Source organism: Gopherus evgoodei, chromosome 4 (assembly GCF_007399415.2).
Source record: "Gopherus evgoodei ecotype Sinaloan lineage chromosome 4, rGopEvg1_v1.p, whole genome shotgun sequence".
Classification (NCBI taxonomy): domain Eukaryota; kingdom Metazoa; phylum Chordata; order Testudines; family Testudinidae; genus Gopherus; species Gopherus evgoodei.
The window spans coordinates 153,643,211-153,714,296 of NC_044325.1; the positions used below are offsets into that span (position 1 = coordinate 153,643,211).

The 71,086-nt window shown below is 48.6% G+C and overlaps 3 protein-coding genes across 3 annotated transcripts in view; 1 reads left to right on the plus strand and 2 right to left on the minus strand.

Annotated features, from left to right (window-relative positions):
• TRIM72 (tripartite motif containing 72) overlaps nucleotides 1-4,843 on the minus strand; it is a 7,677-nt gene extending 2,834 nt beyond the window's left edge. Inside the window, exons 1-5 of the mRNA XM_030562449.1 lie at nucleotides 4,728-4,843; nucleotides 2,557-2,950; nucleotides 2,309-2,404; nucleotides 1,471-1,701; nucleotides 997-1,019 (exon numbers count right to left, since the gene is read on the minus strand). Coding sequence (XP_030418309.1) covers nucleotides 997-1,019; nucleotides 1,471-1,701; nucleotides 2,309-2,404; nucleotides 2,557-2,931 — 725 coding nt within the window. The 5' untranslated portion in view covers nucleotides 2,932-2,950; nucleotides 4,728-4,843. The remainder of the gene's footprint in view (nucleotides 1-996; nucleotides 1,020-1,470; nucleotides 1,702-2,308; nucleotides 2,405-2,556; nucleotides 2,951-4,727) is intronic.
• A 21,785-nt stretch (nucleotides 4,844-26,628) lies between these two features.
• On the minus strand, nucleotides 26,629-48,447 carry LOC115651307 (zinc finger protein 3-like; the record flags this gene model as incomplete). Its single annotated transcript, XM_030562241.1, has 11 exons — nucleotides 48,421-48,447; nucleotides 48,063-48,192; nucleotides 44,465-45,409; nucleotides 41,446-41,522; nucleotides 40,170-40,231; nucleotides 38,959-39,182; nucleotides 36,584-36,843; nucleotides 33,006-33,131; nucleotides 32,471-32,612; nucleotides 27,393-27,434; nucleotides 26,629-26,660 (listed from the first exon to the last, which is right to left on the minus strand). Coding segments are annotated over exons 1-11 (2,067 nt in total), but the record flags the coding sequence as incomplete, so codon positions are not given.
• Nucleotides 48,448-51,387: 2,940 nt separating this feature from the next.
• On the plus strand, nucleotides 51,388-61,586 carry LOC115651451. The gene is made up of 5 exons (XM_030562524.1): nucleotides 51,388-51,868; nucleotides 54,329-54,570; nucleotides 56,903-57,010; nucleotides 57,964-58,111; nucleotides 60,587-61,586. Exons 1-5 carry the CDS (start codon nucleotides 51,817-51,819, stop codon nucleotides 61,009-61,011), a joined length of 975 nt encoding a protein of 324 aa, XP_030418384.1. The 5' UTR covers nucleotides 51,388-51,816; the 3' UTR covers nucleotides 61,012-61,586.
• The last annotated feature ends 9,500 nt before the right edge of the window (nucleotides 61,587-71,086 follow it).

A 71,086-nucleotide genomic window follows, 5' to 3' on the forward strand; every position in this document is an offset into this window, starting at 1 on the left:
CACCTGCCATAAGCAGGGCCCCCGATCTTGGTTGGCAGGGGTGGGGGAAGTCTGTGCAGCACCTGACACAAAGGGGGCCTTGATCTCGGTCGGGGGGCTTGTGCAGCACCTGGCACAGTTGGACCTCCATCTGAAATAAGGTCTGCACAGTGCCTGGTATAATGGGGCCTCAGTGTTGGCAGGAACATGGAGGGGTTATCCTAATGTGAGGCACTGTAAGGCAGAGGAACGTGTGGCAGGAAGGAGTGTGCCAGGAATACTGACATTGCAGATGGCAAGGGATGAGCTAGTGTGCAAAGGGAAGATGGTGAAAAGGGTGAGTGTGCGAGAAGGCCTTAGTATGGCCAGGAGTGTGTGTGCAAGGGGAGAGGGGTGTGTGAGAAGAGTCAGCCAGAGCACAAGCGTGTGAGAGGAAGCCAGTGAGCGAGCAAGGCCTGGGGCAGAGGCTCCTAAGGAGATGGCTGTAGGCAAGTGTGTCTAGAATGCAGTTTCCAGTTCCAGGCACCCATGTTCAAGCAAGATGAAGCCAGAGTGGACCAGGTGCAGCGAGGGGCAGTCAGGGGCCTGTGCTAGGCTGGGTTAGCCTGGTGAAATGCTGGCTGAGAGGGTCTGATCGCTCCCTACTGACACACCGGGGTAGGGAGCAGAGCTGTAAGCAATGCTGGCACCAGGGGAGGTGGAGACAAACTGGGCAGGAAGCAAGGGAGGCTGGACAGGAGAAGAAGGTTTCTGGCCATCAGAGGAGGGAGGGTCTGGATTGGCCTCCCAGCAGCAGTCCTGCGGGCCAGGAACTGAGCAGATTTAGGGTGGAGCTTGATCTGTTTCAGACTGGGCTGAGCTGACAAGGGGGGAGGGAGGGGCTGCAAGGTTAGCGACTGGGCTAGGTGACCCAAAAGGGCCCTTCCGGTCCAATGTCCCCAGCCCTGAGGGGCGGACTGGGGGGGGCGGGGTCGTGGGGGAGCTGAAGGAGAGCGGCAGAGGAATGAGAGCACTCACCTGCTGGCCACCAGGCAATATTTCTGTGAAGAGGAAGATGAAGGTAAAAATTAGCACCTAGCCCACAACATCTCCCCATTCCCAGCCCACCCGTCCACCCCACCTCTAACCACAGAGGCAAGAGCATCACGTTAAAAAGACAGACAAGTTTGGCTGACAGACATGGAGAGCCGGGGGAGGGGGAAGTGCATGTGTGGGTGGGAGGGGGGTCACACCCAGACCCAGAGGCATGTGTTGGAGAGGGGAACAGACACAGGGACCTGGTGCGTAGGTAAGGGGGACAGAGACACAGAGATATTTGGGGTCACCTTAGGTGGTCGCAGACAGACAGAAACAGGGGGCGGGGTCACAGACAAATAGAGGGTGGGGTGGGATCCCAGAGAGACAGACACTGGGGGTGGGGTCCCAGAGAGAAAGACGGACGATGGGACAGAGTCCCTGACAGATGGGGGGGGCAGGGGCGTCTCTCCTCACCCTCAGGAACTCAGTCTGACTCTCCTCCTGCACCTCGCCCAGCACGGCCTCCATCTGCTTGAGCTGATCTAGGTAGTGGCCCATGGTCTTGTGCTCATCCCGCAGCACGGCCGTGGCCTGCTGCTGCACCCGCTCTGCCTCCTGGCCAAGCGTGGCCTCCAGCGTCGCCAGGTAGGCGCGCATCACCCCCAGCTGCTCCGACACCTGCTGCTTGAATCGCACCACTGTGTCCTGCCGCCAGGGAGGGAGGGATGGTCACTGCCTTGCTACTCCCCCCCATTTCCCCGATCCCCCCTGGGGTCAGAGCTCCCCCAATAGCACTTCCCCTCCCTGATCTGCTCCAATCCCTGGGGTGGGAGCCCCCCAGCAACCTCCTCCCCACATTTGTCTTCATGAATGTGGAGGATGCACACACTGCTTTGTTACTGTAGGATCTCCTGACACTGCTAGGGCAACACGTGGCTTGTTATTGTAGGGTCTCTCATCAGTGCTGGGGGTCGTGCACACACTACTTTGTTATTGTAGGGTCTCCTGACGTTGCTAGATCTACACATGGTTTGTTGCTGTGAATTTCTCATGGACACTGGGGTGGCACACACTGCTTTGTTATTGTAGGGTCTCTAGTGAGGACTTAACTATTGGGAGTAGCTTGTTTGACATTCACTGAAAGGAGAAAAGTGTGTAACTTCTTGGTGCTGGCAGGTAGGCCAGTGGGATCCCTTTGAACTAACAGTGCCTTCACCCAATGTTTCAAATGTATCACAGATCCCCTTCCACAGCACACATCCGAATCTCCTCGACAGGTGTACGTACACACACACACCCCCTGCTATCTCACCTCCACCTCTGCTATCTGTCTGTTCAGCAGAGTGATCGTTTTCTCCTTACGCACTTGTGCCTCCTGCAGTTGTATTTGCTGCTGGGGAAGTTGTTTCTGAGGGAGCAAGAGAAAAAGAGGAATCGAGTGGTCTGATCCAGGGTGGCAGGGAGAGGGCGGGATACCGGGCTAGATGGGCCCATGGGTCTGATCCATGGGGGGACTGAGAGGGCAGGACACCAGGTTAGATGGGCCCATGGGTCTGTTACCTTCATCTTCTGGTGGGCCTCGGCGGCTGTGATGATGTTGTGACCCTTGTGCTTGCCCAGCGAGGCGCACACCCCACAGATGACCTGCTGGTCCTGCTCGCAGTAGACACTCAGGGGGTCCATGTGCTCCTCGCAGTGGTCGTGGGGCACCTGCCGGAAGCACTGCACCAGGTGCTCCATCTGCTGGTTGATGCGCAGCTGCTCCACCTTGGTGGGGGCCTGGCAGGTGGGGCAGGCCGCGGCCTGGGACAGGCACTCCAGGCAGAAGGTGTGGCCGCACTCAGCCGTCACCGGGGCCTTGAACAGCTTCAGACAGCTGGGGCAGCTCAGGTCCTGGTGCATGCCCTGCATAAGGCGCTGCTTGGATTTTGACATGGCTGGGTGGTGGGGCGGGCTGGCAGAGAGGGGACAGAAGGTGACTCATGTACCCCCATTCCCACCCCCTGAGCCAGCCAGTCCCGGAGCCAAAGCCCCATGGGAGGGAACGGCACCAAGTCCCATTTCCTGCCCTCCCCACCCCCCCTTGGGATAAATTAGTCATTTCCCTTCCCCCGTGCTGCCTCCTTATGTGTCTGGCCTATGCAGCCTGACCTACTGAAGGAATGTTAAACCTGCATGGTATCTGCCAGGCCCATGGCTGGAAGGTGACAAATACCTATAAATAGCTGGCTTGGAACGGACATGGCAATGGGAGCTGAGCTCTGCGGCCGGCGGATTCTCCATCTGTGGATCACGGCCTCTCCCTGGGAGTTGTGTCTGTGTTGCAAATGCACAGCCCTGCTTTTTTGTCTGGACACTATTTCGCTACAGTGTATTCCACGGCACCCAAGCATTGCAGTGAATTGCACGGGATTTATGGCTTTGCAGTTGCATGCTGTTTGGCAGCGAATATGTATTGCTTTCTGTTCCCTCTGCTGCAGTGTGCTGTGTGTGGCGGGGCGCTGCCCTGTAGTCTCGTTAAACACAAAGTATTTATCGCAGTGAATTCCACATGCATCGATTGGCATTGCGTTGCATGGTGTTTTGGTGCATTGTGTTGCAGTCGTACTGTTGTGATGGAGTGCAGGTAGGACAAGAAGTAGTTGGCTTAATCTGTAGTAGGTGTGTATGTGGGGGTTACAGATGGGCAGTTCTCTGGCCCGTGTAATCCAGGCTTCAGACTCGATGATCATAATGGCCCCATCTGGAATCTATGAATCTCATGCTGTGCTATTGCTGTGATGGGGAGCTGTCTACAGGGCTGAACCCTCCCCAGACCATGCTGCATGCCAATGTCAGGACCACGTCTGAGGACCAATAAAGGCCATTTCCCGAGTGGGATGAGGTTAGGCCAGCCTGGCTTTCCCCATGTCCTGCCCCACTTGCCCACATTGCAGCTGGGAAAAAGGGGCTAGAGGGGCGCTGGGAAGGGGTGAAAGCAGAAGGGAGGGAATAGACTGATCCCCACTAGGTAGAGATGAGTGAGACCCATTCCAGAGGGGCCTGACATGCAGCAAAGGGGGCTGGATGGCTTCTCCATGCGTCAGACACAGAGTTGGGCGGGGGGGGGGAGGGAGAGGGATGGAGGGAGTGAGACAGACGCACAAACAGAAGAGAAGAGGTACGAACAGAGAGACAGACACCGAGGAACATTTTTAGCCTCTGCCCAGAGAGACTACCTAACCCAAACCAGCCCCTCCCCAACCAGCTCCCTTCTCTGCCCCCACATGCTATTCCCGCATACAAGCTTGCTACCATCCTGGCTCAATGTCAGCATTAGGGGGTTAAAATGACACGCAGGAGAGAGGAGAAAAAAAGACATGAGACATGGAGACAGATTCACAACAGACGGACACAGACAGACTGACACAGAGGCCTCACTCTGAATATTTCTGACCCCTGCCCAGAGCTAAGTAACTGCAGCTTGTGCCAGCTAACCCCTGGTGCCATCCTAGAGGGCAGTGGCTGAGCCCACATCCCCGTCAGATCCTTTGACCTTGCCCGTGCAGCCTGCCCCCTTCTTCGCCGTTCAGAAAGACGATGCCTCCCTTCAAGTTTTCCCAACCACCCTCTAAGCCTGGACCCTGGCATCCCAGCACCCCAGTCACGATAGGCTGCATACAGGCCAAGGGGCAATAAAATATACCCACAGCCACCGCTCCAGGTGGGAGAGAAAGAAAGCAGCGTCTTACTGAGATCGGAGGAGACGGCTTGGGGAGCAGGGTCCGGCTGGAGGGCGATGCGGTGCAAAGATCGGATGGGCACCGAGGAGCAGCTGACTGCTGGGATGGGCTCAGACGCAGCGCGACTGACCCACAGCCCCTCCCCGCCTCTATATATAGATCAATAATGCGCTGCTGTTCTGGGAAGCACAGGACACCAGCCAGTTTTTTGTCTGCAGAGCAGCATGTGGGAGGGAAGGGTGATAGGCGACTGGCTCAGGCAGCTGTTGGCATGGGAAGACATGGCTCTCATTCCCCAGCACAGTTTGTCTGCTAAGGGAGAGCGCCCTGCACTGCCCGCCCGGATGCCTGGGTCCCATTCTGCATCCCGGACCTCCCCTGGACCCCAGGGTCTGGGTGTGCTAAACTGTCATCCAGGATGCATAGGTCCCATTCTCCATTTCATTCCCTTCCTCCGGGGAACAGGGACTATGGGACCCCCTATGGGGGAGCACCCAGCACTGATGTTCCAGACACCTGGGGACCCTCATGCCTTCTCGTTCTGGGGGCATGGATCAACTTTGATTTGGGGAGGGAGGATCTAGCAGCCCAGCTCGGCCCAGCCAGCTGCCACGATCAGATTCCCCAGCCAAGATATTGCAGAGAGTCATGGCAGCTGCTGACCGTGCCAGGTGTGTGAGCTTTGGTGGACACACTGAGATCAATGCGGGAGCGGTGCAGGTGAATGGAGCTGTCTGTACTTGGGTGTAGGGTTGTCTACTTTCAAATTTCTGAAAACCAGGCACTATAGCAGGAGTGCTAGAACCGCCCCTGCCCCACCTGTTCCCCTGAGTCACTGCCCCCTGCCTTGCCTCTCCCCCAGGCCCAGCCCCCTGTTCTGCCTCTTCCCTCAAAGGCCAGTGCATTTGAGGCCATCGGGGAAGCAGGAGCTCCATGGCTAGGTGAGGTGTTGGGGCAGAGCCTTGGTGAGGAATTGGTGGGGTTGTCTGAGCCCTACTGCAGCCTAGTGAGGAGGGAAGGATCAGAACTGGAGTCCTGAGCTCCCTGTAATGAGCCTGGATGCAGCTCCTCTGAGAGCCTGTATCTATCTCCCCCAAAACCCTTTCACATGGTGTTTGTAGCTGTCCTCCAGAGCCTGGCAGAGCCACCCTGCAGTCCCTGTTCCAGCTCAGGACGAGTTCACACAGCTTCCGCATCTTCTCTGGATTTGTACTTCCAGATTTAACATTTGAATATTGCTAGTCACCTAGAGTGGTGCCCTACAATTTATTCAGAATGCTGCCCACTGCAGTCACCCACTGGCTCAGCTGTTCTCCATGCCTGTGAACAAAATGCATGTCTGAGGAGAAGAGAGAGAATGAACTGGGGTTTGTGAACCTGTTTGCTAATTAAAAATCTTCCCTAATGAGTTTCACCACAGCACTTTGCAGTCTGGACATTGAGAGATTTCTCATCCAGTGTCAAAATGCAGCTACCTCTGGGGTGAGGTATGGCAGCAGTGCTGTACAATATGTGGACCAGATAAGACATTAATAGGGATTTCTCCATCTGATTTCTTTGCTTTTGAGAGGAGAAACTGGCCTGGGTGACAGAAGAATTGGATTTAAAAACTGGCGTGTCAGACAGAGCCCCCAGTTTTAAGAGAAAAGGAAGTGTCAAAGCTGCTGAATTGGAAGAATTCACCCCACACTGAGGTGGTCTTTGGTTATTAATGGTGCCTGTTCTTATCATTAGACTTGGAAGGAATAGATTTTCATTCAGTATAAGTAGATTTCATCGCACACACACAAACCGACAAAACCATGTTTCCTTTGATGATCATAGAAATCTACAGAGAGGGAAAGTAAGCAAACTGCTGCTTGGAGCTTATTAAAGTCCAAATCCAATGATTCAGACTTTTGAATGGGCCTTGTCGCAAATGGACTAGCGAATGAACAGTAAAGGCAGGGATGTCAGGATATTTACTTTGTATCTTTTGACATGTGACATTGACAATTTGTGTTTTAACCATTTAAAAAGTTTTCACTTTTTGAATCTCAATGTCTTTCATCACTAAATAACTGTCTGAGCCTTCCCCCATAATTTAATGCAACTGAAAATTTAAGTCAATAAAAATCTTTAAAAAGTTTAAAAGAAACCCAACATCTGTCGAAATTATAAAAAATAAAAATACAAATTGAATTCTGCCGAGCCTATTTATAACACACTGGGTAATGTGTGTCTGTGCTCTCATGCTCACTGCTGCTAGGAATCAGAGCTGCTCAAATGTGTATCATAGGCAGCTATACACTTTACAGCTACTGAGGGAGGGCTTTACTCCAGGGGTTCAGGGCCTGGGTTTTTGTAGCAGGAGGACGTGAGCGCTATCTCTGTGGGCATTGTGCATTTCCAGGCAGAAGGCCAGCAGAGATGTTGTGGCTGGCCACAGCTTTAGGGCAATAAACTTGAGTTCCATGGTCTTGGAGGATATTTCCAATCTTGCTCCTCTCCTCTCCCAGCTAATTGGCAGCCCCCTCACATGGTTCCCGCTTCATGACAGGTGCTGGCTCGGGGCTGCCTGCACAAACATCTCCCTTCACCAGGCTAAGTCAGCTCTGACATCATCATCATCATCATCATCATCATCATCATCACGACAACTCCCAAAGGGATGCAGCCTCCCTATGGGTTGAGCACCATCTGGATCAATCATGCAGGATACCAGAACCACCCTTTTGCAAGGTTTAATGGATCGTTTTCACCTCAGCGGCACAGAAACTCTTACCTGGTCTGACGACAGCCTCCCAGATCGGCTTCCTGTCATTTTGCTCCACCAGACTGAGCTCCAGCTCCTCCTCGACATCCTTGGTGTGGGTTTCTGTGACTGGCCAAGGAGCTTCTTCTGCATGTCTATTCAGACATGGCAGTTCCACAGGGAAAACAAAGGCCGTATGAGGAATGATACATCCTGAGCAAGCAGGGCTGGGTAAAGGGGTGAGGCATGTTTGAGCTAATAGAGGATGTTTGAATCCACAAAAGATTCTCCATCGCTTCCTCCTCTTCCACTACCGGTAGTATTATTTATTGTTTATATTACCGACCACCTCCTGGTTCTCCTCCTCCACCAGGTGACATACAGCTCTCTGGAACTGTGGCAGGGCCCAGAGAAAGTATCAAATTGTGGGCCCAACCAGACCAATGGACCAGTCTATCCCAGTATCCTGCTCCCTCCCTGCCCAGCCTTGAGAAGGTCCCACTGTGGGAACCATATGGCTCAAGATGCCCAACTGCTTCTTTCCAGATGCACTGTGCTACCCCAATACCATCGCCAGCTTGGTGTGAGGCCACCACAGACTGACTATGGAGCCTTGGACTATGGGACAGTGTAGACTGAGAAAATCAGCATCAACCAGTGGGCTCATCTAGCCCACTATCCTTCCCCATCCTTCTTCTCCCACAGATCAGCCCATTAGGCCCATCTGTGCTGGTATTAACCTCCCACTTCCTCCTGCCCTAGATTGGTGGGGCAAAGCAGCCACACAGCACTGAAATGCAGCTACCTCTGAGGTGAGGCAGCTGGTGAAGAGCCATACAGTAACACTGTACAAAAGAGAATCCTGAACCAACTGGATGCTGGGCAGTGCACAAGCCTAGGTTTCCTGTATAGCATTGGCTAGCAAACGGAGGGTTTGCAAAGTTTTCCAGGTGGAGGAGCCGATAAATGGAAATGAGTTTGTTCTGTGCTTGATGCTTGACTGAAATTTATAGCAGAGGTGGCTAAACTGCTCCCCCCACCAAAGTCTTTGAGCTAAAGACTGCTTGTTGCTTTGCCCCACCCAGAGGGTCAGAGTCCAGACTGTTGATTGCTGTCCGCCCAAGCCAGGAGGCTGTCTGGACGAGTGGCTGCTTGCTGTTCTTTCTGCCCGGAGAGTGGATGATTGCTATCAGCTGTGAAAAAACAGCAAGGCCTCTCTCTGAGTCTGAGACCATTACAAGCACTCATTAACCCTTAACCAGGGGACAGGGCTACTCAGAGAGGACAGGGGTTTAAAAAAACAGCTCTTAAGCAACCCAAGGAGCTAGGTAATACAGAGCTTTGCAAGGGAGTTTAGAGAGCCAAAGGCATCTGATTAAAATTCTCTAAACTTAGGCCCATAAACTCTGCCACCCCCCAAAAAAACCCACAAAACAAACACAAAAAAAATGCAGGAGTGAAAAGAATGCAGGCAGAAGTCCAGCAGCAGAGGGGGGCTATCCAGTTTATTGCACTGAATGCAGCACATCTCAATACCTGCCTTGTGGGTATTCCCTTAAAGGAATAATGGACTTAAAATATTTGTACTGTCCAGGAGAGGGCCGGGCCATACAAGGATGTACATTTCTGGGGGGAAATCTGGGACTGGGGTGTGTTGGGGGGTTACCCTGCTGTACAACTCAGGCTGGTGAGAATCTGAATGTAGCTGGCAGGCTGCAGTTACACACAGACACTCGGGGCGTGGCTTGCATGCTGGAAGACTGTGAGTGGCCTAGGTGGGAGCTACTTTAGTGAGGCATTGTAAGGCACCCAAGGTTGTTGGGCAGGGTGACACTGCCCCCTCGCCCCACTGGTCTGGATTGTACCTCATTGTATCACACCCATCACCTCACTATTCACTGAAATCACTCAGCCTAGCCAGGCTCTTGTGCATTCAGGGAGCACCAGCCACCGATATTTCTCTCTGGCCTCTGGGACTCACCAAAAGTCTGTGCGCCCATCTGACCAGACACAAGCCTGGCCAAAATGATTGGATAGTTGAGCCACACAGCATGAAAAGAGACTCAATCTTGCCCATGAAGCCAGGCATGAAAAAGACAGAGATTCCTTGAAAAAGACAGAGGTTCCTTGCAGAAGGATCTGACTCATATCAAACTTGCCCAGGGGCACTAAACATGAAAGAGAAAGCCAAGAATTACCAGCACAAAGAAGGTGAGTGAAATACAGATTAAAGAGACAAAGAATCCCGTGGCACCTTATAGACTAACAGACGTTTTGGAGCATGAGCTTTCGTGGGTGAATACTCACTTCGTCAGATGCATGTTATTATTCCTTTGTTGATTGTTGGGTGCTGGTTGAGCAGCTACATTTCCCGTGTGAGACCCATTTACCTTTTATCCTGATTTGATAACCAGGTTCCTTGAACCCAGCAATTTAGCTATTTCAGTGAAACTTCCTCTGATTAGCCCAATGGGGTCAGGCATAAAGACCTCCTTTGGCACTAAGAATCTGGCATGGAGAACTCATCTAATCAAAGGCTAGGTACAGATCCATCTCCTGGGCCCCCTAACACTCTGTGGGACTCCAGACCACCCTGGAGACGTGGGAGAAGTTGCCCATCACAGCTCTCGCTCTCCCCTCATCTAAGCTAGAGAAATCTGCCAGGCTAAACTGCTATGTTGTCCCCCTACAACACGTATAACACACTGTGTGTCCATGTACAAAAGTGCCCCAATGGTTCACAGGCATTAAACCCACGAAAGCTCATGCTCCAATAAGTCTGTTAGTCTATAAGGTGCCACAGGACTCTTTGCTGCTTTTACAGATCCGGACTAACATGGCTACCCCTCTAATATTTGGCCCTAACCTTGTATCAGTAACTCTATCCTGCCCCTATTATGGCATAGCAATGTTCAAGATCATCTCTTTATGCACATAGATTTTATGGGACTTTGAAAATTATGATCAGCACAGTGGCGACTGGGTGGGGGAGTCTGGAAGTTTGAAAGCCCTTAAACGCCTCCAAATTTGCTCCACAATGTCTATCTGACATGCATCTGAGGAAGTGGGTATTCACCCACGAAAGCTCATGCTCCAAAACGTCTGTTAGTCTATAAGGTGCCACAGGATTCTTTGCTGCTTTTACAGATCCAGACTAACACGGCTACCCCTCTGATAATGTCTATCTTAGCTCTCATTGCAGAATACCGATTTTCAAGACAATCTCCCCACACATGTGGATTTTAGAGCATCATCTCCTCACTGGGGGAGCTGCATATGAGGTGACCATTGAGCCAATGAGGCCAGACATGCGCCACCTACTCCACTAGCCTGAGAAGCATATCAGTTTTCAAGACAGTCTGAGTATGTGTGCTTAGAGCACTTTGAAATATCAGCTCTTAAACAAACACCAAAGAGCTCTGCTCTCAGGAAAACCTTCCCCAAGGAGCTGTGTTTTAGCCAAATGTTGCCAGGCCTCACCTTGTCTGGTTTCCCCTTCTCCCTTTGTTTCCTTCCCTCTCCCATGGGCTTTGTTGAGTTTTTGTTTGTACAACAGCTCATTTTATGAAGATAGCGTGTCATTTTCTCACACTTGCACGCTCTATATAGTTCCCCATGAAAGCTTATCTATGCCGATAAGAGATGAACAAACACATTCTGTCTGGGTTGTTCCTGGCCCCAAGTGCCTCTGCTCAGCTTTCCCTCTCGTTTCATGTGTTCTTTGGCTGAAGAACGGCGAGGTTATGATGAATGCTCCACTGTAATGCTCATGCAATGGATATTGTGCAGACCCATAAAGCGCCTCTACCTCTTTCCTCTTCCATCCACCCAAGAGCATCTCTCAGCAAGTAGCTCCCAACATTGGAACATTCAAGTCTGTTGAAAACCTCTTAATCTGCAAAGAGCTCTGGTTATACAAATATTCATTGATCAATACCTTACCGTGGACTAACGAGTAATCAGCAGAGGTTTTCGCTAACCAATTGTTACAGATTATTAAAGAGTCCAATAGCTCAATAAGGAGCTTATAACCATCTACAATACAGTCCATTGATGGCCTTATTGTCATCTATAACACACAGTGCTCATGTCTAACACGCTTAGAACATCTGTTAATAACCGTGTCATAACTATAAAGGGAAGGGAACAACCCTCCTGTGTGCAATACTATAAAATGCCTCCTATTCAGAGACACCAAAATCCTGTTACCTGTAAAGGGTTAAGAAACTCCGGTAACCTGGCTGACACCTGACCCAAAGGACCAATAAGGGGACAAGATACTTTCAAATCTTGGTGGCGGGAAGGCTTTTGTTTGTGCTCTTTGTTTTGGGGGTTGTTCGCTCTTGGGACTAAGAGGGATCAGACATCAATCCATGCTCTCTAAATCTTTCTGAACCAGTCTCTCATATTTCAAACTTGTAAGTAACAGCCAGGCAAGGCCTATTAGTTTTATCTTTGTTTTCTCAACTTGTAAATGTTCCTTTTTGCTAAGAGGATTTTACCTCTGTTTGCTGTAACTTTGAACCTAAGGCTAGAGGTGGTTCCTCTGAGCTCTATGAATCTGAATACCCTGTAAAGTTATTTTCCATCCTGATTTTACAGAGATGATTTTTACCTTTCTTTCTTTAATTAAAAGCTTTCTTTTTAAGAACCTGATTGATTTTTCCTTGTTTTAAGATCCAAGGGGGTTGGATCTGCACTCACCAGGAATTGGTGGGGGGAAAGGAGGGGGAATGGTTAATTTCTCCTTGTTTTAATATCCAGGGGTTTGGATCTGTGTCTACGAGGAACCTGGTGGACAAGTCTCTCAAGGCTACTGGGAGGGAGATAGTCTGGCGGGGAGGTAGACAGAGTTTCCCAAATAACTCTTAAAGGGTTTGGGTGGTGGCAGTAAAACCAGATCTAAGATGGTAATTAAGCTTAGAGGTTCTCATCCAGGTCCCTACGTCTGTCCTCTAAAGTTCAGAGTGGGGAAGGAACCTTGACAAACTGATTAAGCTATTTCTACATGGCACCTTCATATGACTGAGTTTTTAAATCTACCCTGATGTGCCTGTATGTACACATAAGGGTATATAGTCACTGCCCCAAAACTTTGTTACTGCAGAGTTAAGGTTGGCCTGTCCTGACTTGTGTCCTTCCAGATCATCAAGCACACCTATGCTTGAGCCTCTGAAAACCAGGAAATACAGGGTTACAGTAAGACAAACAAAACTTTGGAAACCAGTAAATAAAAAGGTAGAGTACACTGCAGCGTCCTTACTAACAAACTGTGGTCCATTGTCAGTCCTGGCTGTTTTAGGAATCCCAAACCTGGCAATAATAACTCCCAGTCATAGAGGAGGACCCAGTTGTGCCAGGTGCTGTACATTATTTATTAGGTTCATTACATAGCACCTAGGAGATCCAGTCATGAGCCAGGACCCCCAGTGTAAATGCAAGAGAAGAGACACCAGTTGGAGACAGACAGACAGAGGTGGGAGCTCAAGGAAACAATGAGGCCATCCGGTCAGTATGATGGGCAGTGGTGTCAGCACACCAGCAGCCTCATGGATTTCTAGGTTTTATGGAGAGTTTTAAGGCAGGATTTGAAGAAGAAACTGAAGTGGCTTTGCAGATGGTTACAGGAAGCATCTCAGGAGTGAGAGGCAGCAGGGGAGAAAGCATGAAGGGGGCTTGTTTGAGGATTCAAGAAATGGGAGATGGAGGCTGGCATCATTGGCAGAAGAACTCAACATTGGGAGAGTGAATGAGAAATGATAGGTCAGGTGGGGACAGGCCGGGAAGGGCCTTGAAAGTAAAGACAAGCAGTTTGTTTGATACAGAATGGGGAGTGCATGGAGAGATGCAAAGTGAGGGGTGACATGGTCAAAGACAGGCTTGGAGAATGACCTCTGCAGCACCATTCTGAATGGAGATGGGCAGGGCAAGACTACCTCAGCAGGGCCCATATCACCTGTTCCCACCCGGGGCAGGATTATCCCCAACACTCTGCTCCCCAGCAGAGGTGGAGCCACCCCATTAGGGCCCATTGAGGATAAAGGTCAGGAAAACATGACAAAACCAGAGACTAAGTGGTGGACTTGGCTCTTTTTTCAGCAAGCTACCGAGGTGAAACATCAAGGAGCCCATGGGACCCGCTGCAGTGGGCGTGGGAGCTTTTCCCTGCCTCACAGGGCTGAGATTAGAGCAGCAGGAGTCACTGAGGAAGCAAAAATTGTCTATTCCCAGCACGGCCCTGCTCCCTGCCACAGTAGCACTAAACCCAGAGCAGGAACCTGCCACATGCGTAGTAATTACTTTGGGGGCTTATCCCCATGTTTTCCGATCATCTCGCACACAATGACATGAGCCCCCCAGTGATATAGGAAAGATTTTTTCCCTATTCGAAGATGGCAAACGGAGGTACAGAAATGTACCCAGGGCCTGAGGGCAGAGCTGGGTATAGAACCCAGGAGTCCTGACTCCCAATCTGTGGTTTTCTCTGTTTTTAGTTGGTTCACTGTATGCAAACAGTATGTGAAAAAGTGTGACAGTCCCACCCTACATTGTCTGGTGGGGTCCCTGCTATGTCTTTCCTCCACCCACGCACTGGAGACACTGGGTGAAATGTTCAGAAGCACCTAAGTGACTAGGAGCCTAAATCCTGTCCTTGTCCCTCCTTCCTTCAGTGCTGGGCACTGCCAGAGACCAGATGTGGCCTCTGGGCCTAGTCCATCCAGTCACACAGATGAAATTTAATGATACGTACAAAGTAATGCATAATAGAAAAAATAATCCCAACTACACATATACAAGGGTGGGTTCTAAATTCGCTGTTATCATCCAAGAGCGAGATCTTGGGGTCACTGTGGATAGTTCTCTGAAACCTTCTACTCAATATGCAGGAGTGGTCAAAAAGGCTAACAGTATGTTAGGAATTATTAGGAAAGGGACAGAAAATAAGACAAAATATATCACAATGCCACTATATAAATCCGTGGGTGTGCCCACACCATGAATACTGTGTGCAGTTCTGGTTCCCTATCTCAAAAAGGATATAATGGAACTAGAAAAGGTTCAGAGAAGGGCAACAATGATGATCAAAGGTATGGAAAAGCTTCCAGACAAGGAGAGACTGAAAAGATTAGGATTGTTCTGCTTAGAAAAGAGACAACGGGGGCGTGGGGGCGGATGATAGAGGTCAATAAAAGCATGAATGGTGTGGAAAAAGTAAATAGATAAGTGCTATTTACCCTTTCACTCAATACAAAAAACAGGGGTCACTCAATGAAATTAATATGCAGCAGGTTTAGTAGAACAAGAGGAAATAACGCACTACTAACCCGTGGAATGCATTTCCAGGGGACATTGTGATGGCAAAAAGAGGTTCACAAAAGAACAGGATAAGTTCATGGAGGATAGGTCCATTCACTTGCCATCTAATATGTTAATTGCCCCTTCTGACCTGCCTTAACCCCTTCTGGGCAAATGTGGGAAGGACATCCCATCATATTGGTCCATCAATGTCTATTAGCCAAGATGGTCAGGGATGCAACCCTGACCTCCAGAATCCAGGAGCAGAAGACGGGGTGGCTCACGCTATAATTGTCTGTTCAGTACACTCCCCTGAAGCTTTTTATGGGCCACTGTCAGAGGACAGGATACTGGGCAAGATGAACATGGTCTGACTCAGGATGGGCCCTTTCATGTTCTTAGCTGTGGTCCATTCAAATCACCATTGCTACTGTTAAGTATTACCCATTGTCCCTGATCTGGGGAAGATATGACACAACCTTGCCAGCTCTTGGTGGATGCACATACAGAGGTTGTCCGTGATACAGCAGTTTCATGATCCAACTTCCTAATGTCAATCAGAATTAATCCAATATAGACCCAGCACTAAAATCGCCACACTGTCTGATTCAGAAAGTTCCTCTCGGACATGCTGCCAATACAATAAGATGAAGACCATCACCCCAGTGCGAGAAGGTCATTTGCTGTGAAACTAGCAACAGATGAGCTCAGTGGCATATGCAGTGGAGTGAAGAGAATAAGCCAGACAGGCTACCTAAGCAATGCCCAGGGTACGCTGCGATGGTCGTGGGGGGTGCTGTTTGCAATATTAGGGTTATTACACTAGACCCTCTCTCCGCACTGGCACTGCACCACATTGCAGGACTGCACAGTGACTGGCTTGTCAAAACAAGTCTAAACTAAGGAATGGGTTTAATGCCTGTGAACCATTGGGGGAACTTCTGTACATGGACACGCAGTGTGTTACACATGCTGTAAGCGGGTTTCATAGTGTGTTAGCCTGGCAGATTTCTCTAGCTCAGATGAGGAGAGAGAGCGAGAGCTGTGATGGGCAACTTCTCCCACATCTCCAGGGTGGTCTGGACTCCCACAGGGTGTTAGGGGGCCCTTGGGATGGATCTGTAGCTAGTCTTTGATTAGATGAGTTCTCTGTGGCAGATTCTTAGAGCCAAGGAAGGCCTTTATGCCTGACCCCATTGAGCTAATCAGAGATAGTTTCACTGAAATAGCTAAATTTCTGAGTTCAAGGAACCTAGTTATCAGATCAGGATAAAAGCTAAACGAGTCTCACACGGGAAATGTCATTGCTGAACCAGCACACAGCGACTGCCAAAGCAATAACACAGCAATAAACAAGCAGAAAATAAAACAATCACTAGTGTGACCGCTCTTTAATGTTAGATGGCTCAGCTGTCCAGCCTGGAGACTACAAATGCCTGAATCATTGGGACTAGTTCTTTGCCTGATCAGACAGGTTCACAGACTTCCGGCGAGTCCCAGAGACTAGAGAGAGATTTCTGTAGCTGTTGTTCATTGAATGTGCAAGAGCCTGGCCAGAATGTTGTGTGATTTCAGTGGTCAGGGAGGTGATGGGTGTGACATGGCAAGATACAATCCAGACTAGTGGGAGCGGGCGGGGAGGGGGGGGTTGGGCTATGTCATCTTGCCCAGCAACCTTGGGTGCCTTCCAGTATCTTGCTGAAGTAGCTGCCACCTGGGCCACTCACAAACAGCCTTCCAGCATTCAAAAAGTAATAGCAATTTTTTTTAAAGTACATCAGAAGCAGGAAGCCAGCTAAACAACCACTGAGGCCAATGGACGATTGAAATGTTAAATGAACACTCAAGGACATTACGACCATTTCAAGCTAAATGAATTCTTTGCATCAGTCGTCACGGCTGAGGTTGTGAGGGAGATTCCCAAATCTAAGCCATTCCTTTTAGGTGACAAATCTGAGCAACTGTCCCGGATTGAAATGTCATTGGAGGAGGTTTTCCAACAAACTGTTAAACTAAACAGTAAAAAGTCACCAGGACCAGATGGCATTTACCCAAGAGTTCTGAAGGATCTCAAATGTGAAATTGCGGAACTACTGACTGTAGTCTGTAACCTACCATTTAAGTTAACTTCTATACCAAATGACTGGAGGATAGCTAATGTGACACCAATTTTTAAAAGGGGCTCCAGAGGTGATCCCAGAAATTACAGGTCGATAAACCTGACATCAGTATTGGGCAAACTGGTTGCAAGTATAGTAAAGAACAAAATTGTCAGACACATAGATGAACATAATTTGTTGGTGAAGAGTCAACATGGATTTGTAAAGGGAAATCATGCCTCATCAATCTACTAGAATTCTTTGAGGGGGTCAAAAAGCATGGGAACAAAGGGGATCCAGTGGATATAGTTTACTCAGATTTTCAGAAAGCCTTTGACAAGGTCCCTCACCAAAGGCTCTTAAGCAAAGTAAGCTGCCTTGGGATAAGAGGGAAGGTCCTTTCATAGATAGGTAATTGGTTAAAAGATAGGAAACAAATTGTAGGTATAAATGGTCAATTTTCAGAATGGAGAGAGGTAAATAGTGGTGTCCCTCAGGGGTCTGTACTGGGACCAGTCTTATTCAACATATTCATAAATGATCTGGAAAAAGGGGTAAACAGTGAGGTGGCAAAATTTGCAGATGATATAAAATTACTCAAGATACTTAAGTCCAAAACAGACTGCCAAGAGCTATAAAAGCATCTCTCAAAACTAGGTGACTGGGCAACAAAATGGCAGAAGAAATTCAGTGTTGATAAATGCAAAGTAATGCATATTGGAAAGCATAATCCCAACTATACTTGGAGTCAGTCTCTGAAAATATCCACTCAATGTGCAGCGGCACCTGGGGCACCTGGCATTGGCCAATGTTGGAAGACAGAATAACTGGGCTAGATGCAGGGTGACCCCAACATACCCCCAGTCCTGGATTTCCTCCCAGAAACGAATGTCCCCTACTGCCCCACCCTCTCCTGGACACTACAAATATTTTAAGTCTATTATTCCTTTAGGAGAATAACAAACCAACTTATTATTTTAAATAGAGTTAGCAAGACATTTAACTTAAACGCACTGGATTAGCTAAACAATAAAACAAGTTTATTAACTACAAAGAGATGGATTTTAAGTGAGTGCAAGTAATGAAGCATAGAATTCAGAAATGGTTGCAAGAAAAATAAAGATAAAATGCTTACTAGTGCCTAACAACAAACTGTATTGGATTCAAGCAAAATTTCTCACCATAAACTGCTAGCAAGGTTATTGACCAAATTCTTCAGGGTAGGACTCCTACCCCCAAAGTCCAACAGCTGTTTCCTTTTGTCTTCTCAGATGCAGAAAATGGGATCGGCAGGTGTGTGTGTGTGTGTACGTGTCTTGGAGGTTTGTTTTTCCTTTTTATAGTTCTGGTCTGTGTTTTGAAAAACATTGCCAGCTGAGACCCAGGAGACAAAGAATTTATTTGGAAGGATGTTCCCTGCTGTTTTTTTCACCTGCATGAACTGCCTTTGTTTTCCCTTCCTGCTTGATGACTCTGGTTACTGATTAAGTGCCAATGAAGGCAAGCACATATTCCTTTGTTGGATGTGGGACTGTGGGGATTGTGTATGTGGTTGATTAATTTCAGTCATTTATATTGTCACTCTGTATTAGAGTTGACCTCAGGGAACTGGGTATATTAGTGTATTTTTTTAAAAACTGGCAGAGGTGCCAAGGATGCTGCATGGGCCTCTCTTTTATTAGTGCTCATCTAAACTGAAATAAATCAATGAAACAGTGAGGAAGTTGGATGGGGGTGTGTGTGCGTACGTGTGTACATGCTGGATATTTTTTGGGGGAAGAGGGGTACATGTGAATGTATGTGTCAGAGGTTTGTAAGGGAGAGAGAGAAGAATGAAAGGAGAAGAGAGGGTTTCCTACAATAATTTGAAAGTTTGCTAAAGCTGAATCTATCCTCCATCTCTGTGATTAAAGTACATTGATGCATCCACATACCTGACCTGTCCCAATCAGTTGCCTGATTTTAGGAAACTGCTTTACTTTTGTGGCCACCAGCTCTCATTCCTCTACTCAACTCTGTGTCCCAGGAGTCTGAGATCATAGGGAGAGGCAGGGAGGACCTGGGGCAGGGGGAGGAGGGGGAACCAGAGGGGAAACTCCGGAGTGGGGAGGGCAAGGACGCAGATGAGTGAAGTTACAGGAAAGAGGACAAGGGGGAGGGATGAGAACGAGATAAAAAGGGAGACTTGGTGAAGAACTCAGTTCCACTTTCAGCAAACAGCCAAGACAAGATGCCTAAGACCTTGAAAGATGCCCTGCATGAGGTTCTGGATGAGCTGGGGAAAGAGGATTTTGAGTGATTCAAGGCAAAACTAAACAACCTTCCGGAGGTGCCCCAGGGCTGTAACAGAATCCCCAAGGGGAAGCTGGAGGAGGCAAACCGCCTCGCTGTGTGTGACCTGATCATAAATTACTACACCACGGCGGGGGCTCTTCAGGTGGCCATGGGCGTCCTCAAAGGAATCAATCAGAACGAGCTGGTCACAAAGCTTCAGACACTCATGTATAACTAGAGCTGGTGAGAAGATTCCCTCTTGCTTTGGGGGCTCATCATCTTTACCTGTTCCTTGGCTAGTTAATTGTTCCCTGGCAGGGCCCTGCCAGTCTCTCTCTGGAGAGAGATGGCAGCTGCAGCAGAGCCTGATTTGCAGGGATCTCTGCTCAGAGATTCTCCAGGTTAGAGTGAGTCCAGAGGCACCTGCAGGCCCTAGGGGACTGCAATATACAGCAGGTCTGTGGGGCAAGTGGGAGAGCAGTGGTCACGTTCATCCCTTGTGGGACTCCATGGACCCCAGGTTAGAATTAAATGGTTTTTCAGCCACATTTCTGTCCAGAGCTAATGTAGAAACATGGGAATTGCCAGTGTAGATTGCACCAGTGATCCATAAGCCAGCGACGGGGCCAGCGCCAGCTGCTTCAGAGAATCCCCGTGAGGCAATTATTACTCCTGGGGGAATTCTGCGCCACTGCAGCGTAGCAGAAAAATGCCCCCCCACCACATTTTCTCATTACTTTCTGCAGAAAATGGTTTCTGTGAGGGTTTGGGGATACCTCGGCTGCCCAGGGGGGTTCCACCTCCCCTTCACAGCCCAGAGAAGCTGGGACTGGGTCAGATCAACTCCCCAAAACTTCCCCTGGCTGCAGGAGGCTCTGCACCGCAGGGAGGGGGAAGTTAGCGGGAGGATCTGGGTGCATGAGGTGAAGCCTGTGGGGTGGGGGTTCCCAGTGTGTGTGGGGGTGAGGCTCAGTGGGGGAAGGGTTGGGTGCGGTGGGGTCTGGATGCATGGGAGTTGGGTGGACAGGGGGAGTAGCCCCCTATACAGAGGCCCCTTCCCCCACTCCCGCACTCAGAACCCCCCCACCCACCAAGCCCCTCAAACTCAGGCTCTGACTCAGGTTTGAGCCCAATTCCCCCTTCTGTCCACACACACATCAATCTCACCCAGGTCAGCAAGTCCAAGCCCCAGGACCCTGCAAGGCAGGTGGGTCACAGCCCGATTCCCATTGTGACTCGGGTCCAAGCCCAGCCATTCTGCAGTGTGGATGCAAGTGATGCTGCAGATGCAAATCAGAAGATCTACATAGAACAACATGGACACATCAGCATGGCGGTGAGACCCAGGCCCAGCAACCAGTAAATCGTGTACACCCAGATTTACAGTGCTGCGTGGATGCTCAGAAACACTGAGTCTGCAAGCCTGGGTCCCACAGACCTGAATTTACAATGCAGTGTAGACATACCCATAGTGGGAACCAGTCCCTACCCCACTTTGCTCATAACCTACACAAAGGTTGGGATAAAAGGATGTTACACACAAACTGATCCTTGGCAATGATTATAATTTTGGGGGTTACTCTATTTATGCAGGATTTTGTTATTTAAACACAAAGATAAACAAAGTTTACGTATGTGTGTGTAAAATACATACACATTGGTCACCCTGGAGGGTAGGAACAATACTGGATGTATGGCACAGAAATGTGCATAGTCATTCACAAGCATCCATCAGCCGAGGCTCCCTGTAGAGGCAGGCAGCTACCTACTCAATTGTGAGTTTCTCAGTGTCACTTTGAACTGGGGAGGCAAATGTGGTTCTGGTGTGTGGGAATTGATGCAAATGAGCTAGTATCTGCAAAATGTCACCCTAGATGAGCATCGTGTGGCATTGAAGACAGAGTGAAAGGACGTGCTGCTTCTCTTGTCGAGCTACGAGAAGATGCAAGAATTCCGCAAACCACCTCTCACTGCCCTCTGTGTCCAGCCCACAGCCCATACTGAGGAGAAAGTCTTGCCAAGGACATCTTGATGGACATGAGGCACCCGACCCTGCAGTGTCTCCAGAGCCTGCTTCACTGTGACTCATGTCACCTATCGTGCAGCCTTTCCCTGTCCCGGCCCAGCTCTGTCCCGCCTGCTCTGCTACGGGTCTGTCAGTAAAAACCTTTGAGTGTTTGAGCCCCATGCTGTTGTGTGCTCCTGATTTGCATAGCTCTGCTGGGGGTCAGATTGCCAACTTTCCCTGGGCTGCTGCCTCCTTGTGCCTGGTGGGGCTGCTCCACAGCCATGGGGGCCTGGTTCCCCATCTCCATGTGGCGCGGCTCTCTATCTCCTCCCGCTCCGGGTTCCTTTGTCTTCTGGGGCCACGGCTGGCCTTTCCTCCAGGCCAGCTTAAGAGCATCATTGTGCCCCCTCATACAGGGGCTCCATGAGCAGTCCAGCTCCCTAGGGTAGACATCTGACTCCTTCCCTGCTCTGGCTTCCACTGAGCTGCAGGGCCCATCCCTTATATTTCCTGCCCTGCCCCCACACTTCCTGCGAAGGGGCGGGGGGTGGGACAGGGCAGGGCTAACTGCATCCAACAGGGTGAATTAACCTTTTCTGGGCCACTCCACCTCATTACACTCCCCAAGGGGAGAGGCCCATGTCCCATTCCCCACCACCCTAAGCCAAGCGTCTGTCCTTTCAGACTGTGGTACCACTGGGCATGTGGGGCCTCGCATTCGATGTAACCCTGTTTTACCACTTCCCCATCTTTCCCCTTGTTGTTTATCTCCTTTCATCCCTCTGTACATAAATAGTTCCCTGTCCTATATTCATTGTACTACCCTGGTGTGTGTGTGTGAGTGTGACCACTCGGGACGGGGTGGGAATGCTGGAACAGGTGCCCCTGGGGGGGAGGGAGTTTTCTTGCTGCGTTCCTGTGCATGTAGTGAGGCAGCGGCCCCACTCTGGCATGGAAGGGGTTAAATCAGGCCAGAGAGGCTGTGCAGAGCCCCAGCCAACCAGGAAAGGGTTTACTGAGAGCCCATCAAGTGGAGGCTTCAAAGCAGCCAATCAGGGCCAGGCTGGGCCCTATAAAAAGGCTGCAGCTGGAGAGGAGCTTGTTCTCTCCCTGGATGGCAAAGGGAGGAGAACTGGCTCTTATGGAAGTAGCTGAGACAGAGCAGTGCTGGGCAGGATCAGCCGAGGCTGGGCTGATAACTACCAGACTGACACAAAGGACTGAGAAGGTGCTGGGGCTGTGGCCCAGGGAAGCAGGCCACAGAGGGAAGTTGGAGGTGGGCAGTAAGTGGCTGCTCCTAGAGGGTCCCTGGGTCGGGACCCGGAGTAGCGGGCAGTCCTGGTCCCCTCCTTTTCCCCCACATGCCAGTGGTGAGAGTGGCTAAGCCAGACTGCAGTTTGCCCTCGGAGGAAGGGGCTCGATTGAAGACTGCGATGAGCCACTGAGGCAAGTGATAGAACCAGAAGCTGCTGCTCCCCTGGAACAGGGGGGAAGAGCCAGGGGAGCGGGCACAGCTGAAGGGCAGTGTCCAGAAGTGGACACCGTGGTCTGGGAATGATGTGGGTCCGACTGTGAGGATGATGGAGACTGAGTAACGGTAAGTGAGACACCACTAGCGAAGGCACATGGCTGAAGGAGCTAATTCCCAAAACAACCAGCAGGAGGCGTTGCAGTGGTAAATCCAACCCCGGTACACAGAGCCACCTGCAGAGCAGACTCCATCTTCTCCATGAGGGCACTATAGTTACATTAATATTATAGCATTATATATTTTTAATCAAAATTTTGTGCAGTATCATGTCAAATGCCTTACAGAAGTCTATCACATCAACAAAATTACCTTTGCCAACCAAACCTGTAATCTCATCAAAAGAAAGCTATTAAGTTTGTGACAGTCTTTGGTTTCCATAAACCTATGCTGATTTGCACTAACCTCTTTACTCTCCTTTAATTCTTTACAAATCAAGTCCTGTATCAGCTGCTCTATTATCTTGCCCGAGATCGATGTCAGACAGGCCTATAGTTACCTGGGTCCTTCTGTTTACCCTTTCAAAATACTGGCACAAGATTTGCTTTCTGCCAGTCTTCTGGAACTCCCCACTGCTCCAAGACCTATTTAACACCACCCCTGCACCTCCCCGTGCCATCCTACTGTGCACGCACAAGTTTACATGGGGGCAGACCCCCTGAATATTTGCATTGTGAGTGTGCTTCCCCCCCACACACACTTCTCCCAGTACCACCACCCCGGTTCAGGCCATGCTGCCACCTGTTCTTCTGGGGGTATAGGGAGCAGAAACGATGCAGTTTTCCACGGGATGGAAAGGCTGCTGTGTCTGGAGTTTTTGGGCATTTAGCGCCATAATCTTCTGGACCATTTGCATCCATCGTCAATGCTTGTGACAGGTGTGGTTGGGTGAAGGGAACACTTGCACATATGTTGTGAGGATCTGCCCACCAGTTGAGTGAGTTTTAGATTGTTAAGGGCACCGAGGTCTTCTCAGGACGTATTCTGTTCTGAGTCATACTCAAAGATAACATATGTGGAGTCTTACATGCTTTATAGCAAAGGTGTCTGCCACCATACGCTGCAGTAGTTGGAGACAGGTTTGGTCCTTCATATCCTGATGCACGTCCCACTGCACCTCTTGGTCCCTTTGCCTCTCCTCCCGCATCCGACCTCTCCATCCTTGTCTTTCACTCTGCTCTTGATCATTCAACCCCCTCCAATCCCTGCATTCGCAGTCACAAGCTGCAGTGGACTGGAGAATCTTGGAACATCTCCCTGGACTGCTTCTTTCTTCACATGAGCTGGATCAAGTGTTCGGCAGGCGTGGAGGGGGCACCTCTCAAGGCCACCATGGCAGAAACTGCTGATAAAAACAGACTGAATCGCTGTTAGATTTACAGTCAGAGCAGAAGGGGGAAGATAAACCTCAAAACTCCCGTTATGTTATTCCCACAAAGATCTTTATTTAATAATGCGAATTGTCACTTTAGCTTTGGGACAGCCCATCACAGTGTGGCTCAGCAGCTCAAGCCAGAGTGAGTACAGACTACAGGAAGATGGGAACGTATTACACTGGAGGTTTCCATGCCGGGAGCCCGTGGGTATAAGTAAAGGGAAAATGCAGTGAATTGAATACTGTCACTATTTTCACAGGCAGTGGTGATTCTGGCTGATATCTCATTCCTGAGGTTGACCAAGGCTCGGAGAACATAGCTGCTGGTAGTGTCCCTAAGCTGCCCAAGCCTAAATGCTAGTCCACTTAATGCAGCGTGACAGTGGGTCTCCATGCAGAGTGGCACGGGAATGTCTCCGATCGTGAGGGAAGAAACAAAGCTACCATCCCTTACAATGATTTGGGGAGGATTGTACAGTATCTCCATGAAAGTTTCGTTGAGATCTATTGACGGTACAAGGGACGACCTTGTATGGATAAATACAGTACTCTGCAGGAGGAGAATCGTTTTTCTCTATGCCTAACAAAAACAGGAAAGGAAAGGCGAACACGGCCTCCACCTCTTCTTTCTACCTTAATTTGAGCATGGGCCAGGGGTCTGTTGTGGATTGCGTAATTAGGACTGCTACAATAATCTTTTTGAATTAATTTCCTAGCATATAGCAGGTGATTGAAGTGGCAACGATAATGTATTTGAGAATATTAATTTTAACTGTATTCCCAGTGCTCTTCTGAACATGAGGAGTAATGCCCCAATACACGTACCTGAGCTCCCTTCACCGTCATCCCCGGGCCCATCTGCGCTCGTGTGACGGGACTGGCTCAATTCCGGCAGAGTTTCAAGCAGTTCCTGGCTCCCAGCATGTTTTGTACTCCCCTCTGCTTCTCACCCCCTTCTCCTCCTCCTCACTGAGCATTGCAGGGGATCCCATGCCTAGCTCTTGCAAAGTGTCCCTGGTCAGATTTCAGGTGCTGATGGGGGGTGTAGTTCATTGTAGAAGTGGCAGGTCCGCAGGGGTGCCCCAGATGTGGTGGTGGTCTCCCTGGCCTGTCACATGCTTGCCAAGGTGGACAATCAGGAAAAAGCACACAAAACACAATGACGTTTTTCAAGGGGACGGAAGGAGGCTTCCGGTGTCTGTGACCCCTGGGCAATGGATTTCACAATGGCGACCAGAATGGTCATGGTCACGGGGGCAACCGGGGCATTGTGGGACAGCTGCTGGAGAACTGTTTGGATCAACACAGGTAATGGAGTGTCTATACTAGAAAAACGTCAGCTCTGGCTCTGTCATCTAGAGAAGTGATGTTATGTTAACGAGAGACTAATGCAGGTGTGGACGCATGTAAAACTAAGCCGAAACAAGCTGACTTAGGTCAATGTAACTTCGCAGTGTAGACCAGGTCTATGTATCTTACATTGACACTATTACCTTCATCAGCCAAACTTGTAATCTCAGGAAGAAGGTATCAAGTTGGTTTGACAGGATCTATATTCCATAAACCCACTGTGATTAGCATTAATTTTATTACCTTAATTCATTTTTTTATTAATCAAATCCAATATCAGCTGCACAATTAGCTTGCCCAGGATTGATGTCAGGCTGACCAACTATAATTACCTGGGTCATCCCATTTACCCTTCTAAAATACTGGCACAACTTTCACTTTCTTCCAATCTTCTTGAACTTCCCAAGAGTTATTAAAAATCGACATTAGCACTCCTCGGCCAGCTCTTTTAAAACTCTTGGATGCAAGTTACCTGGACGTGGTGATTTTAAAATGTCTAACTTTAATAGCTGCCGTTTAACACCCTGCAGAGTCACTAGTGGAATGATAAACAGAGAACAAATGTATTCAAGTGGGTAGGGGGATAATAAAATCAAAATTGCAGGTGGCAGATAGGAGCGGGGGCTTGAAAAGAGTTTGGGGGAAGGAGGGAACAGAGAGACAATTAAAGTGAAACCTGATCCTAAAGGGTCAGAAAAATGTGAACTCGGAAAGGAATTGGCTTTGTATTCAGTTCCCAAGGGCTCTGACTTATGAAGAGAGAGGTGCATATTCTGTCTGAGATTGTGCTTAGAATTCAGAGAGCAGGGAGGATGCAGAGATGAAGACGCAGTGGGATCCCCTGAAGAGAGGAGGCTGATCTCCCCACACTGGCTCATTCCTGACCAGCCATTGTTGCCCTGCGAAGTCTCTCTGCCAGGTCTCTCTGGTTGATAGCTTCCAGCACCATCGTGGTCACCTGCACTGCATAGTGCACCCTGTAGTGACTGATCAGCAGCTCAGTGAGCTCCACAGGCTCTGCCTTCTCCAGGTCACATCGAGGTATGTGGCAGTATCCCTCTTTCAGCCTGATGTCAGTCAGTTTGCTCTTGAACGCCTTCATCTCTGCCTTTTGGAGGTTTTTCAGGGTGTCCAGGAGGTGATCTCTCTTTGTCTTCCCCATGCCACCTCCTAGAACAGGGGTAGGCAACCTATGGCACGAGTGCTGAAGGTGGCACATGAGCTGATTTTCAGCGGCACTCACACTGCCCGGGTCCTGGCTACCAGTCTGGGAAGGCTCTGCATTTTAATTTAATTTTAAATGAAGCTTTTTAAACATTTTAAAAACCTTATTTACTTTACCTACAACAATAGTTTAGTTATATATTATAGAAAGAGACTTTCTACAAACATTAAAATGTATTGCTGGCACGCGAAACCTTTAAATTAGGGTGAATAAATGAAGACTCGGCACAGCACTTCTGGAAGGTTGCTGACCCCTGTCCTAGAACATGAGCCAGCAAAGTCCAGTCCAGCCACTCCCCACCCAGGTACCATTCCCCGCTCTCTTTCACTCCCAGGCTCTCCCGCTTCATGTTACACCTCTCTCCTCTACAGAAAATGCTTGGTACCGCCTTGCAATCCTAGTGCTCTGTACTGAGTGTCTCACAGCCTCGGGTCCTGTCTGTGTGGTTCCCCTTTACTCACCCTTCTCCCCACTTCTGGTCTCCCCTCCCACAGATACCTCCCTAACTCAGTTACCTTGACCCTCTTCCCCTCCTCACTGGAATATCTCCCAATGCCCAAGCCTCCCTCCTTTCCTGTCAGAATTCGCCACCTTGATGTCCACCCACTCCCTGAACCTGCTCTGAATTAGAATCCTGGATCAGGGCAGGACTACTGCCTAGTGGTTACAGTATGAGGGGAGGAGAGTAGTCCTGGTTCTGCCACTGACTCGTTAGGTCTTTTTTTCTTCTGTAATTTCTGTCTTACTGAAATAAGGCCTCTGTAAATCAGGGGAGATGAACTGACCTGTGTGGCGTTCTGTTGATGGTGAACTGTGCACAATGTCACCTGGAAGTGGGGAGGGAAGAAGAGTGAAACAAACTTTTTATCATAATTTTCTGTTTACTCTGCTCACCTCACATCACACAGGCCACTTGCGGATCTGATTGGCTAAGCCAGTCACATGGCAGTGTGATTATCTTTAGAGCTGAAAGAATGATACACCAGTTAATGAGTTATTCAGAGTCCCCTGAAGGATCTGTTTCTGGCCACTGTCAGAGACTGTAGCCAGATGTCAGACTCCACAGGTGTGGCAATGCCTGTGTTCTTAGACAGCTGCTCTGGGTCCCCCCGCAGAACACCAAATAGCAGAAATACACACTTAACACACACACGCTCATTTGGCATATGATGCGTGCAAGTTACTGTGTGCACCCAGTGACATGTCTCTGTACAGCAACACTTATGTCACCGCTGACTGTGACAAGCACACACAGCTCTTGCTTCAGGCTTTTAGCTTCTGGTTATTATTATTGATACATCAAAGCCCAGCACAGGATGATAAGATCAATGCATTGTAAATGTCTGGAATACTGTTGCTCCTTTGGCTGAGCAGAACGCTGTAATTTTGGGGCCTGCGGGGTACTTTCAGTTTGGTCAAGTGATCAGTGATAGAAGTCTGGTATATTTTTGGTGTCATCTGTTTATGTCCAGAAACAGACACCGCATCCTGCTTCCCTGACCAGCAGGAGGAACGTACAATTCATGGGCTTTAGCAGACATCCCCAACCAGAAACTCAGCCTGATGCCCAATAAGAAGCTGCCTCGTCTGCCTCTGCTTCCTTACCGGGTTACCCAGCAACTGCCTCTCTAATGGCCGACTCATTGCGATCCCCGAACACCCAGCACCAGGTCGGCTTCCGGCTCAGATTGTCAGCTCTTTGGGAAAGGGACAAACCTGATCCCTGGATAGAGCTCCTAGGCACTACTGTAATACACCTATAAATTAATGTACCGCACTTAGCACAATTGGGTTCTGGGCCACGGCTATGGGTCTCAGGTAACACAATGAATAATAATGGGCTTGGCCTGCAGGCTCCCATCTGCACTACAAAATATTCTCAATTGCTCTCGCTGTTAGGTAAGAAAGCAAATGCTTAGCTGCCCCCATTGGTCTCTGATGGTCCTGCACCCCTGATGGCAGCCATTAGCACCACTCAGCACCACAGTAAGTTTTAGTAATGATGTGTGAAACCCATTGTACCTCAAACATAGTAATGGCTTGTGGGGACACCCAATTTCAGTGTATTTCCCCCATTTTAGTATCTGGATGGTGCTAGCACGTAGGAGTCAGATGGATGAATATCTTCAATACCAGGCAAATTGGTTAAAACTACAGTAAAGAACAGAATTATCAGACACATAGATGAATATAATTTGTTGGGAAGAATCAACATGGTTTTTGTAAAGGGAAATCATGCCTCACCAATCTACTAGAATTCTTTGAGGGGGTCACCAAACATGTGGACAAGGGGGATCCAGTGGATATAGTATACTTAGATTTTCAGAGAGCCTTTGACAAGGTCCCACACCAAAGGGTCTTAAGCAGAGTAAGCTGTCATGGGATAAGAGGGAAGGTCCTCTCATGGATCAGTATCTGGTTAAAAGATAGGAAACAAAGGATAAGTATAAATGGTCAGTTTTCAGAATGGAGAGAGGTAACTAATGGTGTCCCCCAGGGGTCTGTACTGGGACAGTACTATTCAACATATTCATAAACACTCTGGAAAAGGGGGTAAACAGTGAGGTGGTTAAGTCTGCAAATGATACAAAATTACTCAGGGAGTCCAAAGCTTGCTGTGAAGAATTACAAAGAGATCTCACAAAATTGTGTGAAAGGCAGATGAAAACAACACAATGGCAGATGAAATTCAGTGTTGATCAAAGCAAAGTAATGCGCACTGGAAAACATAATTCCAAGTATACAAACAAAATGATGTGTTCTCAATTACTGGTTATCAACCAAGAAAGAGATCAGGGAGTCATTATGAATAGTTCTCTGAAAACATCTGCGCAATGTGCAGAGGCAGTCAAAAAAGCGAACAAAATATTAGGAACCATTAGAAGAGAGAGAAAAAAATGTCATAATGCCACTATATAAATCCACCTTATGCCACCACCAGGAATACTGCATGCAGTTCTGGTAACCCCATCTCAAAAAAGATATATTAAAATTGGAAAAAGTACAGAGAAGTTCAACAAAAATGATTAGGGGTATGGAAGAGCTTCCATACAAGGAGAGATTAAAAAGACTGTAAAAGCAGCAGAGAGTCCTGTGGCACCTTATAGACTAACAGACATACTGGAGCATGTCCTTTCGTGGGTGAATACTCACTTCATTGGACGCATCAAAAGACTGGAAATTATTCATCTTAGAAAAGAGATAACTAAAGGGGGAAATGATAGAGGTTTATAAAACTATAAATATTGTGGATAAAGTGAATAAGGAAGTGGTTGTTTTTTTTTATCCCTTCACATAACACATAACCAGGAGTTACCCAATGAAATTAATAGGCAGCAGGTTTAAAACTAACAAAAGGAAACTTCTTCATCCAACACACAGTCAAACTGTGGAATTCGTTGCCCAGGGATGTTGTGAAGGCCAAAACTATAACTGGGTTAAAAAAAGAATTTGATAAGTTCATGGAGGATAGGTCCATCAAGGCCTATTAGCCAAGATGGTTAGGGATGCGACTTCATACTCTGGGTGTCCCTAAGCCTCTGACTGCCAGATGCTGGGACTGGATCACCTGATAATTGCTGTTCTGTTTATTCCCCCTGAAGCATCTAGCACCAGCCACTGTCAGAAGACAAAATATTGGGCTATATGGACCATTCTTATGTTCTTACAAATTGAATTTGAGTCAACAATGTGGTGCAGTTGCAAAAAACCTTGCTGGGGCATATTAACCGGAATGCTGTCTGTAAGGTACAGGAGGTAATTGTCCTACTCGACTTGGCCTTGTGAGGACTAAGCTGGAGTCCCATGTCCAATTCTGGGTGCTGCACTTTAGGAAATACGTGAACAAATGGAAAAGAGTCCAGAAGAGAGCAACAAAAATGAGAAAAGGTTTAGAAAACCTGAGCTGTGAGGAAAGGTTAAAAAAAACTGGACATGTCTAGTCTTGAGAAAAGGAGACTGAGGGGGGAGCTGATAGTAGTCTTGAAATATGTTAGAGGCTGTTATAAAGAGGACAGTGATCAATTGTTCTCCATGTCCACTGAAGGTAGGACAAGAAGTAATAGGCTTAATCTGCAGGAAGGTAGATTTAGCTTAGATATTAGGGGAAAAAATTCTAATTCTAAGGGTAGTTAAGTTCTAGAATAGGCTTCCAAGGGAGATTATGGAATCCCCATCATTGGAGGTTTTTTAGAACAGGTTGGACGAACCTGTCAGGGATGATCTAGGATTCCTGGGCCATTTCAGTGCAGGGGGCTGGACGTTATGACTTCTCAAGGTCCCTTCCAGCCCTGCATTTCTATGATCATTCCCAGAAGCAGCAGTCGTCTTGTCAGTAGCAACCACTGGATGATTTTAAAACTTTTCAAGAGCTTTCCAACAGGATGCCTGAGATTCTCAAGATTTCTCTGGAAATGGTTCAGGACAAAACTTATAAGCTTTGATACTGTGCAACTGGCTGCTCAAAACAGAGCACCTCTCCCACCTAAATTCTAGCTCCTGTCCCTTTAGGTCTATAGAAGTCTCAGTTACAGGGCTAGCTGCACCTCTCTGTCCCCTTTCTGGCTGCTGGGTGCATCCTTCTTAGGGCTCGTGCCTTCACCATTCTTGGGATGGAATCATGTGATCCTTCCATGCTTAGGCCAGGCCCTGGGCTACAGCACCCTGTGTCTTCACCATTATTGCCCTGCTGGTCTTCCTTTCAGGAACCTATGACTAGTGGCTTATAGCGACCAGAGAGTCTTCTTAAAACAAGTATCAGGGGGTAGCCATGTTCGTCTATATCTACAAAAACAATGAGGAGTCCAGTGGCACCTTAAAGACAAACAGATTTATTTGGGCATAAGCCTTCATGAGTAAAAAAAGTGTTTTTTTACCCACGAAAGCTTATGCCCAAATAAATGTTGGTCTTTATGGGGTCACTGGACTCCTCGTTTTCTTAAAACAACAGTACTGTTTGTTAGTAGGAACGAAAGCTTTACTGAAAAGGATTTTAAAACTACATATAGTCTACAGGCATGTCTTTTTTACCTTAAAAGCATGTCTCTCTCAACAACACAAGTTGGTCCAATAGTAGATATTACCTCACCCACATTGTCTCTGTCTTTTACCTAGAGTCCTACTAACCCATAATGGTTACCTAGGCAGGCCTAACTTCTCCAGACAACCCCAGCAGACCCTGGGGTCTCTGTTTACCTCCCACTCTCCTCCCGAGAGAATGTCTCTCTTTGAACTTTCCAGGGTCTGTGTTCTCCCCTCTTTGCAGGGCAAAGGCTAGTCTGTGTAATCTGGTCTGACAGGCTCAGCTGTTGACAGAGCCAGTATTATCGAAGCTAACAGTTGTGCCTTTAAAGTCTTTAAGTGTTTGCTGAGAACTAGTTATCAGGAGCCTGAGTGCCTTTTCTGGATAAATTAAGTCAACATATAAAAACAACGAGGAGTCTAGTGGCACCTTAAAGGCTAACGGATTTATTTGGGCATAAGCTTTCATAGGTAAAAAACCCACTTCTTCAGATGCATGTGGGGTTTTTACCCACAAAAGCTTATGCCCAAATAAATCTGTTAGCCTTTAAGATGCTGCCGGACTCCTCATTGTTTTTATGGATACAGACTAACACAGCTACCCTTCTGATACTTTAAGTCAATATATGGTTTCAGCAAACACCACAATAACCAAGCCACCATACTGTATCAATACAACATTACAAGGCAGCTCCAAGTCCATCACAATAGGACACAGCTGTGATGCACCCCCACTGCCTTGGTCTGCACCTGAGTTTTGCACTGACCATCAGCAAGTACCGAGAGGGGTTGTCTTGTACAAATCTCTCACCCCTGCCAAGATCTTCTGCTGAGCTGAACCTACCTGGTCTCACAAGGGCCTTCCAGATAACTTGCCTATCACTTTGCTTCACCAAGCTGAGCTCCAGTTTGTCCCCCAAGCCCTGGGTGTAAATCTCCACGTATGGGTGTTCATCCTGGGGATCTACATAATGGAACTCCAGCTCCTGCAGTAAAGACAAGGGGCTCCATTAGGGGTGACCCTGCCAGAGCCAGCAGAGCTGTGAATCAACAGCGCAAAGGATATCCCAGTTACCAGTAGAAACTAGCTCCAGGCCTCAGTCATCTCTTGCCTTGATTATTGCAACCTCCTCACCTCTCTCCTCCAGTGCATCCAAATGTTGCTGCAAAATTCCTTGAGCACAGCATCCTGCAGCACTAGACAGGGGCACTGGGGCCAGTGTGGACTGTGAGGGGAGAGTGCCCCCTACTATACCTCCCACCCTGTTCCCTGCAGCACAGCGCCCCCTAGTGCCATGACTAAGTTGAAATGATGACTTCAGGAGAGGGCCCTGATATTTTTATGCCTTCACTGAAGCACAGAAGATAATTTCACTCACCTCAGGTGTTATCTCTACATCTGATGTGCTGGATACTGCGTAATGGAAGCCATAGGTTAATGGCTTGGTTGTAGGAGGTTTGCGCACACGTATTGATTTGTATTTTCGTTCATTGTCATCAATGACCTGTAAAGAACAAGCACCGTCATTTCTGAAATACAGGCAGACAGGGCCACAGAAGACATTTTGTATAGGGACTACCACAGGGGCAGGAGAGCCAGTGCAGGTTCCTGATTCCCATTTTCCTCCTACACAGCAGTCCTTGGAAGAGGAGCCTATTGTTATGACGATAAGGGAAAACAGTGCCATGAGAACGGCAACTGAGGAGCAATCTTGGTACAATGTTAATTGTTTATAATTAACGCTACAATTTTGGCACAGGTATTTTTATTAAAAGTCACAGACAGGACATGGGCAATAAACAATAAATCATGGAAATGGAGCTGACACCCAACACCAAAGCCAGGCCCTGCCCCCCGGGATTGAAGCCAAAGCAGACATCTCTTAAAATCATGGACTCTGTGACCAATTTGTAGCCTCGTTTCTAATGAGGCTCGGCAACATTCAATTTTAAATTTTGACCGAAAATGTCAATATTTATTTTTAAGCATTTCCCCCCTATTTTTATCTATTTAAATTTTCACAGTTGTGGGACATTACGGGGCCATCAGGCAATGATGGGGCTGGTCAGACAATAACTATTTAATGACAGTAGCGGTTGAGATTCAAAAATTAAAGTTTAGGAAGTGGTAAAACAACGTGTTCACATCACTTGTCCAAATATACAAAGTCAATAGCCTCAAATCAAACTCTGAAAACTTCCTAATCAGCTTTCTCTTACTTTGCCTATCTGCAATTTTTGATTATGATCAGTGGAAGCATTTTTTCATCAGCTTGTGTTTATATGGTGAAATCGATGTTTACTGACATATATACTAATAAAAATTGAATCCTCCCAAGTCTAGTTACGTTCGCTTTCCCCAATACGAAAAGATGGATCTGTTCCCACCTGCCCAACTGCTTCTTTGTTCAGTTATTGTCAGCATCCACTGAAAATTTAAACGAGGACAAAATTTTGACAAGCACCTAGGTGACCTAGGAGCCTAAGCCACATTTTCAAGAGTGAGATGGGCAGTTAAGGCCAAATTTACATAGGTGTTTAGGTGCCTAGAGAAAAGTGCCAGGTAGGACTTTCAAAAGGATCAAAGCAGGTTAGGCCCTTAACTGCCATGGAGTTAATCTTCAGTCTAGTAGTTAAAAGTCTGACATGCTCCACTGGCTAGAGGTTGAAACTAGACAAATTCAGACTGGGAATAAGGCATAAATTTTTACCGGTGAGGGATATTTAACCACTGGAACAATTTACAAGGGGTTATGATGGATTCTCCATCACTGGGCATTTTTAGTTCAAGATTGAGTGTTTGTTTTTTTAAAGATTTGTTCTGGATCAACCAGGAATTATTCTGGGGAAGTTCTGTGGCCTCTTTTGTACTGGCGATCAGACTAGATTATCACAGTGGTACCTTCTGGCCCTGGAATCTATGAAAGTCAATGGGAGTTAGGCACTTTGATAAATCCCACTAAGCACCTAAGTGAGTTAGGCACCTCTCTGCATCTTTAGTGACTTTTGTAAATCTGGCCCTAAGCCTGGCTTTTCTGCAAGTGGGACATAGGCGCCTGTCACAGGGGGGTAAAGCTCCATTAAGGAGAGTCTCAGTTCTCCCGTGACTGAACACGAACGCCCTGGCTAGGCCTGATTAGGGGTGGTTAACACCTGGGGTCAAGTGATAGCGAGGGAGGCTTGGGTGCCAGGAAGGAGAGAGGCCAACCAGAAGTAGTGAGACCTGAGTGGTGGAGACTCAAGCCAGAGGAAGGCCCTGGGGAGCCCACATTTTGCCACTGTTCTGCAGAAGGAGAAGTGACCTGGGGGAGAACCCCGGAGAGATGGGTACTTTCTCTGGGCCCAGGATGGGCAAATATTGTTTGTGTTGGTCCTTTGTTTGGGTCTTTGGACTCTAACAGGGGACTCCTGGGGTAAGAGTAAGAGCCCTCCAGTCTGAAGGAAGATGGAGATTCATAAAGAGCCTGGCATCACAGAAGGCAGTAGAGCTGGAACCAAAGGCATTGAACTTTATTTTGCGGTTTGAGACGTCCATATTAATAAGTTGCCCCGTGCTGTGGGTGTTACTAGCCTCAGAGAGTGCTGGAGAAGTATTCTGAGAAGGGGAAACTGAGGGTGGGGTGCCTGCAGGGCCAACCTATGCCATGAGGGGGTGCTCTGAGATGGGGACCCTATGACAATTCCTAAGCCACTTGGGTGCTTCTGAAAACTTTATCCCAAGTCATTACTCCTTTGGCGTTTACATAATCTTAATTTTTCCCCTTTCCAGCTACAATTCTGCTTAGAAAATGAACCCGCAAAGCTCCAGCAGATATAATGATGTCATCTGATTTTCCCCTCATTATTTTACAGCTCGATGTTACATTAGAGATGTAAGACAGATCTCAAATTCCAGGAAAGAGTTGTCTCAGTCTGTTCTCCAGTTATGAACAGCACAATACCATCTCTAGGCTGCTACTCTTTCGATTTGTTACCCTCAGCTTTCATTCCTTTGATTGTGCTGTCTGGTCTTAAACTGAGGTGCCCTTAACATGCCCTTCTGAGGAAGAAGATAGAAAACTTCTAAAGCATAGATTGAAACAGTACATCTCTAAACGAGTGAACAAACTTATTTCCAAATGGGACTGATGTTTAAGAATCAATGTGTACAAAACAACCGCCATTTTGAAATTCTAACTTTAAACATTTTAGTGTTATCAGAATACAAGGTTTACAGGCATAATTCATTCACTCCAGTTTTTTATGCATGGTGACCTGCTAATGGAGGGGGGAAATAGATGTATTGTCTTTTCCCCCTCCTTTATGATTCATAACGAAAGCCTGAAATAGTTTATTTAAACATTTATTTGCTTGTTTTTTTTTATTTTATGATGAGTGGACAGTGAGTGTAGATGACAGTATCAGAGTGAAAGTTGAGCTGTTGACAAAAAAAAAAAATTACCCAGAGAGATTTTAAAATGTATAAAAAACCTCCACCAGTTTAATTTTTATAACTGATATTTTGAGTCAGCTTTTGTTAAATATGCAACACGCTCGTCTTTTCACTTAAGATGGTAACAGCTAACAACTAGCATTGCTTAGATCTCTCAGTGCCCCTCCATCAAAACCAGTGAAGACCGGTCTGGACATTCCTGCGATTTCTAAGTTATAAAACAAGCAGGGAAAAAATTGGTAGTAAAGGATATTACAGGAATTTTGTGTCATCATAAAACCCAAATTATTTTAAAAAATCCCTCACAGGTCACTTTTAAAATCCCTCACGGGTCACATCTCATTTCCCAGGTAGAATATCATATTTCAGAGTAAAAAGCATGGAATTTAGAAACAAACTTTGCCACACTTATCTTTCTGCAGCTATCTCACAACAACACATGTTACAAGATGTTCGGAGTTATTCCAGGTTATGTGCTGTATGGTAAATAGTGAATCTGACTCACGCTTGTTGAGTCTCAGTTACCTTTTTCAACGCAAAGATGTCAGGTATCAAGTAGAGGTGGAAAGTTATATTTTCAGCCCTGAGAGCCCGGTAGAGCAGTGTGACACTGTGGACTGGAGGAGCTCGCTTAGGCATAAAATGGTTCCAAATAACTCCGAAAAGAGAGAAACGGGGGTTCTCCAGCACTGCATGAAAAGGCATCACTTGCATTGGCTCCTCCAGCGTCATCCTCCCGTCAACGAAATGGGCGATTCGCATCTGGGAGCCGTCAGCCTCTCCCCCTGCGAATGGATGTCAAAGAGAATGAGGTTCTGTTTTACCTGTTACATGACAGCACTGCCCAAGGTTTAGAGCAAGGGATGGGGACCCAGGAATCCTAGGGTCTCCTCTCAGTTACGCGGGGGAAGGGAATAAGAGACCAGGAGTCAGGACACTTGCCTGTTGTGTAACTACTCATTGGTGCATGGTTACTACAATCAAACATCCTGTAAAGGGCCTTCGCTGCCTTTCCGGGGGGGCGGGGACTGAGCTGCTGATGGTCAGGTGAGCTGGCTTGGCACCAAGTACAGGGCTGACACAGATTTGATTCCCCCCTCTTGCCCAGCATGGAGCAAGGGGGCAGGGAAGGGACTAAACAGTGACTGAGTCCCACTCTGGTTCCTGATAACTACACATTGCCCCTTTATTCTGGGCTGGTAACGCTGTAATCTGGCCCTCGATAAGTCAGTGACCTGCATTTTTTCTTGAACGGGTGTAGTGAATAGGAATTGTGTAGCATCTCTTCAAACCATCCAAGAGCCACCAAGCTGGCCTCCTCTCTTCCATTGCAGAAGCCACCAGAACCTGACACAGTAACAATGCCTGCAGTGCATACACAGAGCTAGTCCTTGTATGATGTTTTCTAAATATTTCTGTAAACATACAGGCCCTAGCTGCATATGCTCACTGGACACTCTGTTGCTGTGTTAGGTTCTGGTGACTCCTGCATTAGAAGAGTGGAGGCCAGCTGGATGGCTCTCCAACTATTTAAAGGGATAAAACCCAGTTATACCCAAGCTGTACCCAAATAAACACAGCTGTGTCCGGGTGGTTTCCTCATATTCTTAATGTTGTGTAAAGAGCAAAGATACAACAGGAAATTTATGTCATTAGGGGTTTCTGACTCCCACGTTCAAGAGAAAGATCAATGACTTTCTAATGAGAGAAGCAGAGCAGAAGATACAGCCTTTGGCACCCTCGTGTCCACCTCCCTTAATTAACTATCCCCCTCCATCCTCAGCAGTCTAGCCCTCTGCACCTTAGTTACTTGGTTGCCCCCCTTAAATTTAAGTATTTCCATTGTGCTCTCGAATTTTCAAGTTCTTAAAAGCAGAGGTGAGAGAGACAACTGCTCCCACCAGCCATCCGGCTGGCTACAGTTCTCCAGGGGGAAATACAATTGGGCTCCACATCTGCAAATATAGCCCAGGCTTTTACACTGCAGATTGGGGGTGGGGTGGGGCTGAGTAGGATGAAGTCCACAGACAAGAAGAACGGGGGGAGCAGGAAGTAATTTGGGGGAACTATCTGCGTCTCTGCCCATGCAGGGGACAGGATGCAGTTCTGTGTCTAGAAACACCCAGAAGAGGGGTGTGGTGGTTACCGAGCAGCCTCGGTACCTCTTCTTGGGGGTAGTACAGAAAGCCACCCTTTATGGGGAGGCAGTTATGCATGTCTCACGCGCCCTCACTCTGAGAGCTAAGAGCATCAGAACCATGGGGAACATTATCACCTCAGTGGGGTCCAGCTTGTGCACCTAGGGCAGTGATGAGCAACCTGTGGCCCGTGGGCTGCATGTGGCCCATCGGGGAATCTGATTGCGGAACGCGAGACATTTTGCCCAGAGGCTCAGTTTTGGAGGCACTAGGGTCACATGGCCTAACCTTTCGGAAAAGGGTGACCCCTTGGGGGTCTGGCACACTGACAGGGTTCCTCTAAGGGACAGTTTACAGGCCAGTGCATAGCACAGGCCCTGTGTATTGGTTACAGTCCATATACACTAACTCCTGGTAAATGGAAGCACAGGACAGTCCATATCAAGAGCTAAATCAAAGCACCTCATCCAATTCTTTGTAAAGTGTCACACACGGCTTTAGTGCGCGTGATCTTAATTCCATGATCATGCTGGACCCAACAACTATAACTGACTGTTATTTACCAAGAACCAAAGGACTCAGCCCTTCAGCTCTTTGACTTTTGTCCTAGATTCTTTTCCCCTCAAGTGCTGAAAGTCTTGGATTCAGAGTCTGCTGAGACTTATGGTGTTTGTGGGCGTTTGCAGTCATGGTTTGTTACAAGATTACTGAGATCTATGGGTTTATAGAGCTTTTATAGTACTTATTATTTATCTGCCATACCTGCGAGGCACACGAAGTGGGGGAGGTGCACAGCTGCCACAGCCCCGGCCGGTTCTGCACAGATGTTAAACAATGGGCCGGCCACCATCCACTGCTGCATTTCTAGTTCTGTCTGATAACAACGCCAGGATTCATATTCGTATTTGACAGTCACAGCTGCCCTCACCTCAAACCCCAGTTCAGTTTCAGAGCATCTGAAGGAGCCTGCCTGGGGGAAGTGAACCCTGCCCATCAAAGGGAGAGGGAAGAAGAGAGTTAAACAACACTAAATGCAAAGTGTCCATCAGTGTTGTTATTCTCATGGTGTGATGTGCTGGGAAACAGGCACAGAGACTACAGGCCCAGCAGAGTGAGTGGTTGTGCGGGGACAGGATAAAAGGGGTTATTTGCCCTATTTTTTTAAAAGAAATATTTATTTTGCTTCCAACTGACGTCCCCCCCATAGGGTATAGGGCTCCTGCATTGTAATGCTCCACACACACTGAATTATTATTTGAGAGAAAGGTGACTTACTCAGCAATGTGATTTTTTGGTGTAGAACACAGGAGTCCCAACTCCCAGCCCCCCCACTATAAACACTAGACTCTAAACCCCAGAGCCAGGGATAGAGCATAGGACTACCCTCCAATCTTACCCATTAGACCTTCCTACGCTGATTGTCCAAAAGTTAACTTAGAAAAGACACTGATTTTAGCTCCTAACAAGAAGTCCAATGACGGAATCAAATCTGTACAATGTATAGCTAAACACAGTAATGCTTCCAGTCCCATTTTGACAGTCTTTAGACAAACCTGTGTTATGGGTTTGAAACATCTAAAGTTTCTATAAATCCAAACAGACCCTCCCCCCACAGAGCATGCGATTTTCACAGGCTTGTAACTTGGGCCAAATGTAGGTGGATTTTCAAAGGAACAGCAAAAACCCCTTACCAAATTTCAAGTCCCTGCTCTAAAGCATGGAGGTGCCAGAGCTTCTCAAGGAAACAGCTGTAAGAATTTTTCAACATGGGCTAAACAACATTTTCCCCTACTTTTATTTTCAGAAACAACTGAACCATTTAGCTGAAATTTCCCCCCAAAATTATCCTTCAGTTTACATTTTGGCAAAATTCTCAGCAACTGAAAACAAGGTCTCATAATGGAAAGTGTCAGTCAACCTTAATTCTAGGTGTCACTATCAGCTCCATGTAAATGGTGCCCCCAATCTCTGACCTGTACATTTTCTGGTTCTCCTCCAGGCCTGGCAAAATCTCTGGTTGTACTTCTGCAAAACCCTAAAACAAAGACATTTGTATTAACTTGACTCCAGTAAGGATTTTCAGCTGGATAGTTCTTGCGACAGGAAGAACTTGTTAGCTAGACATGGAGTCCTGTACAAAACCTTCAGCATGTGACCTACCAAAACTATCGAAACTCTCTTCTAAGCTTGGATCATCTTGTGTCTTGACTGTGGTAAACTCATTCCCTCCAGTCCATTCAAAGTGCTGCTACCAAGTGTTGCACCTTCCTGTCTATCAGGACCAGCATTTGCTATGGGGCACTGGGGCAGTTGGCCCCCTGACTTTCCATAGAACTATAGGCTTCATTCTGGTTTCCTCCCCTCCTCCTCCTGTTCTCAATGAGAGGCTATGGATTGTCCTTGAGCAAAGACACCCTCTTTTAAAATAGCCACCACCTCCCATTGTTCCCACTGGGAAGGAAGACAAGCTGTCCTCAGTGAAGATGCTGGCAGCGATCTGCAGTAAGAAGATGTGTGTCTTTACAATCAATTAGATTTAATCTAGAACTATAAACTCTGCTTAACTAATCACAATTGTATTGGTATTGGTTGGCATCACTCCTGGGCACAGTTAAAATTATTTGGGTGCCTTAACTGTGCATTTCCAAATCTTAATATATTTGACTTTCTTGTAGCTATAACCTTACCTCTGATGGCCTGGGTTTGCAGTTTTGGAATAGTTACATGTCTGTTTGGTTTTTTTACCCTTAAATTACTGAAACATGCTTAACGTTAATTCCATTTTAATGCAGTTTTTGTCTGGGAATTTTCTATGGGGTTTCACTAATTGGCGATTTAATAACAATTTAATGTCAGTTCTGTTGAGGACAGACTCCTTCTTGCTCTCTCTTCACTGTATTGACTTTAGGGGTTAACAGGAGCAAAAACTCATTGTTGTTACTCCAGTCAGCAGTTCTGGCTTCGAGACACATGGGGACCTGCCCTGTCAAGGAAGAAAGGGCCATTTTTACATAGTCTTGAGGAGAAGCGCTGCTAAGTCATTTGTAACCACTAAGATTATTCTTCTACTTCCTCATCCCTTGTTCCCAGCATATAAACACAGGCAATGTCGTTTCCTCTGAGTTAAACAGTGTCCCATTTGCATAGCACAGACACACTGACAGTGTGAGATACTGCCCAGACACCACAACCATTTCTATGGGGACAGATAGGGACAGAACACATACAGGAAAAAACACAATCCCCTACCTTCTCTCTGCGACACAAGTCACATCTGTCCTTTCCCCAGGAGTCTGAAGTGGCATCTTCACTCCTGCATCTCACTCCTGCAGAAGGAAAAGTATTGGGTCAGGGCAATACATCCTGAAGACAAGACTGTCCCCAGCTCTGGGGAGATGTGTGGGGGCAGTCCAGGCACAATTGAATCCTTACACTCTTAGATGCCTAAAAACTGAGGTTAGCATCACAGCAGTGTTACCCATCACTCCATAGTTACCCCTCCTCTGGTCCTTTCCATTCCACAACTGATCCCTCTCCCCTCTACTTCCCCATCTCCAGTGCCAGTTTCTGCTCAGTGAGCATGTCTCACACTGTCTGATCCCGGGGAACATCCTCAGAGCATGGGGAATGAGGTTACACCACCAACAACAAAAATAATAATGGTTGTGGGTCACTGGACTTGGCTTCTGCAATTCATTTCCCAATCTCCATGCCTGGAAGTCCCCTGAGGCCTTAAAAAATATTTAAGAGGTGAGTTAAAGCCCATTTCACCAGCCCAGTCCGTGTAGTAGCACATTATACACACACACACACACACACACACACACACACACACACACACACACACACACACACAGACAGATGGGCAAGGGTGACTAATGTTAAAATAATGGCCAAATCTGTGATGGCATGAGACGCTTGAGACTTTTTAAATTTCAGTTCAGATGGAAGCTGTTCCCACATTTATCACAAATATAATATTACTCACGGAGGAATTCTGTGCCACTGCGCATGCACAGAATTCATGATTGCTACAGAATTTTTATTCACAGAAAATATATTCTGCTCAAGAAGTTCTGCCTTTCGCCCAACAGAGGTCGCTGTGGTGCCAGAACAGCTGGCTGACCAGACTTAAGAGCTGGCAGCAGGCTGCATTCCTACAGCAGCCTGCCGGTGCAGCCAGGTTGGGAAGCAGAGAGGGGCACGTGGGGCTTAGGGTGACCAGACAGCAAGTGTGAAAAATCAGGACATAGGGTGGGGAGTAATAGGAGTCTATATAAGAAAAAGACCCCAAAATCGGGACAGTCCCTATAAAATTGGGACATCTGGTCACCCTAGTGGGGCTGCTGGGGGGTTGTCAGAAATTGGGGTTCAGAAGGGTTAGTGGGAGGAACAGACTGGGGCATGGACTCAGGAGCTAGTGGGGTGACAGCACTGAGACAGGGGCTGAATGGCAGGGGATCTCCAGGCCACATGGGGACAGGAGTAGGGGATCTCCAGGCCACATGGGGATGGAGAGGTGCAGGGATACAAAGGGACAACGGCAGATGTGCCTGACTGAATGGGAGAGGCTCAGGGTCAGCCTGGGTCTGCATGAGAGAGGCTCCCCAACTCCTTCACAATCTCCTCCACAACAAAAGAAACTGTTCCATACTTCTCCCACTCACAAGCAAGAACCCTCCAGATTCCTTCCCAGGCTCCTTCCCTCTCCCTCAGTTCCTTCTTTATCCCTGACTCTCCCAAGCCTTTGCACTGCTTCTGAGGGGTGTGGGAAATATGATTCTGTATTGTAGTTTAAATGAATTACTCAAAGTTCTGTATTAATATGCCTAGTAAGGAATCTATTTGTCAAAAAAAAAATTCCTGAATCTCTTTTTTTTTCTATATTGTAACAGACATACTTGCTGACAGATATTTTGAAAGAAATTACCAAAATAATTGAAACTGGCATGTTTATATTGTTAATTTGACAAATAAAATATCATTATTTTAAAATATTGTGTGCAGAAGTTTTAACTTTTTGGCACAGAATTTCCCTGTATAATAGAGTGGAACAAAAAACAGTGGGACTTTCCAACATTGCAACTTTTTTTCATCCTGAATCAGGACAACAGTTGAAACAGCAAAGCTTGGTGCAGAACAAATTCTGAACATTTTGATTCAGAAAAGGTGAAATGTTTTGTTTTGGAATTTTCAACTGAAACTAAACATTTGAACATTCCTGAATCAAAATGTTTGAAATTGTTTTGTTGAATTGACCCAAAATGCTTTGTTTGGAGTCAGTTCAATGTTAAACTGCATTTCCCTGGGGTCATGCACTGCTTCATTAAAGCTAGTTATCTAATGTCCTCATTTTCCCCTTTGGGCTGGGATCCCTAAGCAGGCTACATCTGGAATGATGCAGCAGCCATGTGACTCTCATAATGCAGCATGCTGCAGGATAAGCAGGAAGATGGTGGGGCATCATGGTAGATGTAGTCTGGCCAGGGAGCCCAAGCCATAGTAAGGTAACGTGTTACAACCAGGAAATGCAGCTTCTTGTTGAACTGACTAAAAACATTTTGGGTCAGTTCTACAAACCAAAATATTTTGTTTTGATTTTTCCAATGGAAAAATCAAAACATATGATGGCGTGGACTGCACCCTCAGCAAGTTCGCAGATGACACTAAACTGGGAGGAGTGGTAGATACGCGAGAGGGTAGGAATAGGATACAGAGGGACCTAGACAAATTAGAGGATTGGGCCAAAAGAAATCTGATGAGGTTCAACAAGGACAAGTGCAGAGTCCTGCACTTACGATGGAAGAATCCCATGCACAGCTACAGACTAGGAACCGAGTGGCTATGCAGCAGTTCTGCAGAAAAGGATCTAGGGGATACGGTGGACGAGAAGCTAGATATGAGTCAACAGTGTGCCCTTGTTGCCAAGAAGGCTAATGGCATTTTGGGCTGTATAAGTAGGGGCACTGCCAGCAGACTGAAGAATGTGAACATTCCCCTCTATTTGACATTGGTGAAGCCTCCTCTGGGGTCCTGTGTCCAGTTTTAGGCCCCACTCTACAAGAAGGATGTGGAAAAATTGGAAAGAGTCCAGCGGAGGGCAACACAAATGAGGTCCCTTCCAACCCTTATATTCTATAATTCTATGATCAACAAATTCAAAATATTTCCCATGGAACCTTTTCAACAGAAAATGAAGTTTCTGCAAAATCATAAATAATCCCGATGGAAAATTTCCAGTCGGGTCCCATATATAAAGGTTTCTTACTCTTGTGGATTCTCTCATGTTTTGCAAGGTTGGAGCTGTCATTGAAGCTTTTCCCACATTTAGGGCAATTATAGGGTTTCTCTCCCGTGTGGATTCTTTGATGGCGGATGAGGTTTGATATCAAACTGAAGCTCCTCTCACAATCAAGACACTTGTAAGGCTTCAGTCCCAGATGGAGGCTTTCATGTCGAGTGAGGTTGGACCTAACATTGAAGCTTTTCTCACATTTGGAGCATATATAGGGCTTTTCTCCTGTGTGGATTATCTGATGGCGGGTAAGGTTGGATCTATCATTGAAGCTCTTCTTACATTCACCACATTTGTAGGGTTTCTCTCCAGTGTGGATTCTTTGATGGCGGATGAGGCTTGATTTCACACTGAATCTCTTCCCACACTCAGGACACTTGTAAGGCTTCAGTCCCAGGTGGAGGCTCTCATGTCGAGCAAGGCTGGACCTGTCACTGAAGCTTTTCCCACATTTGGGGCAATTATAGGGTTTCTCTCCCGTATGGATTCTCTGATGGCGAGCGAGGTTGGAGCTGTCATTGAAACTTTTCCCACATTTGGGGCACTCATAAGGTTTCTCTCCTGTGTGGATTCTTTGATGGCGGATGAGGTTTGATTTCACACTGAAGCTCTTCCCACACTCAGGACACTTGTAAGGCTTCAGTCCCAGGTGGAGTCTCTCATGTCGAGCGAGGTTGGAGCTGTCACTGAAGCTCTTCCCACATTCACCACATTTGTAGGGTTTCTCTCCTGTGTGGATTCTCTGATGCCGAATAAGGTTTAATTTCAGATTGAATCCTTTCCCACAAATGGGACATTTGTAAGGTCTCTCCTTGTAGGTAGAATTTTCCACTTTCCATTCTCTGTCTGCAACTTTCCTGGAATGCCTTTTGTAGGGAGTGACTTCCCCATGTCTCTCACTCGCAGAGTGGGCACCGGCTGGAATAAGACGACAACAATCAGCAACTCACGCATTTCGTTCTCTCAACTCCCCCCATAAAACACACCCTTTCAGTAAAGCTTATGAACTCTAGTCAGCATCTGCCCGTTGCCTATGTAGATGTAAAGTCTTTGCAGCAGGGGGCTTGTTTGCAAAACTTCACACACACCTATGGCAGAACCTAAATAATAATAAGCCTGATTCTCCACTGCCCTGCACTTCGTGGTGTCATTCACACCTGTGCAATACGGCAGTAATGTATCACCATGCTGGAATTCCTGACTCGCGGCTAGGTTCTATGTGCAAATGATATCAAAAGCATCACAAGCCCGTCTTACAGGGAAGGTGTTTTTCTTTTCTTTTTTGGGGTTGGGGGGAGTTGTTTGGGGAAACGTATTTCCAGGGTCAGGATTAACTTCCGCTTTTGATCAGGTGATATCCAGCGGCTGGGAGGTGGAGGCTATTTGATTTTAGATCAAGACAGTAGTGACAGGCATAGGCGCCAACTTTTCCCAGCGCCGGTGGGTGCTCGTGTCCCCTCTGCCCCCGCTCCGACTCCACCCCTGCCCCGCTCCCATTCCAACCCCTTCCCCAAAGTCCCTGCCCCAACTCCGCCCCCTCCCTGTCCCATTGGCCCCCTTCCCCAAATCGCTGCCCTGGCCCTGCTTCTTCCCCGAGTGAGCCATGTTCCCCCTCCTCCCTCTCCCTATCAGCACCTGCTACCACGAAACAGCTGTTTTGCGGCGGGAAATGCTGGGAGCTGGGGGAGAAGCGGCACACTCAGGGGAGGAGGTGAGGCAGAGGAGAGCTGGGGCAGGGCAGGGAGCTGCTAGTGGGTGCCGAGCACCCACCGATTTTTCCCCATGGGTGGTCCAGCCCCAGGGCACCCACGGAGTTGGTACCTATGGTGACAGGCAGTTTACAGCAGCTGGGAGTCAGAAAGACAATTGCAAGCAGCAGTAGATCACATTGGGATGCTTGCAGGAAATGGGTGTAGAGCGATAATGAGGCAAAGGTGATGGGTCACATGACTTGTTGAGGAACACCAGGAAGTGTTAGCTGGTGAGTCCTCTGCAGACAGGTGTGCTTAGGTTTACTTGGACAAACAAGTGACTATGAGTTAATAACCCTGGCTGATTTATAACTCACAGCAGCTCTTGCCTTAGCAAATGCTCACGCTCGTTCCCAGCTCTTGCCCTCTGTGGCACAGACCAAGGAGACAGTGCGTGTGAAAGAGAAAGAGGGAGCTAGCGGTCAGGGCAGAGCTCAGGTCAGGGGTCAGGACTCTGCCTCCTTTATGGACCCCTCTGTGTGTGTTTCTACAGGACAATGTCACTTCCAGACTCATGAGGTCCCCACGTTATTTCTCTCTCTCTGGGTTCCTTCTTGAGTCTCTGCTTCCCCTCTTCTGCTCAGGGCCAGCCTTAAGGGTGGGTAACTTTCCAAGGGAGCTGTGCCATAGTCAGGGGCCTCCGTGCCATATAATGTCAGAAACTGCTCCCAGCTTGGGAGGGGGGATCCAGATTTCTCCCTGCTTTTTTCCAGTGGAGGAACATGGGGGGAGCAAGTGGTACCACAGATACTGCTTGGCCCCCTCCTCCCCAACATGCCTCTGTGCCCCCCTAGAGGGCTCAAGGGAGGACTGATGTCCTGCATCCAGCTCACTTTCCCCACCTGGGCTGTGTTCTCCTGCCCTCCCCTTACGCAACCCAGGTGGGAAAAGTGACCTGGATGCTGGGAGCCCTGATGTCTCTCTTTGCTCCCCTCTTTCCCGCTCAACCCCTAGGAGCGCAGGAGCAGCGCTAGGAGGCAGGGGAGTGAACAGCAATGCCAGCTGCTCCATGCATCCAGGTCACTTTCCCCATGAAGGCGCAGGAGGAGGCAGGGGGGCAGGAGGAGGTACAGGGCTTAGGGGCACAATAGGGGGCTGGGTTAAAGAGGACACAAGGGGACTGGGGAGCCCACAGGGGCCTGGGACAATGGGGTCGTGTGGTGCCCATAGGCGCCAAAATACAAGTTTGCCCAGAGCATCATTTCCCCTGAGGCTGGCCCTGCTTCTGCCTTGCGGCTGGGCTGACCCCAGGCTCTGGATAGCTGAGCACAGCCGAGCTGGGGTTAGTCAGCCAGGGCTGGATCCGGCGGCGGGGGGGGCCTGGATTGGTCTCCCCTGCTGTAAGGGGGCGTTGTACCAAAAACCCCTGACCCTCAGCCCGAGCAAACCAGCCCCGCAGCTCGCCGGGGGGCGGGTAACAGCAAACGCGCTCCGGGCCAGCGGGGAGATCCCACAGAAACGAAAGTGAACGCTGGACCCTGCGCCACGCGGGGAAACGTGGCTTAATACCCCGGGGCCTGACCGCGGCGGAATGTCCCAGCTGGTCCCCGCTGACCTCAGTGGGAGCTTTGCCTGAGCGAGGACTGGGGCGGAACAGCGGGGGGAGGGGGGGTCAGGATTTAGCTCATTGAGACCAGAAAGCTCCCAGCTTGCGACATTTGTTATCGCAGTGAATTGCTGCCCCCCCCACCCCTCCTATAGCCCGGCTCCATCCTGCCAGAGGAGAAGGGTTCTTGGTCCAGCTAGGATCAGGCGCCAGCCCTGACCGGGGCAGGTGTGCAGGGGGGGCACCCAATCCGGCCCCCTGGCTTGCTCCTTACCACCGCTTGGTGTCCTGATGTCTCGCAGCAGCCTCTCGGTCAGCTTCTTCCCATAGGACTTCCCATAGACTCTGACCACCAGGTCCCCCAGCTCGATGGAGTCCGCAGGTCTCAGCCTGCCCCAGGGATGCGTTCATAGCCCTCCTTCAGGGGAGTCTCTTCCAGTAAACTTTTGAATCTGGGCAGCTCCCGCTCCTTCAGGCTGTCCACCCCCCAGGCTTGCCCTCCCCTCCCCATGCTGCGTCCTCCGGCAGCCGGTGGCCACGCCAAACTGCACTGAAGCAGCGGAGAGAGGGAACTTGCTGAGCCAGCAGCAGGAAGCGATTTCTCCCAGAGAGCCGGAGGAGAGACTATTTACCACATCCTGCGCCTGGTACTTTCCCATTACGCCTGCGTGCGACCATGCAGGATGTTTGTTTAAGCTTTGCCTGAGCTGGCCCCTTAAAGTCAGGGTGCAATGACTTTGTAGGCAGGAGGTCTCAACCTTTTTCTTTCTGACCCTCCACCCTCCAACATGCTATGAAAACTCCCCTGCCACAACTATTTTTCCACATATTAAAGTCGGGGCTGGCATTAGGGGGTAGCAAGCAGGGCAACTGCCTGGGGCTTCACACCATAGGGGATCCCATGAAACTAAATTCCTCAGGCTTCGGCTTCAGCCCTGGATGATCGGGCATCAGCTTTCTGCCCTGGGCCCCAGTGAGTTTAATGCCGGCCCTGCTTGGCGGAGCCCCTGAAACCTGCTCGCAGCCCCCCAGGGGGGCTCAGACCCCTGGCTGAGAACTGATGCACTAAGGTGGGGGTTCCTGAACTGTGCACCACAGCCCAAAGATGGGCCGCGAAACAGTCCAGTGTGGTCTGCCAGTGCAACGATGTTCTCCAGTCAAGCTCTTAGTAAAGTTTAACTCCACGTGACTTGTGCAATCTAAGTAAACGTTATGTAAATATGATGTTTTGAGCTGATGATATTGGACAGAATATAGAAAAAAACATTTATTTTTGTAATGTATTTATATAAACCAAGCTGCAATATGTCATGTTTAATTCTCACGAGTACAATGGTGCATTTTACTGCAACATGCGCATGGAGTTCACCAATTATAACTGTAGAAAACAGCAAGCAGTATTTCAATCTGACACGGAAGATTTATTTTTAAAAAACGAGAAGGATACACTGGTGGAGAAGATAATGAAAGTCCTGGACCATCTACAACTACATAAAAGGAGTCATAGAATCACAGAAGATTAGGATTGGAAGAGATCTCAGGAGGTCATCGAGTCCAACCCCCTGTTCAAAATCCCAACTAAACCATCCCAGCCAGGGCTTTGACAAGCCAGGCCTTAAAAACCCCTAACAATGGAGATTCCACCACCTCCCTAGGTAACCCATTCCAGCGCTTCACCACCCTCCTAGTGAAATAGTGTTTCCTAATATCCAACCTAGACCTCCCCCACTGCAACTTGAGACCATTCCTCCTTGTTCTATCATCTGGTACCACTGAGAACAGTCTAGATCCATCCTCTTTGGAACCCCCTTTCAGGTAACTGAAGGCTGCTATCAAATCTCCTCCTCACGCTTCTCTTCTGCAGACTAAATAAGCCCAGTTCCCTCAGTGTCTCCTCATAAGTCATATGCTCCAGCTCCCTGATCATTTTTGTTGCCCTCTGCTGGACTGTCTCCAATTTGTCCACATCCCTTCTGTAGCAAGGCCCCAAAACTGGACACAGTACTCCAGATGTGGCCTCATTAGTGCCGAATAGAGGGGAGTAATCACTTCCCTCGATCTGCTGGCAATGCTCCTACTAATACAGCCCAACATGTCAATGAGCAAACAAAAATTTATTCTATATATGACACATACTTGCACATTGGATTCTCCTTTCCTGGACCGGATGAGTTCCTGTTGTCCCAGTTACAATACAATTGTTCTTTTATATTTTTATTTACAATATTTGATTCTTTTCTAATTCGTAGAGTGTAGGATTGGGTCTTTACTTACACCCCCCAAAAATTGAAAACACAATATAGTGTTCAAAGTTGGACAACTATTTTGGTTTAAAATCAACAAATAGTAACGCAGTGTGTGTTTTTTAATAATTTTGTTAACAGGGTTGTGTTGCTTATGATTCAGTTTTATCCAATATTGTGTGTCCCTGTCTGAATGCCACATTTTGCTTTCAGCATGTCTTTAACATGTAGTTTTGCTGAACCGGTGTGGTTTCAAAGATCCTGAAGCATTTCTTTGAGTGCCTGGTGCTAGGGATTTCTGTCATTACAATTGTTTACATTAAAATGAAACAGAAACATGCACGTTGTCTATTTCCAGTGTTAGAGTTTATAAGTGTGTAATAATTAAAATGAATTATTTACCTCAGGAAGCGTAAATAGGCAACTGCAGTGCCTGTTGCAGCTGCACAGATGGGCCTCGGGAAACCCCTGCTCTACACTGCATTTGGAAGCTGCCTCCCAGCCTGAGGGAGGTGGGACAGACTCAAGGTAGCTTTGCTCAAGCTAGTACAGTGGAAATAACAACATGGCAAGGTGGGATAGCTCAGTGGTTTGAGCATAGGCCTGCTAAACCCAGGGCTGTGCGTTCAATCCTTGAGGGGGCCTTTTAAAGAGCTGGGGCAAAATTAAAAAAAACAACCTGTTGCTCCTGCTAGTGAAGGCAGTGGACTGGACATGATGTGATGAGGTCCCTTCCAGCTCTATGAGATAGGTGTATATCTCTATATATAGCATGGTCAATGCCACAACCAACCATGTATTGAATACAGACCCAGGGGGTGGATGGGATTGTACTCAACAGGCTAGGCAATGTGGCTGCCTGTGCATGTAACATTCTGGAGTTTCCAGTTCTCCCCCGCCTTTTTTTTTTTTATTTTGGTGTGACGTTGCACTCCATACGGTTTATGGAAATAGGCTTATGAAGATGACGCAGCTGGAATATGTTTTATGCTAAATACCCCTTGTATGGTGTCATTAGCTTAGTGGTTTGAGCATTGGCCTGCTAAACCCAGGGTGGTGAGCTCCCCCATTGAGGGGGCCATTTAGGGAACTGGGGTAAAAATCTGTTGGGGGATTGGTCCTGCTTTGAGCAGGGGTTGGACTAGATGACCTCCTAAGGTCCCTTCCAACCCTGATATTCTATGCTTAGAAAGCTTGTAATCTACTAAATGCATTCACTCTTTTTGTTTCCTGTCACTGTGTTATTCTGTGTGTGCAACTGTCTCTGTAGGCGTATGTCTGTGTGTCTCTGGGTCCATGTGTGTGGCGTGTCCTTGTGTAACTGTCTCTGTGCGATGTGTGTAACTCTGTGTGTGTGTGCCTCACTCTTACCACCCCTCCTGGCAGCCGCCTCTCTCTGCTGCAGCTCCATCTGCTCTCACCTTTCCAGCCAGAAGCCCTTTGCCCTCCCAATTGCCATGCCCACGAGTGTTTGAATAACACAGGGCAACAGGAGTGAACCTGAGCCCCCTGCTGCCCCCATAGCGGCCAAACCCCTGACCCCACAAAAGGACCACAAAATTCGGGAACCAGAGCCGGAGCAAAACAGTTAATCGTCTAACTGAGCCCAGCCCAGTGTTGCAGAAAGGAAGAGGGCGGGACTCAGCTGTATAAGAGGCGGTGGTGGCTAACTTTCTTTTACTTTCCCCTTTGACATGCTGTCCTTCTTCGCCCGGGGAACCTGCCAGTGAAGACGCAGAGAAATCACTCCGTGGCTGATTGAGAACAGAGCTGGTGCGAGTGGCCATGGAGGACAAGAAGGACCTGGGAGACAAACTACTCCAGAGGGCAAGGACAGGTAAGTGGGGAGCTCTAAAGAGGCGAGTGTCCGCTCCCTAAGGGGGATCTTGTCCATAGGTCTCCTCGTACAGGAACTGCCTGCTTAACGGCCTGCCGAGCAGAGAAATCAGCAATGCTGCTGATTTCCTGGCACAGTGTGAAGGGCAGAATGATGAAGTTCCTTCCCCAGCAAGACTGCCCCTGGGTGTCATGGATCCATGGGGGTTTAGATGCTGAGCGCCTTCAAGGGAGTTAGGGTCTTCCATTGTACCACCAAAGACCAGTACTTGACAGTTTGCTTCTCCCAGCCCAACCCCCATCTCTTATTCTCCTTTCTCAAATGGGAAATTAACCCCTTCACACCCCGTGGGGAGTCCTCCTGAGTGGGGAAACAGAGTCACACTTTAAAAAAAAATATTACAACAATTTCCCACATGCACTACACAGGGAAATTCTGTATCAGAGAGGCATGCACCAGAGAGAGACCTAACATTTGCTGGGACGGGGCAGAGGTGAGAGACACAGGACAGATCTATTCATACTGCGAAGGAGGGAAAGAGACAAGGGGTGTTGGAAAGGGGTGACGAGGGAGAGGAGAAGGCTTGTGTATGGGGCGAGGTAGATGTGGGGCTAATCACACTCTGAGGGAGGAGTCCAGCATCCAAGGAACGTTATTTCTTGCTCCACCAATCCAACAGGGAAGCAAACATTCTCCTTCTTATTAGAGAGGGTTTGTTTCTGTCTCCCCCCAACTCGCCAATTCCTCACTGCAACATCCACTGCCTCAGCTATGGGTCACCCCAAACCTTCTCCTGATAGCTCCCAAAGCCTGTCCATGTGGGGGAGCTGCTCGCTCAGGGGGAGCCCCTGAGGGGCAGGAGCTGAATTTTCCTCCTGCTCTCCCTCCCTCTCCCAGTCTCTCCTGCAGCTACAGGCACAGGTGCGGGAATTAGGAGTGTGGGGGCTACTGCAGCAGGCCCTGGTGTTATGTGGGGCTCTGCTCCTGGCCCCACCCGGGGCCCAGCTGCCGGTCCTGTGCCTGGGGCCCACTTCGACTCCCTTACCCTTGTCTGCATCTCCCCCTTCTGGATCATAGTCCTACTTCCGGCACCGGGGGGGTGCAAACAGGGGTAAAATGTTTGGGGACCACTGCTTTACAGTTTTGCTGGCTTAAAGCACCCACACACACACACTATAAAAACATGTTCCAGCACCACTGGCTAGAGGTGGCACCCAGCAGCGCCCAGCCCAGAGTCACAGGTGGGTTAACATTTGTCCAGCTGCGTCAGGGAGGAGCCATGCACCTCACCCTCTAGCGTGTTACATGATTGATGGAGAGCTCCATAATGCCGCGTTAACTGCACCAAGAAGCTGGTTGGCCATGCTGCTCCTTGCTACAGTAGGAATCTGAGATTGTGCAGTGGAGACCTGGCAAAAGAGTTTCTCTTGGTGACTGGAGGGATCCTGGTGGAGGGGGAGGTTGGCAGGCAGGCTGGGATGGAAGGATGGAGGTGGGATTCCGGCAATGGGAGAGACAGGCAGCGTGCAGAGTGCAAGCTGCAGGAGTGGGGAGGTTTCAGGAGGGATCCCAGCAGGAGCAGAGGCTGCTCTGGTCTCTTTCTGAGAGAGCTCCCTGTTGTCTTCCAGCAGATGCAGCCTTCCCCATGCCCAGGGAACACAGGCCAGGCTCGTCCAGGGATGAAGGCTTAGGCCAGTCCTGGGGCCAGACACTAGAGTTGCCAACTTTCTAATTGCACAAAAGCAAACACCCTCGCCGCTTCCCTGAGGACCCGCCCATTCTCTGAGGCTCTGCCCCTACTCCATCCCCCCCACATCATGCACTCACTCTCCCCCACCCTCACGTTCACCATGGACCTGCTGCCGGACACATGGGTTGTGGTGGCCCTGCCTCTTCTCCTCCCTGCTCCGCCCCTTCCCCGATGCCCCCACCATTGCCACATGTACTTTACCAGAACAATACTGACCAGCAAATTATAAACTAGTGCTTTGTACCATGATTATTACAGTAGTGTGTAGGGTGTGTATATGGGGCTGTATTCTGTCATGCACATCTTGAACGTTTCCTTTATAACCATGACAGCAAGAGACTAGCTTTGAAAAAAATGGAAGCTGTGACGCTGAAAAACAATTGGGAGGTCAGTCTGCACTTTCACCTCCATTGTACTAATTCTTTCTCCTGCCATCCTCAGCAGGACATGCCCCACGTGCCGGGAAGCACTGGGTTGATAGCACGATGGGAGCAGAATTAAAGTGAACATTCTGGTCACCGAGAACGTTTCTGTCCCATGCTCTTTGCCAGTGCAAGGGATGTTCCGGTTGGTTGCAGATTCTTCAATCACCTTAGCTTGTGGCTGCCATCATTTCCAGTGTTTGTTACTGCCGTGTTCAGTGGTAGCACCCTCCTTCGAAATGCACTTGGCAACCTCACCTGTGACTTAACGGTTTTGTCCATTTGCAGAGGAAAAGGTGGTGCCTCCCAGATGCAAACTGGCCACGCTGACCCCAGAGAAGCCAACGCAGGAGAGGCCATCCCGAGCTGTGCTGGAAAACCCCGGCTTCTCCCCAATTGGACTTATTTTGATCTCTTCTACATTTACATTTATTCCAATCTACTCGCTGATGCTGCTGTGTTGGGCATTTGGGGCCGCAGACAGAACTCTCCACCTCTACCGGATCCCCAAGAACCGTTCAGTAGAAAAGGTAAATAAGACTCGATAGCAATATGCAGGGCAGGGAGTCAGAGTCAGCAGCCACAGCAGGGCAAGGAGCAATCTCAGTGCAGGACCGGCGTGTGAAAACTGAGCCCCTTCGTGCAGTGATACATGAGGGCAATGGATAGTGTGAGAGGGCAGTGGGTGGTGATGAACCTGACACTCTTAGGGCAGGTCAGGTAGAGATGGATCTGTCGTGGATCGATTTGTCACATCTCGTCTAGATGCGGATAAATCGATCCCCAAACGCGCTCCCCATCGACTCTGGAACTCCAGCTCGCCAGAGGCGGAAGCGGAGTCGATGGGGGAGCGGCAGCGGTCGACTCGCCGCCATCCTCACGGCCAGGTAAGTCTACCTAAGATACACCGACTTCAGCTACGCTATTTGCGTAGCTGAAGTTGACGTATCTTAGATTGACCCCCCCAACCCCCTAGTGTAGACCAGGGCTGAGGGAGCCCGAAGGAAATATGTAAGCTGCATCAACTTTCCCTTTCTGTCCCAACCCCAGAGTGTAAGAGCCCTTCTCTGTATCTAGGATAGAGAGCATTGCAGAAAAGAGTTTGAGATTTTTTTCACCCTGAAATGGAATTGCTTGTGCCACTCAAAATGCGGGAAGGCAGGATAGCTCTAGCTTTCTACTCTTGCTTCTTTTCATCCTGATGTAGTTAAGCCCCAGAGCCCCTTTTGGAAAAAAAAACCCTTCAAATTCCCCCCTCCAAATTTCTCCAATTTTTTTCATCCTTTGATCAATTAACATAACCTCCCCATCTACTCCTCTTAGGGTTCTTCATCCTCCCCAGGCCTGGGAGGCCTGCAGTGGCCCTTCTATTGCCCGGGGTTGGCAGCAGGAGCTCCCCGAAGCAGGGCTGACAGTCAGAGCCCCGCTTCCCAGGGCTGATAGCTGGACCCCTAGATTCGGGGGTGGGGGGAGGAGATTCTGCCTAGAACATTAATTCTGCACAAATTCTGCATTGCACAGTGGCACCGAATTCCAGCAGGAGTAAACTGCATATGTCTCCATTGCAGAGTTAACCCAAATCTGGGCACTCGGTCAGGAACTGGGTTTAAAGCACCACTAAATCCAAATGCGAGGTTTCTGTGTGGATGGGAAGCAGGTTAGGGCAGCTCCTTGGTAGTAGCCTGGACTAATGCTGCAGTGAAGACACACCTATAAGAATGGGGTTTAGTCTCTAACCACTTGTCTTGCCTCCTTTATCACCTTGCAGTGTTTGAAGGACTTTGCTCTCTTTAGGGATAGAGAGTGTGAAACACCTGCACCACTGCAGATGTAATAGAAACAAGATTAAAAATAGAATCAGGTGAAAATAAAAGAAACGGCTTGTGCCATATAACCTGTCTGATGAATACTTTGCAAAGGCCAGACACATAGACACCCTTAGCTTAGTTACAATTACAAGGAAGAAAGGACGCAAATCCCTCTTCTGACCCTCCTGGCCAACTTCCCCTCACACAGCAGTGCGAGAGAGACCCCCCCCCATCTGCCCACCCAAGCTGCTTATCAAGCTGCTCGTGTTTTCCAAACCAGTTTTCTCCAGTTACACATACAAACACGGTAGAGATGGGAAACATCTCTTGGAGATGGATCACTGAGGATGAGAAGACTCTTTAATGAAGATTAATAGCTCTCTTTCAAATGCTTAACCACCTAACACTAATAGCATATTCCAGAGATCCTTGTGTCTGGCTAGACCCAGTTTAACCATTTTCTATTGCCATGAGTTGGAAATTATTGATAGACCTCCAGCCCTTTGTCACGGCAGCTGTGTAATGGGAACTGGGGTTACAGCTGGGCGGATACCAGATGTTTTGTTTCGTTGGCAGCTAAGAAAAGGTTTTTAAACCATTGTTTCGAGTCAGACTGCAAATGAAAACTTTCACACTTTTCAGTCACTCAGAACCCCCCAATAACCTTGTTTGGGATCAAACCAAAATGCTTCATTTCAGCTGAGCGTTTGAGAACATTTTTGACTTTTTAAAATTAAAATAAAAGGAAATTTCAGGTCTTATTTTGAAAATGTCAAAAGAAAACGTGTCAGGTTCTTAGGACTTGTTTTTCTCTTTTTGTAACAAAAAAAAAATCCGCAACATTTACGTGAATTCACGAAATATTTCAGTGTTGCTGAATCTATTTTTCACTGAAAAATGTTGCAGTCGAAATTCACCCCATTCCAACTGGAATTTGTGGCATTCCCGAAACCTGTTGAATGAAAGCAAGGAGGAAAGAAATAACGTGTGTGTTTGTGTGTGTGTGTTTTTTCTGCTGGATCACCCATAAGTGACTGTGCTAGACCTTTCACAGGCAATTGAAGAACATGAGAAGTGCCAGTCAATTTCTGTGGACAAGCCTCCTCACTTTGGAACTTGTCATGGCGTGCCCGGTGTACCGGATGCCGTGATAAATCCATTGGTAAGTGAGATTATTTACAGAGCATGAATGTCGTGTGGTCCTTGAGAGAAGCCCCACTAAGTTTAAGTCTATGGGCTGCCTGGTCCTGCAAAACTGCCATTTGCAAATGGCCTTCAAGGGTAACCACAAGTTGAGCATCTGCAGGAGGCCAGTATGAGGGTGACTCAGAGGTGAGATCGTGAATGTCAGAGGGAAGGTTGCCAAAAACAAATTAAAAAATGCTGCTAGAGCATTGCTGTGAATCTGTTAGGCAGTTGCTGTACACTGACCCAGAGGTGGCTGCATTTCTGGGGTGGGTGAAGTGATCCCTGCCTTTAACTGGCATTATGCAGTAGATGCGTTTGAGCCCCCTTCCCGGCATCGCTGTTTCTCCCTCCATCCTGTCAGTCACTCCTTCCACCAGCCCTTCTGCCTGTTCTCCCCATTCTCACATCCCACTTCCGGCTGCACTTTTGCCATCTTCTCCTTGCACCTGGTGACAGCTTCCCCAACACTCGCTCTTCACTTCATCCCCGTGTCCCCACCCACCTGTCCCTCATGATCCAGATGCTCCAACCTAGTCCCTGTGCTCACGCTTCCTCCGTGTCCCTCCTTTTCCCCAGCTCTCTCTGGAACACCTGCTCCTTCTCCAAAAATATCACCCCCATTTGCAGCCTCTTCATCGTCCACTGCCTCCATCTCCCAGCATCCCAGGAACCTGGATCCTGCTGACTGACACCAGCTGTGCGGCTAGGCTCTTGTTCGCACACACTGCGCCCTGCATCACCCCCAACGGTCCATGGCAGGGATGTTAGACTCCTCCCACGCCCCATCACCCCAGCCCACAATCTCTGGGTATTTTGCATTTCTCCCTCTCCCTCGCCTCACACACTTGCGCTGTTTATAAATCTCGCCGCTTCCTCCTCAGTCTTAAACAGTTTTGTCTCTAACGCGTCATCTCACCTTTGTATTAGGATTTGAAATTTACCTGCGTAGAGTCTGAGAGCCAGCAGCCCTACGCCAGGGACATGGAAGAGGGAATGCAGCTCAACTTGACAAAGCAAAAATATTTCACAGGTGAAAGAGAAAGCAAATCTCTCCGGACTGCCTCTCTGAGAGCAGGTAAGCTCAATGGTGGTGTGAAAAATCGACCACACGATTGATTTTGGATCAGATCAGCCTGAGGCAACTTTATTGATTAATCAAACATGCATGCATGGGGGAGTCAGCCAGGGAAGCCAACCCCCCATCCCAGACAAAATACGAAAGCTGATATAGGATAAACTACAAAAGTGCATATACATCCCTAAATTTTAACATCCATAAAGCAAAGCAAGTTTTCCTGTTTTTCTTAGTTTTTCCTTTTGCGGTTTCTTGCTCTGTGTCTGGGCAGCTATTAATCACAAGGTGTTATAAATGGTTAGTTCTGATTTCAGAGTTTCTTTCTGCCCTTTTTCTACCTAACCGTCCTCCCCCCCACACACCCTTTCCTGCCTCCAGGCCATACATATAGTTTACTGGACCAAAGCTCAGGCCTGGACCTTTTCCCCCCACAATGGGATGCTGCTTTGTTCAGTGGTTTAAGCATTCTGACTCCTCAGGGCTCCTGGTTAATAGCCGTGCTGTGTGATGTGTGCACTCACCAACGGTCACAGGTTTGCTGCGGACAATAATGTAACACAGCTGAGCGTACCCCCGGTGGTGTGGGAAGCTTTCTATAAATGTATTTCCTGAATTCAGAGGTTAAAGTTTAGCCAGTTTCTGGATGGGCAGGACAGAGCACTGGAAAACCTTAATCCTGCCTTAACATTTGCACTAAGCTGGAGTGAGTGTAAAAAATAAGAGTACAAATTTCAGTGTCTTGAGAATGTGGAGGGGGCAGGTTAGCCACCTCTCTGTTCTCAAGAGCGTATAAGGCATTTCTTGCTTGGTCACTCAGATTTTGGCTGTGAACAATTGGACCAGCCCCAGTAGAGACAGACACACGTGGTGTGGGAATAGGAGACTGAGGCTCTTCCTTCAGTCCATAATAATAACTGTAAGAGATGGCCTGCTTGAGGCAGGCTTTGTTTCAGCAACACTTTCAGGGAGCGAGAGTGGGTGGATATTTTGGTCTTATTGGAGCAAAGTGAATGATGGGGAGAATAATCCACATGTCCATTTGCATTTCAAATGTGTTATCGATCCAACCATGTTTGTGGCTCTTTCCTGCTCCAATGACTCTGTCCCTTCCCACCTGCTTACCTCAACTGTCCCTATACTAACCTCCCTCCATCGCCCCTTTTCTCAATCTCTCACTGGCCTCTGGCTCCTTCCCTTCACAATACAAGCTTGTAACAATCTCTCCTATCATCAAACACCAGCCCTTGACCCTACCTTACTCTCCAGCTACTGACTCATCTCACTCCTCTCCTCCATTTCTAAACTCACCAAATGGACTGGCAACAAATAATGGATCAAATTCCTCTTTTCAAGTTCCATCTTGGACCATTATTCTCTGGCTCCTGATGTTTCCACTCCATTGAAACAGCTCTCATTAGGATCTCTCTTAACCTCTTTCTCCTCAGATCCTGGGGTCTCTCTGCTCCTGCCTCATCCTTCAACCTATCTGCTGTTCCTGAAATTGTCAATTCTCCTTTCCTCCTTGACAGCTTAACCTCACTGGGCTTTTGAGACAGGGTCCTTCCCTAGGGCAGGGGTGATTCAGGGAGTTGGGGTAACACCAGGCAGTGGAGATATCAGTGTGGGAGGAGCGGTCAAAGGGATTGGGAAGCAGGAGAAGCCACAAAGCTCTAGAGCTGCTCCTCAGCCCTTTGTCCACCCAGTGAAAAGACAGGGGCAGAGCTCTGCCTGCTACACTGATTAAGGGGCTGGGCTGCACCGCAGCATGTGTAGCTACTCAGGTTGGCTCCTTTCCCCAGGAGGTGGGGAATTGGAGAAGAGTAGCCAATCAGATAGGTATTTTGTAGATTTTTGTCCATTAGGGTGAGGAAACCTGTAGTCTCTGGGAGACCAGTAGAGATCCATCTCTGAAGATAATTAATTAGAATGTCATATACCTGGTTCAGATCTGACTGACTAAGAGTGCCCGCTGTGGTGTGAGAGGAGCAGCATAAGCAGACAATTATTCAGCTAGAAGTTTGATTCACCTTTTCTTTTTCCTGTTCCAGGGGACGTGAAACATCCTGCATCAGGGTCTGATCCTCCCACTGGTTAGTTCATCCTTCAGGGTGTGGGGAGTTGTCCTGTTTGCAACACAGAAAGTAGAAGGAAAAGACTCATTACTGAGACAGTGGCAGACCTAGAAAGGGAACCTAAGAGTCTCTGTCCTCTCTGGGACTAATCCTTAGAACTCCCCCCTTCCTCCCTCAGCCCCCACCTGCTCAGATGTAGAAATGAAATCCCAAACTCCCCAGACTCCCCAGCCCTAGACAGCAGAATCTCCCTGACCATGTGTGGATTCTATCCAAAACAGATATGAGGGGAGCGCAGAGGCACTGACGTTTGATCTACAGAAGGGTGAGGGTGGAGAAGGGAGGGTATCCAGGCCTGGGTGAGGGCATGGCTGGACTGTATAGTTTGTTTCTCTTGTTATAGGCACAAGCACAGGGAAAACAACAAGAGATCTCCTGGTAAACACCTTGGATGACTTGAGAGAGAGCGAGTTGAAGAACTTCAAATGCAAACTGACTGACATTGATCTGAAGGAGGGATATGACCACATCCCTAAAGGGAAACTGGAGAATGCAAAGTCTCTAGAGATCACTGACCTCTTGATCGGATACTACACAATGGATTATGCACTGGAGGTGACCATGATAGTGCTGGAAGCCATCAACCGGAAAGACCTGGCAAGGAGATTAAGAAGCGTAACAAGGACTGGTCAGGAATCAGCCTGGCTGTGCCTCCCTGTACTTCAAACTGTTATCCACAAATACCCATATTCACCACCGTTATATAATTACAATAAGTTTTGTACAATGCATGCCTTGCAAGGTATTTTAAAAGTCTTGCTCTCTTGAACATTAATATCCTGTTGGATTGTATATGTTCTCGTTATGTGAAATTTTGCTATGTGTCTGTTACTGAAATATATTGTGAGGTTGGGAACACCCCAACCAGCCTTTCAGGTACAACAATGGAGAAGCCAGACAGTGGTTAATGATTCATCCACACCTATCAAGGAAAGCGCGCCCACGTACTGGCCGGTGGACGAGCATCCGCCAAAATGCCGATTATCGGTGGTATTTCAGTGGCAACGCCTCTTGACGTTGCTGCTTGTCGGTGGAATTTTGGCGAATCATCCGCCATCATGGTCCTCCATGCTCGTCGTCTGTCACCTGCCAGACGAAAAAGGTTGGGGACCACTGGTCTAGAGGACAAAGACGTTGAACTGGGGAAGGGTGGTCTCAGGCTGGAAAGAGTCCCAGTCTGTGTATTGAGGATCTGTGACCTGTTTGTACCATCCTTCAGGGTAAGACACTGCTTGATTCAAATCCTATTTAGTTTGTAGAACTCAGAGTGCAAATATATTTTTATTTTTATTTCTTAAGTAACCAGCTTTGATCTCGACACTTGCTATTTATAATCACTTAAAATCTACCCTTTTGTAATCAATAAACCTGTTTTATTTTTTACCTAAAACAGTGTGTTTTGGCTGAAGTGGTTGGGAAATCTCAGCTCAGTTTACAAAGACTAGTGTGTATCCTCTCCACAGTGAGGAAGGGGTGGAGTCGGTAATGAACTCACACCAGGCAGGCTTCTGACCAGTGCAAGACAGCACAGTTCTGGGGTGCATGACTGGGGAACTGGGTGGAATTAGCTAGAACCTCCCTATTGTTGGTTCATGAGAGGCTAGGAGCTCATTCATGTAACTCAGCTGGGTGTGTCCCTGCCTGTGGATGTCTGTGTCAGTGCAGTGCCTGTTAGAGGTTTGTGGCTTGACACAGCAACACAGAGTGAGAGGGACAGTCCGGGTTGGGAAAGGGGGCTCAGCGGTCCCACAGTCCAGGTTGCACCCCAGGGAGCCATCGCAGAGGAGCTCAGCCTTGTTTCTATACAGGGAGCCCACTGCATTGTCTTCTTAGCAGAGCAGACCCAGAAGCCCAGTATCCTGTCTCTGACAAGGGCCGGAACCAGTGCTCATTATCCACATAAATGTCTAATCCTTCTTGAATTCTGCTAGGTTCTGGGCCTCATGTGTACCTTGTGGCAGGGAGCTGTCAGGACTTAAAACTAGTATTATTATTTTATACAAAGCCCAATTAGCTTTGATCCATTTTTAAATTTACTGCCTTTCGGTTCAAGTGTCCCCCTGTTCTTGTATTATAGAAAAGCGTGACTAGAGGTGCCCAGCCCACCTTAGGTTTACAGAATGTCACAGGAATATTTTCAGTATTATTTTCCATTCCTTATGCAGCCGACTCTGTTGTTGTTGTATTTTTTAGTGTTATGCCTCATTATACTTTGCAAGATCAGGTGTCAAGGTCAGTGTTTCTCATATATTTACATGGCCATTAGCTGTTTTATTCTATAAAAAATAGTCCGTGTTAATAAATAGTAAAAATGCACTGTTAACGTCTAGAACATCCCAGAATGGCAATGATAAGGAGGACGGTGGAACTCTAACTCTGCTCCTTGGTGTCTTTGCTTTACAATGCAGGGGGATTTTCAAGCATCCCTTCCAACTGTTGACCTGTCCCCCATCCCAAACTGCTGCTACATCTCGCTGCTCCCAGGGAAAAGGTCTCTGATTTCTGATCCATCCCCCAGCACTAAACCACTGATGCTGCCCTCCTGCTGGTGATTGTCCATCTGTCCATACCTCAGACCCAACTCTGGCTGCCTCTTGGCCTGTTGCAGTGCAGGCAAGTGCTACAAGCAAAGAGGCAACCAGGTGACTGTGTTAAGCTGGCAATGTTCCTGGGAGGGTCAGCATTACAGCTAGCTATCTTGGGCTCTGCAGCATTAATCCTCACACTGACTGTCAGTACAGCTTCTCTTTCATAGCCTCAGACACCCAGCCGGCCTGGCCATAGACTGTAGTGGAGAACATGATGTCACAGTTTTGGGGTAACTGTACCTTTGACTCCTCCCTCCACAGTCTGGTCTAGAAGAGCGCTCTCAGGTTTCTAGCCATCACCTTTCTCTGGGCAAAGTCCAGCCTGCATGTGTTGCTTTTGTTCCCAAGGACGCTGTTTTGCCAGTGACCAACCAGCTCACTCAAAGCACAGGACACTTATTTAAAGACACAAAGAAAACATATAAAACACCACCAAAAGCTAAACACATATTATAAGTACCAGAAGTCGCCCATCAACCCTGAGGACCGTGGCAGGCCTCAGTCCTGCCATCCTTTCCACAGGCTCCAGTCCCCCTTGGATAAAAGATCATGTACTTTGTTGAATCAAAAAGAAGACCTCTCTCTCAGGGCTTGTCTACGCTTGAAACAGTACAGCGATGCGGCTGCAACACTGCTTACCCCATCAGTGTAGACATTACCTACACTGATGGGAGAATCCCTCCCATCCACTTTGCTGAGAGGCGGGAGTGTGGTGAACAGAATTCTTCCAACCGCCTCTCACTGTCTATGGGCATGTCTCCATGTATAGTGATGGCCAATGCAGTTGTGTTGCTGCAGCACATCTCGGGAAGACGCTGTATGCTGAAGGAATAGAGCTTTCCCACCGGCATAATAAAACTACTTGTGCGAGCGGCAGATGCTATGTCAGCGGGAGAAGCTCTCCTGCTGACATAGCACAGCGCACTCGAGAGCTTATGCCAGGTTAATTTATGTCGCTCAGGGGGGTGGTTTACTCACATTCCTGAATGACATAAGTTTTGCCAACATAAGCTGTAGTGCAGACATGGTTTAGGTCATCTTAACAACATCACTCGGGGATCGGGGGGGGGGGGGATTTTTCACATCCCTGAGCTAGGTTGTTAAACTGACCTATTTTCTCACATAGACCAGGGTTCAGTTCAAGCTAGCGCTTTATACACCAAAAGCCCTTCCTTTGTCTCTTTGGTCTCTGGTACCTGTTTGAACAAATCTGTGCAAACCACCCTGGGGCTGGTACTTCCATGGGGCTGTTTATAATCCAAGGGATTGCAGGAATCACCCCTCACCTCCATCAGTTGTTCCTGGTAGAGCTGCAGTAACCCTCCCCATGCAGACACAGGCCCTGGCCCAGGACGGTACTTAGAACATTCATTCATTTAATACAAGATAGTCTCAAAAGATACGGCACATGGTGGCAATATCCGTCACTCCAGGGAGATAACTGCTGAGTCTCCTGAGAAGGTGACTCTGCCTCCTACTCAGCTGAATTTCTAATCAGTTGTGCTGCTCCCTAATCTGGATTGTTTACTTCTTCTCTTTGACTCCAGAGGTCCTGGCTGCATGGCCACAGCCCAGTCAGAACATCACTGGGGTCAGACGGGGAACTGGAGCAGCAGGGTGGCTCCTGTCCCAGCGAGAGACCAGCTCTGCTTCTGGGCTGGCTCAGCTCTGTAGCCCATAGAGCTAGCTTGTCTGTATTATATTCAGCAGTAATGCAAGGAACCTACAGGCCTGTATCCTGTAAGACATTAACTTCAGCAAGTTTGCATAAGGCTTGAGACCTATGAACTCTGAACAGCTAAACTTTGAACAGATACAGCCCAACAGAAACCCCAAGTATTGGGGAGCTGAAAGGGGAGTGCTTAAGGGGAACTTCTGACCACAGGAACATGACTCCAACCACAAGAGTGTCATGGCGATGAATTGACCTGCATAACAGGTACATGAGGTGCATCTACAGACACCTAACCACAGAAGGGCCATGGCAACAAATTGATGTATATGATAAGTGCAGTTCAGTCATCTCTCTGTTCTCAAGAGTGTATAAGGCATTTCTCACTTGGTCACTCAGATTTTGGCTGTGAATAATTGGACCAGCCCTAGTAGAGACAGACACGCATGGTCTGGGAATCGGAGAGTGATGTTTTTCCTTCAGCCCATATTAATAACTGTAAGAGATGTCCTGCTTCAGCCAGGCTTTGCTTAAGCGAAACGTCCAGGGAGCGAAACTCAGTGAGTGGATGTTTTGGTCTTATTAGAGCAAAGAGAACAATGGGGAGAATAATCCACATGTCCATTTGCATTTGAAATGTGTTATTGATCCAATCATGCCCTTTCCTGTTACCTTTCCATCAGCTACTGAGCACAGAGCTTCACTAACGGGAATATTCATGACAAATGAATGTTTAGATGACTCTGAATTCTAGGTTTGATTGCAATGTTTGAACGTCATGCTATATGTTGGCTAGTTCCATAAGCCATCCAATGGGAGAACAGAAACAAGGTCATGTGATTTCTGTAATTCTCCATGCTGGCATTCATTTCAGAGTCCAATATGAGCTGCTGAGCGAGAGAGAACTTCACAAATAGTTTTAATCAACAAATAAACTCGAAACAATACAGTGGGCTTCAGTCCACCATAGGCCATAACTTCTGGCGCCCTCAACCCCTCATTCCTCACTTTTATACTTTGTTGGTCACTCTTCCCACTGCACAATCTGCTCCACCTTTGACTCCCATGCCTCACTTTCCCCATCATAAAATCCACCCCATCAGCCCACAGCCCTGGCTTGCTCCTGTTCTCAGGCAGATGGACACCTCAAGAGAATCCCAACTTCCTCCACCACAGGTTTGTTCTCTCCTCCTTTAGATCTGCCATCTCCTTGTTCAAAGAATGACGCCATCCTTCCTCATTGACTTCCCTATCAACCATCTCCGTCATGTATTGCAACATTTAACTCCCTCTTTACACCAGCCAGGGATGAGGGAGAAGCTCCGCTCCCCCAACACGGACCTGTCCTGGATTTGTTGCGGCCGGGGGAGAGGAGCTCCTCTCCTTGCCCTGAGCTGCTGCAGTGAGAGAGGGCTGGGGGGAGCCCTCTCTCCCCACCACAGCCCAGGGCAGCCTGCACCCCCAAGCCCCTCATGCCCATCTCCACCCCAGAGCCCACATCCCAAACCCCTCTCCCCAGCCCCACCTCAGAGCCCGCACGCCCCCACATCCCAATCCTCTGCCCCAGCCCTGAGACCCCTTCCACACCCCAAACCCCTCATCCTTGGCCCCACCCCAGAACCTTCACCCCTAGCTAGAGCCCTCACCCCACCTTCTGCCCCAGCCCTGAGCCCCCTCCCATACCCCTAGTCCCTCATCCCTGACCTTGCCCCAGAGCCTTCACCTCTGACTGGAGCCTGCACTCTCTGCATGCAACCCTCTGCCCCAGGAATGAACTCCCTCCCACACCCCTAACCCCTCAGCTCGGGTCGCATCCCAAAGCCCACAACCTCAGCCAGAGCGCTCCTCCTCCCACATCCCAACCCTCTGCCCCAGCCCTGAGCCCCCTCCCACACTCCGAACCCCTCGGCCCCACCCCCACCACATGAACATTGTTACGTGCCCCGATATGGAGGTGATGTGTCACATGTCACCTCCATATTGGTGCACATAACAAAATTCATTCCACATATGGACTAAAAAGATTAGAGGGAACAATGCCCCTCACCCCCATCAGCAGTTCTTTGTGAGGCTGCGGTAATCCTCCCCAGGGACCAGACACTAACCGTAGCCCAGGACGTTACTTAGAACATTCATTCATTTAATACAAGATGGTCCCCAAAGATATGACTCTTGGTTGTGATATTGGTCACTCACGGGAGATAACCGATAGGTGTCTTCCTATCCACTAAGATCTTGACAACGGTCCCCTTCCTCTCTCCCAAACCCACAACGTCTTAAGTCCCACAAGCCTTTCTGGGAACACTTTTTTAGGCTCATGCCATCAGGTTATCATCAGAAGGAGGCTTGGAAAGCAGATTGGGCTAAACAAAATGTGAAAAATACGCACTTTATGCCAGATCCCACACAGAATGTTCTTGGGTTTGACCTTCCATGGTCATCTTGGTCAACTCTGATCCAAATCCAAACCAACCATGGTAGATTTGGACGTCTAATGATCAGATGGAAAATAAAGGACTTCCCGGCGTGAGAATGTGGCTCCCCACGACAGACCATCAAACATATCACTATCTACCACCCAATTTATAAATATGAAGGAGGCATTACTGCAATAAATTCTGCTATTCCTGAGGTAGCCATTTGGCTCAATCAACCTCAGGTGAAATTGTAGTTGCTGCTCTACACCAGCCATACAAAAGAAGACAACAGAACCATTGAGACTGCTGAGGAGATAAGCCAGCATCCAACTCAGCTGGATCTCTAATTACTGTGCTGCTTCCTAATCGGGATCATTTGCTTCTCTTTGACACCAGCAGTCCTGGCTGCATGGCCACAGCCCATTCAGTACATCATTGGGGTCAGATGGGGAACGGGGGCAGCAGGGACTGAGGATGGGTCCTGTCCCAGTGAGGGACCAGTTCTGCCCCTGGGCTGGTTCTGCTCTGTAGCCTGTTGAGTTACCTTCCCTTTATTATATTCAGAAGTAACACAAGGAACGTACAGGCCTGTATCCTGTAAGATATTAGCTTCAGCAAGTTAGCATAAGACTTGAGGCCTACGAACTTTGAACAGATAAACGGAAACCCCAAGTATTGGGGAACTGAAAATAGAGTGTTTAAGGGGAATTTCTGACCACAGAAACATGAGTCCAACCACAAGAATGTTATTGCAATGAATTGAGCTACATAACAGGTACATGAGGTGCATCCACAGATACCTAACCACAAGAGGGCCATAACAGCACCCCAGTTTTAGTAGGTGAGGAACCACAAATAAGAAAAAGAGGAGAAACCCCTACTGGATATGTATCAAACAAAGTGGTGTCAGCGTATCCTATCATGTTGGAGTGTCCTTCTCCTATAGGATAGTATATCAATGATCTCACCTTATTATCATATACATCAGTTCATTGCCGTGGCCCTTTTGTGGTTAGATAGCTGTGGATGCACCCCATGTACGTGTTACGTAGGTCAATTCGTTGCCATGACACTCTTGTGGTTGGACTGATGTTCCTGTGGTCAGAACTTCCCCGTTGTGATGAGATGGGGGGTTTTCTTGGTTTTTTCCATGTTTTCTAGTGGATTGCATGCAGAGAGAGTGGGACTCAGTGTCCCTGGGTGTTACTGGTTTAACGAGGTGAGGGGAGAGGGAGTTTGTTGTTACAAAGGACTGAAGAGGGAACTTGGGAACCCAGCTGATGGCCTGGAGGATGGATTCCCCAGCGACTGGGGACCTGGTGACCTAGCGCAGGAGTCACAGCCGGTTCTGGCCAGGGGGAGGACAATGGGCTGTGAAGAGAGGATCCCAGTGGCCTAACCAACCGGTTCCAGCCAGAGGGGGCCAGAGGAGGGCTGAGAGGAGAGGAGGCCCAAGCCACCCTGTTTACCACCTTATTTATGTGGAGAGAAGACAATGGGCAGAGGAGGGGCTTGGGGCCGGCGATATCAGATGCCCAGCTGGGAAGCAGAGGGACTCTGGACTGGAGAAGGGAAGCAGGCAGAGCCCATCTTGATGCAGGGGGACTGGGATGTGCTGTGTTGAAGGAGGCCAGGCCTGAGGCCCTGAGAGTTTCCTGTGCTGTGTTCAGCTCTCAATAAACCCTCCAGTTTTATGCTGGCTGAGCGTCACTCTGGGCTAGGGAACAGGGTTGCATCAACCCCCTTGGGGGGTAGAGGCCCCGGGGGTCCAGAGCGAGTGGACTCCCAGAGGGGGCCCACGGTGAGAAACAGGCGACCTCAGGCTCAGAGAGGTGCGGCTCCAGTAGGTGGAGGGGTCTGACCCTGAGAAAGAGTGGACCCCTGGGAAGGGCTGTCTCACTGAAAGGGGCACTCCCCACGGACCGCACAGGGCCAAGAGAGGGCACGATCTGTGAGTCCGTGACACCCGTAAACACTCTAGTTTCAGCTCCCCAATACTTGGGGTTTCTGCTGGGCCATTTATCTGTTCAGTGTTTGTAGGCCTCAAGCTTTATGCTAACTGGCTGAAGCTAATGTCTTACAGGATACAGGCCTGCAGGTTCCTTGTGTTACTGCTGAATATAATAAACACAAATTAGTCCTATGGGCTGTAGCTCTCAGCTCCCATCCCCAGTGACCCCAGCTCCGGCCCCTCCCATGCAGACAGCTCTGGGCACCCCTAAGCCCCAGCATCTGTCTGGGGCAGCTTCCCCCTGCCACTGCCTGGTGCCGTGCCTGCTCTGGGGCTGGGCACAGAGATCTCCCCCAGCCTTGCAGCCAGGAATCTCGGGCACAGCCCTGCCCAGGGGTCTGCATCCACTGAGTCCTTCCACTCCAGCATCCCCTCTGAGGCTAATGAGGGCCCAGGCACATCTCCCTGGATGTGGGAGGGCAACTTGGCATGTCTCTGTGGCGACAGTTAAACTTACACAGCGGAGGCACCCAGGGGAGCTGCGGGGGGATTTGAGAGGGGCTGGGAAATTCAAGGGTTGAGGCAGTTCAACGATGCGGTTGCAGGGGCGCAGGGGTGGTTCGGGCCATCAGGCACAAACAGGCTGCGTTAGTGAGCAGGGACATTCCTGTCTCCCCTGGGGCTGCTGTGTGGGACAGACGTTTTCCATCTCTGCTGAGATGAGGACGGGGCCCTTCCCTGGCCAGGATGCGCTCCTTGGGGCTTCAGCAGGGCTCAGCTCCAGGCCACAGCTCAGGCCTTTCCCAGACCCCCGGCAGCTGCCGCTGCCCTCTGCACCCGGTCCCATCAGCCCAGCTGGGAACCTCTGTGTCAGGCTGGGGGACTCTCACAATGGGGCTGTTTGCGCTGCAGCCTGAGTCCCTGCTGAGTCGCTGCCCCAAGGGAGCTGCTGCCCCGTCCCCCTATGGCCAAGCAATTCTGGGCTATCTGAACCCAAGAGAGGGTGTCAAATTTCCCCCAGAACAAAAGGGCATCCCAGCAAATAACCGATTCAAGGGGCGAAAAGAAGAGAAAATGGGGATGGGGTGAGGATTGAAGGTTCAAAATAAGGGCAGCAGATGGGTGCTCTGAGCAGAGGACCCTGACCAGGGCCCATTGCTCTGGGAAAGAGCCCCCTGGGGCACTCTATCCTCAGACATGGGGCGCACGAGGAATGGAAATAGGCCACCTCCTCCTTCTGGCACCATAGATGGCCGTCTTGGCCAGTGCCAGTGGGAGGCTGATGGGGAGGTCTGGCCCTGTTGTGGGGCCACAGGTGGGGTGGGCATATAGAAGAAGGTGAGAGGGGAAAAGCACAGCCAGCTGCTCAGCTGGACAAGCTGGGAGAGGGGCTGTGACCTGGGAAACATGTGCCAGGGGCTCCAGGGTTTGACTCAGAAGTGGACAGGCTGGATGATATTGGACTGACACAGATGGTACATGGGAGGTGGCTTGGGGGTTTGTGTGGCAGTGGCCTGATGGCCAGCTCCAGGGGGCCAGGGGATAGCAGCAGTCGGGGGACATGTGGGGTGGGCAGCTTCATGTGCTGGCTGACTGAAACTGGGTCCACCCAACCCTACTGGCCATGGTCCAGGAGGCCTCTGGCTCTGGGAGCGAGACTTCTCGGATTGAGATATAAGAGCTGCAGGTCATTTTGGAGCCCTTGGAGGTGGTGGACAAAGGGTTCTGGGTGGCAGTGCAAAGGGGCTGAAAGGGGAGTAAGTAGCCACAAAAGGCTGCCCTGGAGGTTGCTGTGATCATGGTGAAGCGAGAGAATGAGGCGGCCGGGATAGGCACATTCCTGCCCCACTAGTGTCCCAGTCTCTTTCTCTCTCTCTGTCACACACACACACACACACACACACACACACTCTCTCTCTCTCTCTCTCTCTCTCTCTCTCCCCTAACTAGGGGAGACCCCCAGAGGAGGAAGGACTGGGGATAAAAGAACAGGGCCCCAATTTTGGGCTGTTTTCACTCCTGGTTTTCACCAGGCAGGCCCAAGTTTGCAGGAACTCTCATTTGAGTTACAGGACTCTGAATCAAGCTTTGGCAGCCCCGACTGCAGCATTGCCCACCTTGAAGGTCCAAGAATCAGGAAGCTGACTTAATAAAAAATGCTAGATTCTGTCCATTTCAGAACCTTTATGGAGCCACAAGCTTTCATCTGCAGCTT

Coding starts and splice junctions, on each gene's coding strand:
- LOC115651451 (XM_030562524.1), top strand. CDS start 51,817: ATGGAGGACAAGAAGGACCTGGGAGACAAACTACTCCAGAGGGCAAGG. Junction 51,869..54,328: donor ACTCCAGAGGGCAAGGACAG/GTAAGTGGGGAG, acceptor GTCCATTTGCAG/AGGAAAAGGTGGTGCCTCCC. Junction 58,112..60,586: donor GACTGCCTCTCTGAGAGCAG/GTAAGCTCAATG, acceptor CTCTTGTTATAG/GCACAAGCACAGGGAAAACA.